This window comes from Daucus carota, chromosome 7 (assembly GCF_001625215.2).
Source record: "Daucus carota subsp. sativus chromosome 7, DH1 v3.0, whole genome shotgun sequence".
Lineage (NCBI taxonomy): Eukaryota > Viridiplantae > Streptophyta > Magnoliopsida > Apiales > Apiaceae > Daucus > Daucus carota.
In genome coordinates this window covers 33,835,187-33,906,493 of record NC_030387.2, presented here as the reverse complement: position 1 = coordinate 33,906,493, position 71,307 = coordinate 33,835,187, and the positions used below count along the sequence as shown (strand labels likewise).

The window sequence follows — 71,307 nt, the reverse complement described above, 5'->3', positions numbered from 1 at the left end:
TTTGGAAAACTGAAGACGTTTGAGATGGAACTTGAACAAAGAAAGATCATATATGGTGGTGGATCAACAGAATCCAAGAGTATGGCCTTACAGAAGACCACTGCACTTATTGCTGATCAACCATACTTTGGTTATCAACAATTAGTTGAATATGGTATCAATGATCACACTGTTGCTCAGAGTGATTGTTCATCCATCAAAGCTGACTATCCTTCTACCAATACTGAGATTGTAGAAGCTTAAATTGATGAAGTTTCTGGAGAACCGGAGGATGAGTTCTACACTCAGGAAGAGCTGGAGCAGCTGGAAGATAAGTCAATGGCTTATATGGCTGCAAGGTTCAAGCATATCAAGTTCAGAAAGAACCCCCGGTACAAGAAAGCTTTAGGGAACAAGTTTCAGGGTAAAGGAGGATACTCAGGGTCAGGGTCAAAGAGTACTGGCAGTTTCAAACCAAACATGTATGACAAGAGCAAGGTCAGATGCTACAACTGCAATGACTTAGGGCACTTTGCAACAGAGTGCAGGAAACCCAAAGCGGCTCCTGTCAAAGAAAGAAGCAACTCATATGATAAGAAGAATTCTTATGAGGATCTGAAGAAAGAGAATGAGAAGCTAAAAGCTAAGTTGGAAGCAATGGTGGCCAAGCACAAAGGAAGGGCTTACATTGCTGAGGGAAAAAGCTGGGATGACACAGATTCTGATGATGAACCTGTACAGAGCAACTATGCATTTGCATTAATGGCTGACACTGTCGAGGAATCTCCATCTCAGGTATCTCCTGAAATTTCTGTTGATGATATGACTACTGCTGATTATAAAAAGACTATAAATGAACTAGGTCAAGAGATGTATAACTTGCACACTAGTTTATTAGCTTCAGAATCAGATAACTGTAGTCTTTCTCTAAAGATAGCTAAACTTGAAGAACGAGTAGATGAATTAGCTTTAGAGAAACTCATGAACACTAACCTTAAAGATAGAATTGAATATCTAGAGAATAAGGAGAAGTGTAGTGCAGAAATTGAGGAGTCCCTTAGGTCTCAGATTGCTGACCTAGAAACTAAGCTTAGGGCCTATCAGAATTCTGCTTTTTTACAGAAAGAGATCTTGGATAGTCAAAGGGTTGATAAGAAGGTTGCTATTGGTCTTGACTATAGTTCTTTGGAAAGTGCTAAAAGAAAGAAGAGAAAAGAGAATGAAGGCATATTTGTTTCAGCAGGAACTGAGAATGCTCCTGAAGGAACAAATATACCTAAAATTCTGAAGAACACCAAGACCCCTATCTTTAGAAAGGCACAAACAGAACCTCTGATAGAAGAAGACCTTGTCATCAAGGAAGAGTTGAAAAATGAGGAAGTTGTTAAGCCTCAAGTAAAACAGGAATCACAAGATGTACCTTCTAATTCCCAAGTCAGAGATGACTCAGATAAAACTGGATTAGGAAGTACTAGTTCCAACAAGAAGAAGAACAACAGAAATGGCAAGTTAGATCCTAAGAACACCAACTCTAGGAATTCTAATGCTAGAAAGGTTTGTAATAATTGCAACTCTACTAATCATCTTACTCATGCATGTAAAATGACTAGAGTAGATACTCATGTTACTAGCATGCCCAATACTGTTAACATGAATGCTGTTCACTTGCCATGTGGTAGAGTAGGTTGCATGCAATGTGCTATGAATATGATGTCTGCATGTTTTACCATGTTAAATGCATCTTTTTCTGCATCACCTGCCATGAATATGAATATGTATTGCCCCTGTGGCAAAGACTGCTAGTCCTTCTAAGAAGAAGGAAACTCCCAACTCCAAGTCTAAAAGCACTTCTGCTAAGACTAAAAAGGAGAAGAGTCCAGTCACTTCTGAACAAGCACATGTTAAACCAGTTTCTGTTGATAATCCTGTTTCTACTAAACCACCTGGACCCAAGAACGTCTGGGTACCAAAGAAAGTTTAATCCATTTGTGAATGCAGGGCACAGGAAGGAAAAGTAAAGTTGTGTGGGTTCTTGATAGTGGTTGTTCAAGACACATGACTGGAGAAAAGTCCCTGTCACAGATGTGGTGATGAGAACCGGCCCAATTGTAATCTTTGGAGATGACAGCAAAGGATTTACAACGGGATATGGTAAGCTGAAAGTTGGAAATGTCATCAGTGAAGATATCTCTCTGGTGGAAGGACTCAAGCACAACTTACTGAGTATCAGTCAGTTCTGTGACAAAGGATACGACGTAATCTTTCAGAAGGAAGTTTGCTTAATCCAGAACCGGAAGAACAAGGATCTTACACTCCGTGGTGTAAGAAAATCAAGTTTGTTTATAGCCGACATAGACTCAGCAAGTAAGGGGGAGGTCAAGTGTTTCTACACCAAGGCCTCTGCTGATGATAGTTGGTTATGGCATCGGAAGCTCTCACACTTAAACTTTAAGACTATGATCTCTTTAGTCAAAAGAGAACTTGTGAGAGGATTGCCACAGAAAGAATTCTGTCAAGAAGGACTCTGTGATGCATGTGAAAAAGGAAAGTCAAAGAAAGCATCACACAGGAGCAAAGGCATGACTGACATTGGTTCACCCCTTCAACTGATTCATATGGATCTGTTTGGACCAGTCAACATTCCTTCTATGTCAAGAAAGAGATATGCTCTTGTGATCGTCGATGACTACTCAAAATACACATGGGTATTATTCTTACATACAAAGGATGAAGCAGCACAAGTCATCATTGATCATATCAAGAAGATTGAAAAGGAAGCAGATTTGCCAGTAAGGGCAATCAGATCAGATAATGGAACAGAATTTCGAAATGTTGTTCTTAATGAATTCTGTACTGATAAGGGTATTTCTCGTCAGTATTCAGCTCCAAGGACTCCACAACAAAATGGTGTCGTAGAAAGGAAGAACAGGACCTTGATTGAAGCAGCAAGGACAATGATTAGTCAATCAAGACTTCCAATCTATTTCTGGGCTGAAGTTGTGAATACTGCTTGCTACACTCAAAATCGTACCCTGATTAACAAAGATTTGGATAAGACTCCGTACGAAGTAATGGCCAACAGAAAACCATCACTGAGTTACTTTCATGTGTTTGGTGCAAAATGCTATGTTCTTAAAGAAGAGCATCTGGGTAAGTTTGATGCTAAAGCTGAAGAAGGCATCTTTCTGGGTTATTCCTTAGAGTCAAAGGCCTACAGGGTTTATCTGATCAATGACGACAAGCTGATTGAAAGCATCAATGTAAGGTTTGATGATACCAAGCTCCCAAGTCTTCAAAAGGAAAATGAATCTGATTCTCTAGAATTTGAGAACTTAGATGACATCTATATTGGAGAAGATGAACCTGAAGCTGATACTAGAGAACCTAATGCAATTGAAAGAACTGCTGATCCTGAACCATCTGGAGGAAGTGTTGGTAACAATACAAATGATCATCATGATCACAGTGGTCAAAGTGGAGGATCATCAAATAGGATTAGCATCAGTTCAGGGGGAGCAAGTCACATTAGTGGATCTACTAGTCGTCACACTCAACACAACAATGATTACGGTGAATCATCAAGATTGAATCTGCCAAGACCAAGGGTATGGAGCAGAGACCATCCCATTGAACAAATCATTGGTGATCCTGACACAGGAGTACAGACTAGAAGAGCAACTCAAAATGAATGCAACTTTGCTGGATTTTTGTCTCAGACAGAACCAAAGAAAGTTGAAGAGGCTCTAAATGATCCAGATTGGGTATCTGCAATGCAGGAAGAACTCAATCAATTTGAAAGGCAGAAAGTTTGGAAGCTGGTGCCAAGACCTAAAGGAAAATCTATAGTTGGCACTAGATGGGTTTTTAGAAACAAGCTGGATGAAGATGGTACTGTTACAAGGAATAAGGCAAGACTGGTAGCCAAGGGTTACTCGCAAGAGGAAGGAATCGATTATGATGAAACCTATGCTCCAGTTGCTAGGCTTGAAGCAATCAGGATGTTCTTAGCATTTGCTGCACATTCCAACTTCAAAGTATATCAGATGGATGTGAAAAGTGCATTCCTGAATGGTGATCTCGAAGAGGAAGTTTATGTTGAACAACCCCCTGGGTTCGAAGACAAAGAATTTGAAGACTTCGTGTATTTTCTCTTCAAAGCTCTTTATGGTCTGAAGCAAGCCCCTCGAACCTGGTATGACACTCTTTCCAAGTTTCTACTTGAAAATGGTTTCACCAGAGGTATCATCGATAAAACTCTTTTCCATAAAAAGCATAAGAATGATGTAATTCTGGTACAAGTATATGTCGATGACATTATATTTGGTTCTACTAATGATCTTTTGTGCGAGAGATTTGCTAAGCTTATGCAGAGCAAGTACGAGATGAGCATGATGGGAGAATTGTCCTTCTTCCTAGGACTTCAAGTACTTCAGAAGCCTGACGGTATTTTTATCTGTCAATCAAAGTACATCAAGGATCTTCTGAAGAAGTATGGAATGGAAGAGGCATCTCCTGCCAAAACTCCTATGCCAACTGCTGTCAAACTTGATCAGGACAAATCTGGTAAGTCAGTTGACATCACGAGGTATCGAGGTATGATTGGCTCTCTCTTGTACTTAACTGCTAGTAGGCCAGATATCATGTTCGCAACTTGTTTATGTGCTAGATTCCAGGCTGATCCTAAAGAGTCTCATCTTATAGCTGTTAAGCGTATTTTTAGGTATCTTAAGGGAACCCCCAATCTTGGGATATGGTATCCTAAAGATACAGGTTTTGATCTGATTGGCTATACAGATTCTGACTTTGCAGGATGTAAGATTGATAGGAAAAGTACTTCAGGAAGCTGTCAGTTTCTTGGACGAAGGTTGGTGTCATGGTACAGCAAGAAGCAACACTCCGTGTCTACGTCTACAGCGGAAGCTGAATACATAGCTGCTGGGAGTTGCTGTGCTCAAATTTTGTGGATGAGGAATCAACTACAAGATTATGGATTCATGTTGGATAAAATTCCGATTCTGTGTGATAACACGAGTGCCATTGCCATTGCCAACAATCCTGTTCAACACACAAGGACAAAGCATATTGATATCAGGTATCATTTTCTTCGTGAGCATGTCATGAATGGAACAGTAGAGTTACACTTTGTACCTACTGATCAACAAATTGCAGACATCTTCACTAAACCACTAGACGAATCCACTTTCTCTAGATTGGTTGGTGAACTTTGGATGTTAAATCTGTCTAATTAAATTAGACAATCATTAACTGCAATTTGTTCGTAAGTTCACAAGTATTTAAATGTCCATATTTCTAGGACTTGTGAATTTACAAGTGCATCCAGTATTTTATGTATTTAATTGCTAATTAGCTCTAATTGATTTGCCATGATATGTGTGATTATGTGATTTAATTGCTTAAATGGTAGATTGTTAAAATTAATTGCATAAATTGTTTAAGTGTTTCTATTCAATTAATGAATATAAATATTTAAATGATTCAATTATTTTGGTTTAAGAGTAGTTAATGGACTTGAAGCAATTCAATGAGTATTAGTTTCCATTAATTAAATTTAAACTGAAATAAGCAGCATAGTATATTTAAATTAAGTTTACTAAAGTCAATTTAGTTTAATTTAATTTAAATAATAACTGTGATCTGTCTTCTTGTAGCATAGTTAAATTTAACTTGAATTAACTATCTTTAATATAGTTTAATTCGATTTAAATTACAAACTGTGATTTTGTTTTTGTTTTAATCGAATGTTGTTGGTGCAACTTGACTTATCATATATATATTCTTTCATTTTATTGTTTTTTAATTAAAACAAGTTAATGAGTTCCTTGCGCCATACAACTCATTTCTCCGATTAAAATAAATCAAATTCTACCTTGCGCCAGTTTTTCCTTGCGCCAGGTAGGTATTTATTTATTTGTTTTTGTTTTTGTTTTGTTTTTCTCTCCTTGCGCTATTTCCCTTCCTTGCGCCAGGGTATATTTTCTTTTAATTCTTTTCTTCCTTGCGCCAACGTTCCTTGCGCCGTGTACAATCTTTTTATTATTATTTCTTTCTCCTCCTTGCGCCTTCTTCCTTGCGCTTGGATCTCTTTGCTTGCGCCGTTCTCTTCCTTGCGCCAAGAGAACGGTTCAGTTAATTTTTCTTTATTTTTTTTCTTTTCTTTCTTCCTCCTTGCGCCACTATCGCCGCATGCTTATACACGCAGTGCACTTCACAAAACACTCCAGCGCCATTTTCAAATTCTCTCAAGAACAGCCGTTAGCTCTTTTAATCAAAATCAACCCGAAACTCTGCCCATTTTTTAAACCGTTTGTAGTTTTGGAATCCCCTCGCAAAGCCCGTTCTTTTCATATAAAAATCTTTACGATCCGTTATCGTTTTTCGTTGGGGTTTTCCAAGACTTTTCAACTTCCGGGCTTAGTTTCTACGTGATTTTGGTGTTCAAAATTTGCGATTCCGATACCATTAGTCTTAGAATTTCGAAAGGAACAACATACTTTAGTTTCATCAGATTTCGAAATTATAAGATTTAGGGTTTTTCGGCTCGTGTTTAAATTATTATTTTCGTACCATTGTGATATATTTGTCTCGTTTCTAAACAAACAAAATTTTCCTTCATTTTTAATTTATTTAAATTAAAAATGGCTGCAAATTTTGTAATTCCAAAGACAAATTACACTATTGTTGCAAGTAATGATTTAATCAAACCGCAAAATTTTAAAAGATGGGTTTGTTTCTTGAGTGAAGCCTCACTTGCACGTACAGCCATGACTCAACATACACTGCTGATTAATGATTTACTTCGAGATTTTATGAACACAGCACGTGTTAGCGATGTTGATCAAGTTTTAGGTGTAAGTTGCGTGATTCAAGGTCGGGACATCACTATAACCGAGACATTGCTGAATGAAGTATTGGGACTTCCAACTGCCAATTTTGTCCCAGTACCTACTGAAGAAGAGCGAACAGCATTTTTCCGTCATATCCACTGTTCACTTGATGATCAAGGGAGGTTGCCTAAAAAGATATATGTCACTCATCTCCCAAAGGAATGGAACTTTTTCTTCTCATGTGTATCCTATGTCTTTGCTCCGAAGGTTGGCGGATTTCATGGTCTCACAACTTTCAATCAGAATTTTGGCATTGCCATTGCTGAAAACCGGCCAATCAACTTTGGACATCTGATCATGGAAGAGTTCCAAAGGACACTGACAGGACCTCGTACTTCAATGTTGTATCCACGATTCTTCCAGCTGGTCCTCAATCAGGCACTGTCCACAACGGAGAAAGCTGCATATGCTCGTTGTGTAACTTCTAATCATTCTTATCTTTCTCTCAAACAGCTGATGATTCTCCATAACAAAGCCAATTATCCAAATAATCATCCTGTGGTACTAACCCAAGTACTAAGAAATTTCTTTGAGAATATGAATGTACAGGTACAGGTACCACAAGGACCGGCTGCTCCTGAAATCCAGGATGATGTGAATACTGAAGAAGCTGCTGAAGCTGATCCTGCTGCAGAGCCAGTGACTGAAGCCACTGAGGGACATGCTCCTATGGATGTTGATGCTGATCCAGTAGTCCCTCCACGTGAGTCTGATGTCGTCTCTGAAAGGGCTGTAAACTACGATGATCTATTCACAGACAATTACACTCCGGAGCAACCAACAGGTTCTTCTGAATTTAATCCTGATAATTTATCTTTTCATCCTGATGAATTGTGGATGAATATGCTAGACACAGATGATCCTCTTCTTCTACATGCCAATGCGTTTGCAATCCCACAAACTCATAACCAAGGCATTCCTTCACACACCTCTGAAGCAGAAACCTCACACCCCTCTAGCCATACAGCTACAAATTCTGAGAGAGAGGGAGAAGATCTTCTAAGTGCACCACTAAAAAGTGTTGTTTCTGACACTTCCACTTTATCTCTTAGCACTTCAGGAGATCTACAACATGAGGCAACTGTAACACCGCAAATTTCATCACCACTACCAACTCATATCACTACTTTGCACAGTAAGGTGCACACACTTGATGAATTGACGGTTGCAAACACCTTGTCGACCATGTCACGGTCAGACACTGCTGTTTTTGATTCTTTCAAGGATCCAGTGCCTTCGCAGGCAAATGAGGGAAACTTGGATGTTCTGCCAACTTCAACATCCTTGTCTACCCTCCTGGGAGGAACATTCCCAGATCCCCCACGGGACCCTTCACCCCTGGAAGGTGAACGGCAATCTGCAATTGTGCCCTTCATATCAAGAAGTGAGCCAATTGTAGAGGACTTGACTACAAGTCATTCGCTGTCAACAGCAGTTGTGGGAAACCAGGGTGCTTCGCCAACTCAAGGATCACATCCTTCGAGCCCTGTGTCTACCCACCTTGGAATTCCAATCCAAGATCCATCTAAGGACTCACTGCCTTCGGGTAGTCGGCAACTTGCTTCTAATGACTCAGATTCGTCTGACGAGGAAACCGAGGACGAGGCCTTACGAATCCTCATTGCACCTCCACTGACCTCTTTAAAAGGGGCTAGGGAGATTTCTTCTGCAGGTACACCTTTATTACTTGGAGCTGGAGCTAGTGTGAGTGTGAGTGATACACCAACAGAACATGTTAAACAGCACACCACAGCCCAACCGAGTGATCAAAACTTGAGTGAATCGAGAGAAACACCTACAGAACGAATAAGTGAGGACCCTTCAAAAGCCATATCTTCACCTCCACCAACTGTATCACTTGCTCGATTTGAAGCCCTGGAATTTGAAGTTCGTCACTTAAAGGCTGAGAATCTTGTGCTAAGGGAAGAGTTACTGGAAGTCAAGACATTTTATAGCCAGCTTGAACAGAGATTAGCAACTTTGGAAGCTCGATCTATCGCTTCTCAAATATCTCAGGAGGATAAATCAACTGAGGGGGAGAGAGTGGTAGAAAAAGCAGTGAAAGGCAAAGCCAAAGCTGTGTTGGAAGGCTTAACTGAAGAAGTGTTTGAATCTGCACTCAACGGAGTTCCACTTAATGATGAACCATATATTCCTGAACACGTTGAGACAGAGTTCATTCCTGGAAATGTGATGAATGAAGAAGATCTGGAAGAAGGAGAAATCCCGTGAGTAGATGAAGTCTTTGTGGACGAGCTTGCATATCATGATGACATGTTTCCAGAAGAAGAGATTCCAATTACTAATCCTCAGGATATTCCTGTTGTCCGACAGCAAAGGCTTGAGAGAAACAGACTAAGGGAAAGGCTTGAAAATCAAAGACGGATACGTAGGGAGAAACTGGAAGCAACAAGGTTGAAACAAGGAGTTGAATGGGATATTGCAAGATCAGTGTTTGAATTTCCTGAAGTGGTAAAGGGTAATCATGATAAAGAAGTTCAAGAAATCTTCGACGTCTTCAAAAGCAACTATGAGAATCTTCATGAGTTTCACGAAGCGTTGGACAAGGCAATCACATCTGTATCTATCATGGTTATTCCTGCACATGGATGGTTCGTGCATATAACATTCATTCTGAATGGTGAAAGTAGAAGATTCAAACATGTGACTTGTGAGCTGCTGAGGAACTTATCTCTGACAGAACTGTTCGTAGTGAAAAACAAGATTATTGCCACTGGTGAGAAGTACAATGAAGTCTTCAGAGATAAGGTAGTGGAATGGCTTACTAACATCAGTGTAGAGATTCATGATAACCCTCCAGTGATCAAGTACTTCAAGGATAAGATGATCCAAAGCATTGGTCTGAAAGATGAAGCATTATCAGGATATCATGAATACTCAGTTATCTGGAAGGAGAAATCAGAAGAAAGTGTTCGAATACCAAAAAGGGAAGACTTACTACAGAACTTCTATATGCTTATCGTCTGAACTATGCAGCTCTGAAGAACAAAAGTCTTGAATCTGTTGAACGTGAACAACCATACCCACTGCCTCCTCTTGATCCTGAAACCCCTGATGTTGTGAAACCAGCTTCTGTGTCATACAATCCAACTTCCATTACTTTCAGAAAGTTCAAGAAATCTGAGCCTGAAAAGCTAACTCTTGAAGAAATTGGTGAGTGCACCTCTAAGTGTATCTCTCGGGCAATTCGACAAGTCAAGTACTCAGTGATCAAAGAGGATAAAGCTGTACTCATCCCTCTACTTGAAATACTGAGAGTAAAGAAATGTACTGAGACTGCTCAAGACACCGAAAGAGTTCGTGCTCATCCTTCAAGACTAATGATGAAAGTGGAAGGAATGAATTTGAATATTCCATTCAAAAGGGGGAGATTGTAAAGCATAATGTCATATGTAATGTAATGTCGATAACTCAACAGTAGATTAAGAACAGGAAACAATAACTAAGTATCGTACAGGAATCTACAGAGTTGAAGATACGATTCAAGAAGTTGAAGGCAATCAAGATATCTGAGACGTACAGCAAATCACTGATAGAAGTTCATTAAAATGTTCAAGCCTCGGTGAAGAATAAAGTCTAAGTGGTTTCTGATGTCAAGGTTGTCCAAAGATCAAGATTCTCAGTTCTGGAAGATTCAAGTACATCCTCTCTGATTATTCGTAATCAGAATCACTGAAGCAATACTCAAGTCTAGTGAGAGTGATTAAGTATGTACTCAAGAAAAGAAGACGGTGAATTAATTCTGTATTAGTCGTTCGTGAACCAGACCAGTGCACAGGACGTCAGTACGTGTGAATTGGATTCGAAGGATTCAGTCAAGATAACTTAATCAAGTCAAGGCGAAGCATCCTCCAAATTGACTAGTAAATACTTATATGTATATATGTGACACACATATATATATGTATATAAGTGTGCTAGCCCGTTCTATGTTTGAACAAGGAAGAAAATGGAGCAAGGAAGAATTTATAAATAATTCTTTCCTTGCGCCAAGTAATGGAGCAAGGAAGAAAATTACACATAATCTCTCCTTGCGCCAAGAATGGAACAAGGAAGAAATTATTGTTTTATTTCTTCCTTGCGCCAATTCCTATCCATCACCTTTTCTTCCTTGCGCCGATTGGAACAAGGAAGGAGTTGTCTTCCTTGCGCCAATTGGAACAAGGAAGACATTCTGTTCCTTGCGCTAATTTTAATAACAATTCGTTTGAATTGTTTTGAATGGAGCCAGGAAGGAAATTGTTTCCAATTTCTTCCTTGCGCCAATTAAATCTTTTAAACAATTCTTCTGAATTGTTTTGGCGCAAAAACGAGGAAGGATGGAACGAGGTAGCTATATTCTGATTGGTGGAGAGCTTCCTTGCGCCTAGCGCAAGCACAAGCTGAGTTTGTCCCCCAAAGTCTATAAATAGAGCTTTGTGTTCTCATTTGAGAATAACTACACACTTTGTAAAGTGCACACAATATACACATTCTCGAGAGCAAGTTAGAATATCGTTTTAGTCGAGAGTTTGTATTAGAGTGCTTGTAGTCTCTGCAGCCGACATTCGTGTTGGAGTTTGTAGCATCCGAGGATTATTTTTAATATAAGAATATCCCCGACTTGCTGGAGTTGTTTATTTACGATTGATTTAACTGGACTTAAACAGTAATATTCCGCAATCGAATTAATTGAAGAATTTGGTTTAGACGTATTCAACCCCCCCTTCTACGTCTGATTGGACCTAACAGTGTGCATCTTGTTTATCGAGCTTAATGGTTCACCTTATTGCTTTTGGCAGTATTTCCCACGTGAATGGGAGGCTGTTTACAGGACATGGCATAAGAACACAAAGGTGAGGCTGCTGTTTGGAAACAATGTCTACTATGTTCACGTCTTGAAAAGAGAAAGCATGTGCCGGTTTGGAAAAGGTTGGACGGAGTTCACAACTGGAAGTGAAGTGGAGGAAGGAAATACTATAGAGCTGGTTTATGTGGAACACAAAACTTTCAGTGTTTCTATAGTGGCATAGTGAAGTTTATATTCTGCAATTTATGGGAAGACTTTAATCATGTGGTTATAATATTTATGTGCTATTGATTAGGAATATTGGCTATTGTTTTGAAGATTTTGTTATTTTGTGAAACCTGGGAACTCTGTCAGCCAAAATGTTGGTTATTAATATGATGGTCTTTCATTATGCGTCTGCAAATTTGTAACATACCTTAAATTTGAATTGTTTACATTTAAAAAGCGCATTGCATTTGTATAGATCATGAGACTTTTACACCACATAGAAAGTCTATCTGCTGCACTAAAGCTATTTCTGTCTTCGGTGCTAAGTTGATAGAGTTAACTTAATTACAATAAGTGTGTAGTAAGAATGGATTGTATCATGCACTTAGAAACAATTCAAAAAAAGAGTTCAGTACAGACATAGAAATCATAGGAAGATAACTTACAATGAAGTGTTTACATTTGTTGAGATTTAGAAGCTTACAGCACATAGAAACTACTAATGAACATAAATGAAGTTATCTATGTCTTTGGCAAAGAGTAGAAAACTTCTTTGTACACTACATTAGCTGTTACATTAGTAGAATCATATATGCTTTGACAGCAGCATATCCTGCAGGATCCTTCACAGGGTCTGGAATTTCAGCCGAAACAAACTTGTCAACATTCTCTTTTAAATACTTCTTCGATGGACCATCTAGCCATATTAGCATATGCACGTGTGGCAGTCCTCTTTTTTGAAATTCCACAACATACATCACTGCAATATAAAAAAACGTTGTTGATTAGTATAATACTAATTTTAAAACTGTAGTCTGTCAAATGTAGAATGCCTTACCCCCAATACATTTCCCAAAGTGTCCTTTCTTCTTAATATCATTAGTTAGTTGTTCCAGTTTAAGTCGGAACACTCTTGGGATTATATCAGGACAGTTTGGTGGGATGCATCCGGGCACAAATTTCATCATTTGCTGAATTTCATCCCACATTGAATTACATGTCATTGTAAGGAAAACATCTGGGTGTCCAACATGACGGCACACAGCTAAGGCATCCTGGAAGTTCTGTTGCATGTACCTTTTGGAGCCAACATATCCAGCCGGGAGTATGACACCTTTACCAACATTACCACCAACTGAATCACCTTTCTTAATAGAATCCGCGATATGCGTGTATAATTCATTTCTCAAAATTGTTTGGTGAGTCCGAAACCACCACAACCGCGTCTGCTCAATTGTGGAGAAGGCGTCGACCATGTACAGTTGAAAAAGTCTTCCACCTAATCTAGGAGTAAGGCCTGCATTGTATATAAACCAAACAAATCAGGAAAAAGCATTTCAAGAAGCTTAGTGTAAAGTCAGGCAATAAAATAGTAGGCTATGTTAAATGATATCAAGTTGAATCACCTTCGTTCTCTCTAACTTGAAATTTGTATGAATAATAGTCTTTCATGGAGATCATATCTTTTTCTTTGTCAGAACCTCGATCAGCACTCTGAAAAAGAATTCTGTTGTGGTAACCATCCTCGCCATTTGGAAAAAGTAGCGGGTATTGCAGAGCCATGAGTTTTGGATGAATATATGAAATACGTTGCAATCCAAACTTCTTTTCAACTATGATATCGCGATCAGGAGTGGTATTATCAGTAGTTCCAACCATTATTCCAGCCACCTCGTCAGAAGATGATATGTGGTTCTCTCTACCACTCTGAGATCTGCATACTTTCAATTCAACCTTCAAATCAACAAAGTCCGAATTCTCAAAACGGTCTCGTGCGGTACAGAACTTGGCAACCAATTCATTGGTCCGATCCAACATCAATATCAGACCTTGAATAACTTCCTTATCAACAGTTTGCTGATCTTCAACATTAACCCACCTAAGGCGGTTATTAACTTCATTTGTTGTATCATAGATGTAGAGTTGACAATATTTTGGTGGTTGGCCTTCATCGGGTATTAACTGGCCAAATACATGGTGGTTCTGACCATTGAGCCTATACACGTAAGGACCTCTGCCATTGTTTATAGAATGGTCAATTTTACCTCCAGTGGACGTAAAGGCAAACATGGCATTGTACAACCTGATGCAACGCTGAAAATGAAGTCCAGTATATTTGTTGTTGTACAAATTCAGCAAATAGGCTGGAGTTTGAGGAGTAGGAGGTAGTTTAACATCACCCTTCCGGCAACATATTGAGAAGATTGGTTTTCCTTTTGTGACATTCTTGTTGGTGCGCTCTTCTTTCCAGAGACGGGCATTACATTTATCGCATATAGCATCTGGACTACCAAGGCTGACATATTCCTTTGGTACCGTCTTTGCAGCAACTGAAGAATTATCTTGTTCGGACTCTACAAATGGCAAGATGAATTGTACATTGTACATGTTAATTTTGACAGTTGTAAAGTGAAAAAGACGGTGCTCCAGTGCTTGTTTACTACAAAACTCACCACTTTCACTGTCTAATTCCATGCTTGGGTTGTAGTCTCCATCTGTGCTAGAATCACCTACATTTTATAATAATAAAAAAAAGGTGAACAATTTCATAGTAAACCTAAACATACATATACATAGATTTCAAAAAGTCTCATGAAAAAAGTAATTATGACTAACCACTACTAAATTCATCCTCAGAATCATCTGAAAGAACAGGATCTTGAACAACAGAACACTCTGAAATGTGGAAACAGAATGCATATATGATATAGAGTAGAGTAAATTTAAAATGCGATATGATATATATGCAGAGTAAAATTAAACTTCAAATGCTCAGTCGTAATTGAAGAGACAAAGCGTACCAATGTCATCATCTTGCAGATACTTGTTTTTCTCAGCATTGTGAGAAGATGTTTCAGGAAAAAGGTTTCGGGCTGTCTCTTCAAATTTGTTGTCATACAGTCCTCTTAATGACCTTCTTTTTGATTTTACATTGTCTTGAACAATGTTAGTTATATTAGAAAGCGGAGTTCTTATTGCGGCAGCATTATCCTCTGGAGTAACAATTGTGTTGGTCCTCTTACGATGGCCTTGCAATACAAATATGTATTCTAAGAACATCATTAAAAATACATAAGAATGGAAACTAACTACTGTTAATTTAAACAAAACTAATACCTCCACCTCCACCTCCTAAACTGGAAAATCTGTTTGATCTAACATTGTTCTGAACAATGTTAGTTATATTACAAAGTGGAGTTCTCACTGTGGCAACAGTATCCTCGGGTGTGACAGTGAGGTTGGTCATCTGACGAAGGCCTTGCAAGACAAACAAATTTTCTAAGGATATGAAAACAAAACTATATAATGCAAATTAAGTACGGTTAATTTGTACAAAACAAATACCTCCATCTCCTAAACTGGACCTTCGGTTTGATGTAACATTGTTCTCAACAATGTTAGTTATGTTAGAAAACGGAGTTCTCAGTGTGGCAACATTATCCTGTGGTGTGACAGTCGGGCTGCTAATATTACGAAGGCCTTGCAAAACAAATATATGTTCTAAGGACATGAAAACAAAAATATAAACTGCAACGTAACAACTGTTAATTTGTACAAAACAATTACCTCCATCTCCTAAAGCGGGCCTGCTAGAGTTGCAAGATAGAGGAGTTCCATGTGATGGTGGTGATCTTAATTAGGGCTGAGCATTCGGCCGGTTCGGTTCAAAACCGAACCGAACCGAAAAAACCGAAAACCGAATTACAATTTTTTTTGAAACCGAACCGAACCGAATTATTATTTTAAACCGAACCGAACTAACCGAATTATTTTGGTTCGGTTTCGGTTTCGGTTTGAAAAAACCGAAATTTTAAAAAACCTCAAATTAGTCTATAAATTTCAGATTTTACACATTAATCTCGTACATGAAAATGAGTATCAGTAGTCAGCATATATGCCACTTGATTCATGCACCACAAATTACAAACCTGGACAAAACAGCGGAGATGCAGAGTTGCTGATGAACAGCGGAGAGTAAAGTAAATGAATTCGTGTAATCTAGAGAGTAATTCGTGGTTGCCTGGTCGTGGATTCATGGTACTGGTTAGCTCTCAGGAGAGCTCAGCGCGCCGCTTCACTATTTAGGGTTAGTGACTAACACTTGCTGGACAGCAGACATAACGTAAATGTATATAAAATATATATTTTTTTATATTTAATAAAAGTTCGGTTATTTCGGTTTAAACCGAAATATTGTATCAAAAATCGAACCGAACCGATATTATCTTCGGTTCAAACCGAAAAACCGAATTAACCGAAATTTTGAAAAAAATAAAACCGAACCGAACCGAAATTATACGGTTCGGTTCGGTTTTTCGGTTTCGGTTCGGTTTTGCTCACCCCTAATCTTAATACTACATAGAAGGCAAGGCAGTATGCTTTTTAGGACAAATAGAACAAAACAACACAATATGCAAAGATTTGAGGAGGTATCCATAACAACTTTACCATTTTTATCAGCTATCAAAGGAGAAAGAGGATACGTAAAACGCTTAGCAGAATTCCCAGAAACATTCTGCTTCTCAGCAGAGTTCTTACGTTTTCTAACACTCTTTGGTTTGTAACCTAACATTTAAACAATAATCTATGTTTCAACAAAAGTACAAACAACATAATTCTGATACAACATATATGGCTTAAACTAACCTTGAATCATGTCTTCAGAAGTAAACAATCGTCATGATCTGTCGGAATCTTCATCAGCCTGCAAAAGCACAAAATTCAGTCCGTCAAATATGAATCATTGTGATAAATGGGGCATCAAAATCTAACAAAAGAAAAAATTCCAAAATACATTAGACATGGCTTGAAGCGGGAAAGAATGGCGGATAATCTATTTTTCTGCTTGTAATAAGCTAAAAGTTAGACAGTAATTCAAAATTTGAATTTGTATTTGTAATTGTTAATGTTATCGATAAAGCTAGTACAGTGGACTGTACTTGGATGCGGCGGAAAGAAAGCTTCGCGCGGAAGTCTTGCAGTCTTCTCTTGTAAGTTTGGTTTGTGCGCGCGTGTTTCTCTATGTATTTTATGTATGTATATGTAGGTAGCAGCAAGCACATGAGTTAAATTAGCAAGCTGTCAGTGTAATATGCAGCCACGTGGTGGAATCCCGTCCAGTTAAGGAGCCAGTAGAAATAGTGGCAAGTCCGTAATAATTCGCAAGTTTAGTGGCAGTTTCTAAGAGGACTACTGTAGCAAGTAGGCAAGAGGAATTATTATGTACATAGATTTAATAAAAATTATATTATTCACGGAATTTATCATGTTATAACATGCATGAATAAAGAATATATTATTCTTAATATTTGAACTATCTGAAAAAAATTATATCATAGAGCAAACATTCTGGATATTTTTTTAATTTCTGCCTTTTTAGAGCTATTATTATAAATTTTGATTTAAGTTAATAAATATTATACGAGTTTGAATATTAAATCTTAATTTACTAAATCTTCAATAATGAAAGGCTTCTTATGTCCCAACTGCAAGGAAGCATAAACGGAATGGTTGGCTTCGTTCGTATGCTTCTGTTTTATTTTTTTATTCATCATTTGTTTATGTTTGTAATGAAGTAAAGGATGCATAAATGGAATGGTTGGCTTAGTTCGAATGCTTCAATTTTATTTTTTTATTCATCATTTGTTTATGTTTGTAATGAAGTAGTGAGATAATTCTCATCAGGCTCAATTCAACTGACGAGGATTTGAACAAGAGCAAAAGCACAAATTGGAAATAGCTCTATCATGACAAACAATAAGAGTTAACATCCTAGGAAAGAGACATGACATCCAAACAAGACCCAATACAAGAAAAATCATGGCTTTTATTAAGGTGCTCATTTAAATAGCAAAAAGTCTGAAACTAGACTTCACTTCGGACATTGTTTTAGGAACATAAAGATTCCAAGCTCAGTGGTTTCAGTGATTTGCTTCACAAACACAATCATTTTATAAGCAATCTGCAAGTTCAACCAAACACTTTTAGTTGTATGGTGTATCCACCGAACAAACTTAGTTGACGAACATGGTTTATGCGTCGCTAATGTAGCGTTTGTTCGATTAACTAGCTTTGATTATATATATAATGTATCTTGAAGTAGTACATGATATAATTCTTTAGATCACATTACAATTTTCTTTATAAGAGATATTTGATAGGTTTTATATTAAATATTAGATTTTAGCTCAAAGTATAATAGTTATAATTAGTACCACTTTGAAAAATTTATTATATTATATGATAAACAGTCTATGAATTTAATCTTAAACGTGTTAGAATTAAAAACACGTAACAATATATCACGCGTATTTATTGATTATGTGTGTGGACTTGTGTGTATAGGCGTGTGTTTGCAATTGTGTTCTGTTAAGGGACAATGCTTTGCAAATTGTCTGTGCAACTTTGTGTACAATTGTTTGATATTTATGGAGTAGTTATGTGTTTGTCCATGTTCTTGGCAAACATTGAATACTCTGGCAGTTGATAGAACTAGAAGGAACTTAATCTTCCACGAAGCTATGAACCCAAAACACCCCCTGTACCTCCTCTAATGGACCAGAACAAGTGATCTTCTGTAGGTTTTCGATCAAGAATGTTTCTTTTTGCATCAATAAACTGAGCATTGCCTTTGAAAAAAGGGCAACAAAATGAGCATTGATGGTATTGTCCTATATACAAAGATTGTGAGATAATGAAGACTTTGTCTATTTGTGAAATGTTTATAAAGATTTTATATGTTAGTGCAGGGATGTAACAAGGCCTCTGTTTTTATCATTATTTTATTTGGGACGGTAATGGTTGCCTTATAAAATTAAAAGTTACTGCATACCTTTTAAGTGCGTTGCTACTTACTATGCATAGGTTGTGCTCAGCTTTGGTTAACATTGCATGGGTTCTTTAGGCCATTGTATATTTGTATGTTCCCTGTGTTGTGAATTGGCACAACTGCAGCTTCACACTTGGCGCGAGCCATGCCATATGAATGAAATTATTTGTGGCCTAAATACATGCATCAATCAGTTTGGTAAGCAGGTTGCAGGATACGTAAGAATTGGGTAGAATAGCTTGTCTTTGAGAGATTATATAAAAAATATTAGTTTAGTAATGGCGTCGTTTCATTGGTATTTTAAAATTGTAATCTATTTGCTTAATTGCATACGATAGATAATTACACCGCGGAAAATGGGTACACCCGTGAGCAGGCAGGTATGTGGTGCAATGGGTTTATCTATTAATCCTGTTAATAGCTTTGTATATTTGTAGCTGATTTGCTCGGGGTGAGCAATACTTGGTTGCCTGGCTGACCTCATGTAAATCATAGAATCATTCAGGCAGCATACTGTCTCTTCTTGGACGCAGCAACCTGACAATGAATCAACTGTAAATACCACATCTCGCATACACATTGACAAACCTGACTTCTGCTTAGTGCATATTGATCTCAATTTATGAATCATGGCATTATCTAGCTAATAATCTGGGGCCTGTGTTTTATAAAGTGCTTTGATAGCAGAAGCTTGTGAAATTTAAACAGACACAGGTAATGGAGAGGTCGCCTGATTTGTTATGTAGAGAAAAAGTGTGATTTAGCTGTGTTACATGATAAATTTTGATTTTCTTATGCTAATAACTATGTATTACAAATATCATCTTAATTATTTATGTGAATTTTACCTTTTGTATTGTAAGGATATTATATGTTACCATCGCGACTGAGACATATTGCATACCATGATAAAATTATGGAATTTCTTAGGATGCCAAGAAATGTACATAATATGCACTGAGGCCGTTGTGTTCTTCATTAAGTGCTTGAATATTACAACGCCAAATTTTTTTAATTACAGTGTGTGCGCATTACAGTTAATCAAGGGAATGTTCCAGAAAGGAAGAGGGGGTGTCCTTCGGTTCCCGTTACCAAGGAGGTGCTGGAGCGCAGAAGGTTATCAAGGCAGAGGGCTAATGCTTCTCGTCCAGAAAGTATGTTTTTAAATGTAACAAAATTCCAAGTATTCTATTATTACATTATATAAAAAATGGAGGGCTAATGCTTCCCAGCAAGAACGTATGTCATATGGAATTGGAGAACAAATAGAAATATAACATTTAAACGGGTTTTGCTTCTCACTGTCAATAGTGTCATGATTGTCCTAAATTTTTTACAAACCTCAGTGACTATCTTAGTACCACATATAGATGGGTAAGTTGAAAATTCTGATGAAAATTTGTTCGAGCTAAGCATCTACGTCTTGAGCCATTTAAATTCTTTTATACTAAATGGCTGCTCGCCTGCTCTGTAAACTTTATATACATATATCGTTGTTGCAACCCTAGCGCTGCTCCAAACCCTCCCATTTGTCTAACTACGGTATCATGCGTCGCTTCCATTTTTCAGTTTGGGTAATTATATCTTCTTTTCGCAGTGTTTGTATATACACACATACATACATCATTTTTCATCTTAACTGTTACTATATGTAGAGTTATACCTGATTATTATTTCACTATTTATTTAGTTGTATGATTAATAGTTGGTTTTTGTGTATTTCAGCCGACTAATGGCACATGAAAGCAATTTAGAATAACATCTCAATTCTTTTTTTTTTTTTGCATATATTTATCAATTTAAGGGTATTTTAATGTCTATATAAAGGACGAACTGTTGGTTACTAAAACTAACAAAAAGCCTCTTTATGTTTGTACTCTCATAGACATGGAGATTCAGCTTATGCATCAGAAATTCTTGTGACACTGCTTATTGTCGGGGATTTCGGACTGCTCTGGCATGTATGCTGGTGCCAAATCCGAGTAAGATTCGACGATCACTGAAGGAAAAAGGAATAGACGGACCTAAACCGAAATTTCTACTAGGAAATCTATTGGAGATCAAGAAAATGAAAAATTGAAGTTGTTAAGGACTCAAGCGCTGTGGAACCATCAGTGTTGCACAATTGTGGAGCTCTTCTTCTTCCTTTTCTTGATACATGGAAACAATAATTTGGTATGTTTATGCTATTTCATTAACATTCATGTCATTTTTTCACAATTACTCATCGTACAAGAATTTACATTATGCTTCTGTTCACATTCCGTGTTGTTTCAAGTAGCATTCTTTTCCCTCCGACTCTTTTCTGTCGCAATTTTTGTTCCATTTATGTTAACCATACTCAATGTAGAGATTTTTTTAATATGACTACAAGTGTTCTACTGACTGGAAGTTGTTTCTGTGACATTTTATTTTCCCGACGTCCATTTACTTGTGCTACAAGACACATGTCAAAGTTGTGTATTAGGTGGATAAAACTTGAAACATCTGCATGCTGCCTCCTTAATCTGAAGGAGGTCACAATATTAGTTTCATAAAAATATAAGGACTATTTTCTATCAAATATATTTTCTGCATTTCTGTAAACTTTTGATATAAAGTTTATCTTTTCTCACAACCTTTAATACAGCTTTATCTTTCTTTGTTTTTTTTGGTAAATGATGCATTGCCTACTTTTTACAGGGTTTTTGTTCCTGCGGTATTATTGGGAGAATCAAAGTTCAAGGTCAATGATCAATTATTCAAAGAAAAACAAACAACCAGGTATAAGCATTTTTCTTCGTTTGTTATTGACACGGCTATTTATAGTGTTATACTAGATTAGCCCTGTGCACATGCACGGTATAACAAAAATATTATTATATAATATTAAAATTAATTATAAATAAATTATTAATTAAATACTAATTTATATTATTATATGTCAATATTTTTATTATTTATGTCTTATTATTTATAAAATTAATATTTTTATTTGTAATCTAGAATATAAATTGATATCAATGCATAAAATATCTATATTATAAGTGGAGACAACACAAGTGTATACTACGTAAGTCAAGATTAATTTAGATTAATTATATATATATATATATATATATATATATATATATAATTTACATAGGAATTCAACTTGATATGATGAACTTTTGTTCAACAATTATCTTTCAGTATTCAAAATTTAAATTTAAAACTTTAAAATTCATAAAAAATTATTTAATAAATATTAAATATTTTTAAAATTAGTAAAAACTATGCTCATTTTAATATGTAAAATTCATTAAATTTTAGTGATAATAAATTAATATTTTTTAGATGAATCGCAACACTGTCTTTAATGCAAAGTATCGACGATATTCACCACCTTTGAGCAAGTGGCGACCTGGCCACAGTGGCATATCTTTGATCACCTCCAAAAGGCTCCAACATCATATATACAAAATTCAAAAGAGTGATTAAAGATGACAACTTTAGATCTTTTTATAGAACTAATGCATACTGCTTTCACAAATCTCGGAATGCCACCACGTCCAATTATGTAAGTAAAAGTTAGCCCAGTCATAATTAAAGGAACCCTCTGTTTTGTCAGATAAGTTTAGTTAACTTGTAATAATAGCATATTGGATATGTTATGATGCAACTCTAAAAGTGTCCCCCTAAAGACAGTATATGGTTTTTTTTACTAAATAGAAGACGGTACATGTTTTTGTATATTTTTTGGATATTGTTTACTTGTTGTGAAAGTTGCTTCCGTCTTGGACCAGTTATGTACCATCACCATTTACATAGTATAGGCCTAATATGGGTTCAAAACATGTTTTCACCTGGTCTCCAAACTCAAATACTTCCTCCGTCCCTATCAGTGTGAATTGACACGAAGGACGACATGCTAATGATAAATGTTTTAGAATAATCATTTAATAAGAGGACAAAAATAATTATTGATTGGAATGATAAATGTTTTAGAATAAATATTTAACAAGAGGGCAAAAGAAAATAAAAAAATATTGATCAAACCCATGTTTTTTTTGTGTGTGTAGTTAAACTCATGCTTTGTTTAACACAAAATATCAATTCTTGTTTGATCTATTATTGCAGTTTGTATTTTGAGTGCACATAATAATAGATTAATTTTCCGTACTTAAAAATTCCTTATTTTAGTATATTGAGTTGCATGAATTTTGATGTAGGGATTAAATTATGTAGCAGCATTGTTGTTGCTCGTGATGAAAACTGAAGAAGAAGCTTTTTGGATGCATGGCGCTGCAGCTCTTCTTCAGTTTGGATTGATTTCTTGGGTTGTTTATTTCTATTCTCTTTACATATAATTTTCTTTGAAGACTAATGATTTATGGTTTATCTATACTGCTATCAATGATATTGAATGCACAAGCAACGTCGCGATAAATAGTTTTCTTATTGAATTTTTTTAATATAGGTGATTCTTTAGTGTCATACTCTGATGTGGCTGTGACAAATAAATCTATTATGTCATTGATCTATCAGCATTGTTGTTGAAGCCCCTACAACGAAATTGTTTAAGGATATCATGGAGCGTATGCCCAGTACAGATGAAGATAGCTTGGCATATTGTATCACTTGGTAAATATAAATAATGATTTTGATACGCAATTTTCTATCTGCATTTTTAGGTGTATACCATTTCCGAGGACAAGTTTTTTATGCAAGTCTGTAAGATATTTTTTATACTGTGCTTGGGGACAACTATAAACTCGGATTTAAGTTCAAAATACAAGGTTGGTGAGACCTAGAAATGGTTTAGGCTGGCAGAGCAAGAGAAAGCTCTGATCCATAATAATATTGTACATGTGCAAAAATTTCCCCAGTAAAGAGCATGTATACACTTGGATTAACACTATACTATTTAGTTTGAATATATATTTCCATTTCAGTTAAGCACCGGAAAAGTGAAATTGTTGAAATTATAAAATTTGCGTGATCATGATTTAGGTGATTTGTGAAGGTAGTGACAGAACATTTTGGGTTCGGATCTCAGCTGGCTGCTATGGAAGAAGAAGCTCCTGCGGATGCTGAAAAGGTCAAATAAAAAATTTAGTTCTATATATAAATTAGTATTCGCTTGTGAAAAGTAATTCTTACATGTTCCCACTTTTGCACTGCCTGAGTTTGTTTTTGGTTTCGTAGAATCAAAAAAAGGAGATCGAGAGTGTGATTGGTACTTTGCCTGGTTTCAAATCTGGAGTTTGAGGATCAAAAATAGTTGCAGGTGGTGAAGAGATATCCGGTTAGTGTGGATGAACATATGAATTCTATGGGTAATTGCATGACTATGGGTACGGGTAATTGCATGATTTATTCCCGTGTTTTCTCTTTTTTGGCTCCTTCATTACATCAGTTAATGGTATTTGTGGATTGCATTATTTGTGACATTTAGGGTTTTAATTTAATTGCTTAAATTGGTTGAAATGGGAATGTGTACTCTAAAATTAGTGCTGTGCCTACTTCCATTCTCTGGAATTTTAAAGTTCAGGTTGAACAGATTGTTTTGGTAATTTCCCGATAAGTTATCAAAAGTAAATAACTCATATTGATAATTATAAACATGTGTTCCCCTATCTCTAAAACCATTTTGTTAGGAAGTGGGCACATGATCTTAAGATTGTTTATGATATTATGAAGCCCTCTTAGCTGTCGTTTTTAAAATAAAATCGCTGTTAAACTGGACTTTGGCCTTGCCAAGAGAGCAAATTCAAATTAAACTAATTTACATTTGAGATGACTAAGTAATTAGTTGGACCAGAAGATCCTTTTTTGATTGCTACTTCTATTTATTATTTTTTTTTAGGAGTTTATTGTGTTTTGCACCCCACTGGTTTTGGTCAATATCACTTTATTACCTATACTTTCTATAATTGCACTATGCATCCCTTTACTAATTTCGGCGCATCACTTTGCACCCTTTTATTAAGATCCCCGTTTTATTATGAATTTTTACAAGATCTCTAATTTATGTAATCTATTAAAAAATTACAAAAAAGGTTTCAATAAATTTGAATTTTATTGTTTTAAAAGGATCTTTTCGTTATCTACAATCTTCGTTCTTTAAAAAATTTCAAAAAATATCATTTAGGGGGTCAAAAAAATTAAATAAAGGTCTATCTATAATTAATTTTTTGATATTGCCCAAACTACCCTTGAACTTCTAACGGAAAGGGTGCAAAGTGATGCACCAAAAATAGTAAAGGGATGCATAGTGCAATTATAAAAAGTATAGGTAATAAAGTGATTTTGGCCAAAACCAGCGGGGTGCAAAACGCAATAAAACTCTTTTTTTAGGCATGCACACTCACTAAGCGGTGCACAGGAGGTGATTGCAACGTGAAAGTATAGCGCTTTAGTTCCTTAATATGTCACCAAACTTTAGGTTCTTAATTACATTGGTAAGCATTCTTCATCTCTGTCTCAATTTTTTGGCAGTGTGCAGATTATGTCCTCGTGAGGTTTTTGTGCTTGTCCATCTTAAGTTATGGAATTATGTGCATGCCCACTTTTTCCAATCTTATATAGAATTATCATAGGCCATGTAATTATGAACTATTTGATTTTTTAAAGAGCCTATAATGATTTTGCCAATTATCAAAACGTTGCAGCCACAAGGTGTTATGTGCAAATGTACAATCTCATCTTATTCTCATATGTATTGTCCCTGTTGTATTACACAGTATCCAAATAATTATCAATCAGGGCCGGTTTTGAGCAAGTTCACCAAGTGCAACAGCACAGGGCCCATGCAAATTCAGGGACCCCAATTTACTTCTTTCTATCTCTTAGTATACTCATGATAAATATAATATAATATTAATATCTCTTTAATTGTTAACATTATTTTATTTAAACACTAATCAATTCCCAAGACCCAGCCATGTATGGCTCTTCTTATTCCTTCTCTCTCATCCACAAACTAGTACTCACTGTACAAGCAGTAAATCCCACACAGTCACACTCATATTTAAGTCGAACTACCCAAAAAGTAAAATTTTTAATTAGCAAAGCTATTTTAGTGACTCATCTGTCTACTCCACTGTCATCTCAATTCTTCTCCTTGTGGTTGCCATAGTTTAAACTTAACATTATGTTGCCATAATTTTGTTTTGTCATTTGGGAATGTCTCATTCTTAAAGTTAACACAGGGCCTCAAAAAAGTCCCATACGGCCCTGTTATCAATCTTACCTATAAATGTGCATACCTACAACCTAACCATTCTCAACGCAACTTCAGGTACTTCGTCGTACATGTGAGGCCACAATACTGGCAATAATGGAAGGCGAGGGGTGGTACTCCAGTTGTGCCCCCCCCCCCCCCCCCCCCCCCCCCCCCCCCCCCGCGCTCCTGAAAAGTAAAATGTTGATAGAAATTATTACTGCACTGCACACGCTACTTAAAGGAAGCGCCAGACTTCAAGCCACGGTAGTATCACCTTTATCATTCATTAACATGAATATCAAGCATAAGAGCATTTACGAACACTCTTAACATTGTTCTTCTATCTTATGCACTATATACATGTACATGTTGACCGTGGGGGTGGAGGACGTCACGGCGAAAACAACTTTCACCCTCTTCAATAAAGAGGCGTAACGGATCATCGGCGTACCAGCAGACAAAATTCTCAATGAAATTCCCGAAGTAATAGACTTTTCATTTGACATCAATAAAATACATATCAGTTGTACTCCCTCCGTCCCTAAATACTTTTCCTGTTTCTCCTTTTCACGTTTGCCAACACACACTTTTGATCATTAATATCTTTAATTTTATATTAGTATTAAATATAAAAATTTCACTGTATTAAAGTACTCGTCAATACGAACCCAACAAGATCACTCATGACTATATTTAGTATTATAGATTAGACGTAAATTAGTCATTTGTCTCATGTTATGAACAGTCCCGACATATGAAACGAGAAAAGCTTTTTGGGACGGAGGGAGTACCATTTATTTACCTCTCCCTACTTTTGTTCTTATGCAGGGTACAAACGTTGTTGAAATACCCTCTGTTATGGAAAACATAATTGGGAAGAGATGTGCATTTGATGCCGAAATTAATGAATACAACGCTGTATGTGGTTACGAAGATTACACCGTGTATCACATTAAGTCATGCAGCTAGACAGAACAAGCATCTTCCAGCAACACGAACGAGACAAAGATGTCAAAAAAAACAAAACCTGAATTGACTTTCTCCGACAGCCTACTAAATACTATACTACAAGTCTACAAGTCAAGTATTAGAATATACGTTAGATCATTTATTATTCACATGTCATATCTTGTTTTAGCCATACACCTATTTACTTCGATCGCATATTTTAGGTCATTTATATTACTCCCTCTGTCCTAAAATAATTGTCACATTTCTATTTTTGTTGGTCAAATTGACCAAGTTTTGACCAAAGATTACAAGTGATTCGCTCATTATTTTAAAAAATTGAAAATTTAAACTAGATTAAAAATTGTTTCCGATAACATATTTTTCTTATTTTGTCAATTGATAAAATATTAATAAATTTCAGTCAAACTTTAGTCAATTTGATCGGCACAAAACCAAATGTGACAATTATTTTGGGACGGAGGGAGTATTACAAATTCTACACGGTCATGTTCACTTAGAAATAAGTGGCTTCGGCCTTTATTTTCATTACTTATAAAATATTTACCATCATCAAGTACTTACACTTGATATTAATACATCCTTAGATGTCCCAACTTGAAAATGGATCTTGCGTATTCAAAGGCTGCAAAATAAACATAAAAATTGTTTTTATTAGTAATCTAATCTAATTAGCTAAGAAAGGGACAAGAAGTTTTACTCGAAATATGGACACATGTCATTAAAGGGCAAATAATCAACACTACATCCATTACTAAGTTCATAAAGCGGAAAAGGATACATGACTAGATGTTATTCTCAAAGTTACAAAAATTTATAAATTAAAAGACACACGAATTTATATAGCCGTGTCCGTGCCTCGCATGGGCTTCCACGCTAGTCTATACTATCTTATAAAAAGCCAACATGGGTATAATTTGTAGTCGTACAAAATTTTGGTTTGGTACTCTCCTCTCAAACTAAAAGTCTACAACATGTAGATATCTATTAAACAGTTTCATATACTAAAAACACTCTTTATATATATTAATATCTTTTTAAATATAATTTATAATTAGTTGAAAAAAGGTGAAACTGCTGTTAATAACATATATTAATATTAAAAAATACTTATAGATAAATATATAACTAATTATAAATATACAATTTTGAATATCTTTTGTCTAAAATACATATAAATAATTAGAGACGCCACTTTTTAATTATAACCTATTCTACTCGAAATTTAACTCCAACGTGTTCTATTTCATTACAAACACAAACCATTACGTAACATATGAAGATATATGAAATATGAAAAATTTATTTAAAATTAATTGAATAATAAATTGTCACATATTAATATCAGAACAATATTTATAGATAGATAATAAATTGTGAAAGCTAAATTTTTGTTGAAAGATATAATCAGTTGGTTAATATAATTTAATTAAAATCCAATTCATTAACACTAAAATACTATAAAATGGTGTTAAGAATTTAAATTATAATTAATAAATCACAAATTATATACCTGCCACGGGTTAAAGGCTAGTCTACTTCTATATATAATAAGGCGACTAGGGGCAAATTGAGACAAGAAATTCTATGTGAAGTTACCGACATACCCCTAATTAGCTTGAAATAACAAAATTGCCACTCTGCAATATGAATACTCCTTTAGACCCGGCGTATCTGCGTATGCGACTCTTCGCGTGCCAAAAACCTCTCCCTTATTGCACTTCTTCCTCTCTATCTGATAGTTTGCATCAGTTTTGCTTTCAAGTTTCATTAATTGTGTAAATTCGGGCATAATTCATAATTCATAATTAATGATAGATATTCTGTCATGGCTTACAGCTAGCTAATCGTTGTGTGAACTCTAAAATTAAGAATTTTCCTCCGTATGAAGCCACAAGATCTTGATTTGTGCAAATAATCTAATGTTTATACGTTTGCTTGCAGGCTTTTACAGAGGATGCTGCAAGAATGTTTCAAAAAAAATCGAGGAGCGAGTTTATGATAATTCTAATGAGGCGAATATGTACAAGTTATGTATGTATCTTCATTATTGATTATACAGTAAAGTGTATATGATTATAACAGATGCTAATTTTTCCATTACGGTGTTTATAAACCAAATGCATTCCTTACAACAAAATTAATTGTGTATATATACAGCTCCCTGCAATTAGATTGTTTTGATATTTGATTGTTTCTTCATCACATTGGACACTTTATACAGTGATCAAGGTAGTGATATATGTTTGTTCTTTTAATAATATTTTAGTTTCCTGAAGGTTACAATAATTTGATCATTACATATTTTTCTTTTCCCAGGTGTTACTTTTTTTTGCCTTATTGTAGAGTTTCTGCTTTCCGAAGAAATGTAAGACTCTGAACTTGTAAATATATGCTTTTCACTAGCCATTTGGGCTAGGTTGCTATATGAGGTTTTAGCTGAATTAAAATATTTAATTAAGGCGATTAAACATCTTTTTCTATCTTGTAATTAGCCTGAGATGTGGCTATCTAGGGGCATAATCTAAGCAAGAAAAAGTTGGTTGCAGCGTTTTACACCGAAACTCTAAAATGCCTCTAATCCTGGAGACATTTCTATGCAGGTTGTGTGAAAATATGAGTGTGACCGGAATGTCAAGGTAGGCAGGGGCAGCCAAGGTACCTTATCGTTTCAAACATCGATACAACCATTACCTGAAATTGTAAAATCTACAAGTCCTTTAAACCATTTGGTGAAATAAGTGGCGAACAAAAAAAAAGAATTAAAAGAGAAGCGAGCAAAAAGTTAAGGTCTTTCGATTCGATTTAAAGTAGTCAATCAGTCATAGATGCAATACAAGGGAATTAAGCATGTTGCTGATAGACGAAGGAACTAATTATAGAGGAATTGAGGCCTTGTCTCAAACAACAAAATTCCCATCAGAGGTAATCTTGCACCCCAAAGTCTCTTAAAATTCTGTTATCTGGTTGTCGAATCCAAAGACTATGAAATTATTGGGGTTAATTGGTGAAAAGAGAGTGGCGGTAATGATTGACCTTGGGTTCACTCATAATTTAATTTTCATTAGCAACCAACCTTAACAGAGTTAACCATGAACACACTAGCGATACAGATACTAATACGTACCTGATTGTCATCATTGAATCTGATGAGATAATCCATGTGTTAAATTTGGAGGAGCGCTACTCGTCTGATTAAGCATATAAATGAATTTAAGATTTCTTACAGGGAGATCTCTTTATATATTAAAAAAATAATTTTCAATCACTTGGTTAGCTACTCCCTCCGTCCCCCGAGTATATATATCTCCCGACACGCATTTTTAGTGCTCCTGTAAAGTATAATTCTATAATTTTTATTTGAATAAAAATTTAGATATTAAAATTTTATTCAAAAAAAGAAAATCTTAAAAATAATTTACAGAACTATATTTTATAAGAGCATTAAAGTGCGTGTCAAGCCCATGTGAGGGAGTAAGTTTTAAGTTTCAACATGATGCCTGTTCTCTATTTGTGCAGAGCCAATTGTCAAAAACCTTTTGCATGGCTGATTGTCAAAAACTATGCAGATTTGGGGGAAAGTTTGAACCCTCCATTTTTCGTGATAAAAAATAATGAGGTATCATGCTTTCCTTAATGTTTTTTTTGTTGACATATATTCTGATGTCTTGTGTTTGTGATCTTGGCCTAAAGAGTAAATTTATTATTAGAGCTTGGGTTTTTGCATTTACTATAGTAGTAAAATTAAACATGGGATTATGCCAAAATGAGTGCCTTACATATAATGTTGGTTTTAAAATTGTGAGCTCGCTCATGCACTGCTAGGAGAGTGAATATATAAGTATTTTTGTATACATAGAACTCCAAAGAAGTTGAAGAGTAGTATATATTAAAGTCTAATGACATTAAAATGTACCATCTTTGTAGAGTTGGAGGTTGTGGATTAATGCACAGTCAATAAATTCATTTAAACATCATTTGTAGAGTCTGAGTTTGCTGAAAAAGAAGATTATTTTAGTTTATGTTAAGGCTTACGTGTGCAATCTGCTCCCACAAGTCACCTGTTGGACTCTCCGTTTAATTTAAATTGAATTTACTTCCGTTGTCTTTGTCTACCATCTATAACTAGACACGGATGTTGGATTGTACATTTTAACATCTTTGTACTTTTGTATGTACTGATTTACTCCAACCTTGTCATATTTCAGGAATTAATATCATGCTCATTAAATCAAGAAATAAAGAAGTCAATGTTTGCCAATTACACACCAGGGTTTGTGTTTGCTTCTAAGGCTTGGTCTATTTGGATCCATCATGCGCCAATTACTTGCTAATTATATCTGACTGGTACCAGGTTTTCACTTTTGTTGCTCGTAACTTTTATTGCTTTGCTGCATTCAAGGTTTCTGCATGAATTGTTCCGTATAGAGTTATATAGTAATCTCTAGATTATGTCTTCACTTTAAACTTTAGAAAGAGCTCTTTGATCTTATTACGGAAAAGCCACTTATATATGGTACATTATCTCACCGCTTTACTATAGAAAAAAATGATTTTCTCTACACGTAGAAAGGACAAGTAATCGGACTTTTGGGTTCTGCATAGCTAAGCTTGGATACATAAAAATTTGGGTTCTGCAGAGCTAAACTTGAATACATAAAATTCCTGGTTACCAATCATATCTTCCATCTATCAATTAAAATTTTCACCATCATATGGATTAATAAGTCATTAGTGGCATAATATAGCAACAGCTTTTAGGTGTTTTGGGCAATGATCTAATATTTTAAAAGAAATTTAAGTTTCATTGGAAAAGACTTGAGACGTCTCGGACGTAGCCTATAAAGGTCGTTACGGGGTGTCTGACCCCCTCATGCTTCTAATCTAAAAATGGTATATGTGCATTCATAAGTACTGCTTGTCATGCATACTTCCATACCCATGAAATCGATATGATTCTTGTATAAATTAGATGAAGGACTAATAGTGTAAATCCTTGAGTTTGTTTATAATACAGTTCTCACTTGTCTTGTGTTTTATACAGATTCTCTCATTTATAATGTCGTCCAGCATGCTATGCCGAAGCTTTGTGCCGATCAGGCCCGACTCAATTAAAGAAGAGGCCCTGTGCTAAACTTAAATTTTGAGCCCTTTTATTGAAAAAACAATATATACACCGTATAAGTAATTTCATAATATTAATTTTGGGCCCTTTTAGTCGGAATATTATGGCTGTGTGTGTCTATTTTTGTGAGTGGTTTTGATTTCTCCAAAACTAATTTCTAATTTATCTAATATATATAAGCATTCCTGGACTAATTGGGGGCCCCTAAAAATTTTGGGCCCGGTGCAGTTGGGCTGACTGCACCGGTTGATCACCGGCTCTGGTGCCGATTGTTCATGAACTTGCCAGTGCAAGGCATAAAAACCTTTTGTGGTATTCCAGTTAAAGTCCAGGTTATATTTCAGTTCTACTATTGAATTATAGATTTTTATTACATTTTTAAGTTTCATTGGAAAAGACTTGAGACGTCTCGGACGTAGCCTATAAAGGTCGTTACGGGGTGTCTGACCCCCTCATGCTTCTAATCTAAAAATGGTATATGTGCCTTCATAAGTACTGCTTGTCATCATACTTCCATACCCATGAAATCGATATGATTCTTGTATAAATTAGACGAAGGACTAATAGTGTAAATCCTTGAGTTTGTTTATAATACAGTTCTCACTTGTCTTGTGTTTTATACAGATTCTCTTATTTATAATGTCCTCCAGCATGCTATGCCAAAGCTTTGTGCCAATTGTTCATGAACTTGCCAGTGCAAGGCATAAAAACCTTTTGTGGTATTCCAGTTAAAGTCCAGGTTATATTTCAGTTCTACTATTGAATTATAGATTTTTATTAGATTTAATAATTTTTATAAGATTTGTGTACTATTAATGTACATTCTCAAAATATTTGTCACCAACTAGCACTGTTTCTTTTATATACATATCAGAAATATTATTTTATATATCGCCTACAAGTCAACCAAACTATACCGCTACTTAAATTCAAACATCAACACTGCAGCTAATGCGTTGTCCTTGCAAAGGGACAATCGTTAACATCTTGAATGAAAATGGGTGTCGCAATATATGCTGCTTAAAAGGTGTACACTCTGTACATTTAGTAGAGGGAATTTTTGCCAAGGTAGCTGTGTTCAGGTGCCTAACCCATTGACACTGTTAAATGATTATTATATTTTAGAACACTGCTAGGTGTTTTGGCATAAATAGGTGCTCAGAAATCTCCATTTAACTATGTTGCAATCACACCTAGGATTTGTGAAGTATTTCTTTGTTACAGTTACAGAGTGGTTGTTCACATTCAGGATGAGTCTGCTGCAACAACCTTTGATAATTACAAAAAGTATTAACAGAAATGGAGGAAGTTTATTGCTCTTTACTAAAAAACCAACATCAATAAAGCATATTTAAATATGATTACTACTAATATCATTTGTTACTAATCAAATTGATACCATGTCACCAACTGCTGTGGTGAAAAACATTATTGGTAGGTGTGCATTTCAATTTAAGATTACTTTGTACAATATAGTGAAAGGATGCCCGCATTTAAGTGTTGGTGCCGTTTGTTGAAAGCTTGGTCACAATAAATATGAGTGTTTTATATTGCAGGCCGGTGTCATTTGTTGAAAGCTTGGTGACAGAAGATTTTAATTGAGATTTGGTGAATTTGATCAGGGGAGAAAAGGTTGGGAGGAGATTGAGATTAGTAGATTACCATTTTCAAGTCTGTTGATTCGGCTCTTGTGGATCTTCTATGCGCTTAATCAGTGTATGAGAGTAACAAGAATGCTCCAGCTTCATCAACATAAATAGTTTTTAGTTTTGTAGGGGTATCTGCTATCTGGAGTGTATATGCTTCATATTTCTGTTTAACATTTAATAAATCATGAATAATCATGTTGAGTTTTGCATGTTTTAGACTACTGTAGCCTGTAAGGAGAGATGTAATAGTTTGTGTTGAGGTATTCATCATCAAACTTCTTTTGTCTAACCAATTCGAAATTTTTGTAAATAGTTTATATAGGACGTTATTTATTTTCTTCAATTGCAAAAATATAAAAAAAATATTAATGAATTAATAAATAATTTCTTTAAAATCCTAATTAAACTAAAATATAAAATCATAAAATAATCTAAATAATAAATTTAAAATATAATTTAAATCAGAGACCCGTGCCTTGCACGGGTTTTTACGCTAGTATATATATAATAGGTGAACAGGCTCGTGTCAACCCCAGCTCTTGAGCAAATAAATTACTTGATTCCAAAGCAAAATTTTAAAATAACAAACCTCGTTCCGAGCCAGAGGCCAATTCCTGCGTTGCCTTACCTCACTCCGAGGCTGCTTCCCAGGCAAGGCTCCCTTACCACCTGCATTTTAATTTTATTGGCACCGTTATATAACCACGACCTCGCCATTGCTTCCTCTGGAGGGTCTCAGCTCGATCCGGCGTCCAAGCTTCCTGGTTCCCTCAATTCAGATCGTCACATTTCCGCGCGCAGTTGAAGATCTTATTTGCGTTCATCCGATTGATTTGCGGCGCGAACTATGCTCGTCGTCTAACTTTGTCCAGGTCCTCACTGCGGTCCAATCACTCCCCGAGCACGCCCCCTCTGTCTCAGATCCTACAGCGGGTGTGTCCTTGTTTGATTCCATCAATATGCCCGATTCTGAAGGTATGTGGGTTTATGCCCTCTCCTAATTTTTGGGGTCAAGTCATGTTTGGCAAAAAACTTGTGTTGGTGCCTTAATAGATACCTTTGTTTTTTGGTGTATTGCTATATTGTTTCTTTTACTAATAATATGAATGGAAGGTGATGGTTAGGAATCAGACGTTATGTCCTATCGGATTTTCTGGATTTGATGTAAGGCACCTACACAGTGTTTTCAATTTTGCTGCTTCCAACTGGTTGTGTGCTTACATTTTTTGTTTGTGGGATTGCTTTTTCAAACAACTAAAACCATTTACAAGGATTCCACAAACCCAGGGGCTGATTCCAATGAAGTGGTACCTTGTATATTGTAGTCGAGAGTATTTGACAAGCACTTGAAAATTTAAAAGTGTGCTTTTCTCTTGCATTGGTCCCTCATGTTAAAGATGTAATTGAAGTGTCCATTAGCTTATGATGTGTATTAAAGTTAGCTTACTTTGTTAGAATTTCAGTCACTTGGACCCTTAACAAAACATTAAAATGTTTTAATAAATCTTTTCTGGTTCACTTAAATTTTGTGGGGTTAGATAGTTTGATGGAAACTCTTCGCGAAGAATGTTTGTATCTTTCGAATTTTTTATGTATTGTTTACGTTGTTATTTATACTCATCGATACAAGATACAGGTTGGTTAACATCGTCCCATAGTTTAATAGAGGCTTTGTATTAAAATCCAGAGAGACCTATTCCATTCCACGCTGCCTGTGAAAGCAGGCCGTCCAGCTGCAGGGGCGGAGCTACTACCAGACTTGGGCGGCCCAAGCTCACCATCACCGAGGATGTTTTGGAGAGGAGAAGGCTATCCAAGCGTAGGCAAAATGTTCGGCGGACCATCCAACAAGGTTTGAATGCTAAACTTGCATCTTATCCAGGTGTATGTAAACATCATAAACTGTACAGCTCTGCAGGCAAGTTGAACTTATGAGTCCCATTGATACAGAGTGCACGTAAATTTGTTTGCGAGGGTTATAGATGAGGGAGCGAGAAGAAGGATTTAGTCCTTTATAAAAATATTCGTTGGCAGTAACAGGAATAATGGTTAGTTTGTAAAATGGGCCAAGCTCAATTATTAGCCAGATCTGTAAAAATGTTAGGTTTAGCTCACCCTAATATAGTTTCCCTGCAACAAAGTACAGTTTAAATACCAGTAAGTATTCAACAGATATTTATATTGACAGGATTTGCAGGGGCCCTAATTTCATAAATGGGGTTATTGACTGGGAAGGGAGAAGAACCAATTTAGCCTTTTATACAAATATTGCTCGACAACACAAAGGAAAAAAATATATTCTTTGTAAAATGTGCCGCAAGATATGTAAAAATGTTAGGTTTACCTCACCCTAATATAGTTTCCCTCCAATAAAGTACAGTTTAAATACCAGTGAGTATTCAGCATATATTTAGATTGACAGGATTTGCAGGGGCCCTAATTTCATAAATGGGGTTATTGACTGGGAAGGGAGAAGAACCACTTTAGACTTTTATAGAAAAATTGCTTGACAACACAAAGGAAAAATTATATTGTTTGTAAAATGTGCTGCACTGGATTATCATTGAGAAAGGTTAGAACATTAGATTTAGCTTGCCCCGGTATATTTTTCTTCCAATAAATTACAACCTACATACTAAAATTAATCAGATGTTTATTTACCAGGGTTAGGAGGGGACTTAAGAATAGGATAATAGCTTCATATACAGCTCGGGACTCTAAAGTAGTGTGTCCACCATAAAAATTAGCCACTTTAGCCGAGAATGTACACCCTTCCAAAGAATTAAAGCTACTGTGGTTTAAAAAAAAAATTGCGTTATACTGATAAGTAGCTTCTAATCAATGGATCATGTGATTTGTAATCTTAATATCTCTAGAATTAGCCCTGCAAAAAACAAAAGCAATTATGTGCTTTATAATGCAGATTAATTCTATTGTGACTGGTTTTTTAGTTTGTGTGGTGTTTTAAATAATATCTATGTGTCATCAAATTATTTCGAGCATAATTATTACATTTTATTCTTTGACCAAATATGTGAATATGAAATGTAATATTGCCAGCCTAATAGCATTAATAATAATAATAATAAGTGCTATATTTTTAAAAGCTTATTCCATTAATATAGGTGCAACACCAAATGGTGTTTTGAATGTATCTTCTCGGGAAATGCATCCTCCTGGACACTCTACCAGTCAGTTGAATGCAGCTGATGGAGGTGCTGATGGAGGTGAAGCTAGCAGCGCAGGTAGTTTCTGACATCCTTAACATTCATCTATAATTACAAAACAAAGGACTGTATTGCCGTTATTTTGCATGCCTCGGCTATTGGCGTAAGTTATAGACTGGGAAGGAAGAAGAACAAATTTGGTCTTTTATAGAGTTCTTACTTGACAACAGCAAGAAAAATATATAGTTTGTAGACTGTGCCCTACTCAATTATTGTTGTCATAGGTTAATATCTTAGATTTAACTTGCCCCGGTATATTCTCCTTGAAATAAATTACAACTTACATACCAAATTTGGATAGATCTTTAATGTTAAGTTTACATCACCCTGATATAGTTTCCCTGCAACAAAGTACAGTTTGAATACCAGTAAGTATTCAACAGATATTTATATTCACGGGATTTGCAGGGGCCCTAATTTCATAAATGGGGTTATTGACTGGGAAGGGAGAAGAACCAATTTAGACTTTTATACAAATATTCCATGACAACACAAAGGAAAAAATATATTGTTAGTAAAATGTGCCGCAAGATATGTAAAAATGTTAGGTTTAGCTCACCCTAATATAGTTTCCCTGCAATAAAGTACAGTTTAAATACCAGTAAGCATTCAGCAGATATTAATATTGACAGGATTTGCAGGGGCCCTAATTTCATAAATGGGGTTATTGACTGGGAAGGGAGAAGAACCACTTTAGAATTTTATAGAAACATTGCTTGACAACACAAAGGAAAAAATATATTGTTTGTAAAATGTACTGCACTGAATTATCATTGAGATAGGTTAGAACATTAGATTTAACTTGCCCCGGTATATTTTTCTTCCAATAAATTACAACCTACATACTAAAATTAATCAGATGTTTATTTATCAGGGTTAGGAGGGGATTTAAGAATAGGATAATGGCTCCATATACAGCTCGGGACTCTAAAGTAGTGTGTCCACCATAAAAATTAGCCACTTTAGCCGAGATTGTACACCCTTCCAAACAATTAAAGCTACTGTGATAAAAAAAAAAACTTGACATTATACTGATAAATAGTGCAGCATTTTTTATTGTTTATAAGATCATGTATATTGAAATACCAACCTCTGGGTAAGCAGGCCTCATACTCTTACAAGCTTTTAATTAATGGATCATGTGATTTGTAATCTTACTATCTCTAGAATTAGCCCTGCAAAAAACTAAAACAATTATGTGCTTTATAATGCAGATTAATTCTATTGTGATTGGTTTTTTAATTTGTGTTGTGTTTTAAATAATATCTATGTGTCATCAAATTATTTCTAGCATAAACTTATTAAACAAACGTGCTCTGGCAACAGACCTTCAAACTACAACGAACTATCAGAGAAAATTACACATTTACCCACTATTTATTCTTTCTTCGGAGTTATCTAGGTGATTTTTGCATTCTTTATAATACACGTTGATTTACTGCAACCTAGCTTACTAAACAAACATATTCTCACAACAGACTTTCAAACTCCAGCGGTAATCACCTCATTCAATTGTATAGTATCATTAACACTGAGCATTCTTAATACACTGGTTACACAGAATTGACACTAAATGCCATGTAACCACCCCAAGAAAAAGGCTTTGTAACTGATATAACGCTTTGTGTATTGCATGATGGTGATTTTCACCAGAGGAGGGTTTGCATATGGAGACCTCAGCTGAAGGTTCAGCTTTGGAACAAGGTTCTGGCACTGATCATGCGGCGGGAGGACAAGCTGATCCAGGTATGCTTTTGAGTTTGGTATTCTGGTGTAGCATTTCAGACTATTAAGCACTTCAGGTCCGGAAGCTTTTGAGTTTGGTATATTGGTGTAGCACTTCAGACTATTAGGGACTTCAGCTCCGGAAATCCCAAATGCAATACATCCTCTAATTATCAGTGTCGCGGAATATTTTCGGTGATGGTGCTTTTATAAGCCAATGTGGTAACCGCACTCGATAATGTTTGTGCAGGACCAGGGGAAACACGCCGGCAGCGCGCATCCATTAACAAGAAGAAGAAAGAATTCAGTGAGTCTTCGCTTTTGCTTAACTTTTTAGCAAACACTTATGCATGTCATGCTATGGCGCCAAAATTACAACCCTTACAAGTGTGACTTCAGCGACCTGTACACCTTTGTCACACATATTTGTTATCACTTTACAAATTATGCCTGTTACGTGGCTTTGGAGGTCACTGCCTATTAATTTTCAGCATACGAATTAGGAAATTCATATTTTTCGTTAGGGTAGCTGTGCCAATATTAGAATTCAAAAATTTCCTTATTTGTTTTCTTCCGAGGACTAAAATTCATGCAATTACAAGGTGACAACATAAATTGCACATTTAAAAGGTACCATCCAAAGTAGTGGAAACACATGTCAAGTATGTAATGCTATATTGTGCTTTCCATGTTTGCTACAGATGACATCAATGTTGTGTTGAACATGGGCATGCCAACTCAAACATGTGGATCCTACCAGGCCCAAGTGTGGGCTGAAGAATTCACCGGTAGACATGCAGGTGCAGGAGCCAAGTCGTATTCGATTTGTTGTGGTAAAGGCAAGGTGCAACTCCCATTCTTACGTGTACCACCTTTGGAACTGACCCAGCTACTCACAGGAAATGATATGGTGGCAAAAATATATTTTCAGAAGAGCCGCATCTATAACACCATGTTTGCATTCTGTTCATTTGGTGGAAAGGTGGATGAATCAGTCAATAATGGGAGAGGGCCATATGTTTTTCGGGTGACTGGACAAGTGTGTCACAACATTGGCTCTTTGGTGCCGCCGGATAGACAAACTCCGAAATTCGCACAGTTATATATGTATGATGGATATGAGGCAAATGAGCATCGGATTAATTACGCGGGAAGAAAAGAGGGGGTTGATAGATTGATTGTTACAGCCCTTGATAGCATGCTCGCTCGCAACAATGCCTTGGTTGGAATATTCCGCCAAATAAGACAGCGGTTTGCTGATATGGAAGTTCTTCCTGTACGCTTGAAATTGTTTGAGAGGCGCACAACTGATGGCCGTTTTAATAATACTCAGTCTGAGGATGATTATGAAATCGAGAATATTCATGCTGTAAATGAATTTGAGTTCGCTGGTCTTGCTGTCGATAACGACTTTGCAAATAAGAGGGACATGGTTATTCACAGTAAAGCTTTAGGACTGCAGCATATAAGTGAGTTACATCCCTGTTATATGTCCTTGCAGTATCCTCTGCTGTTCCCGTTCGGCGAAGATGGTTATCGAACTGGTATAAAACACCGTGATGTACGCAGCTCAGATAACCGGAGGAACAACACTGTAAGTATGCGCGAATATTATGCTTTTAGAACACATTTCCGAGTAGCTGAGGGGCATGCATTGATACTTGGTGGAAGATTATATCTACAATTCCTGGTTGACGCTTGGTGCTCAGTGGAACGCAGTAGATTGCTGTGGGTACAGCGAAATCAATCTTTGATTAGATCAGATCTTTATAACAATGTAGTTGACAGCTTCATGCGGGGCGATACAATTGCTGCTGATGTAGGAAAAAGAGTGGTACTGCCTTCAAGTTTCACCGGAGGATATCGATACATGCAGCAGAATTTTTCAGGATTCACTGGCCATTTGCAAAGAATATGGTCATCCTGATCTATTCATCACTTTCACGTGTAATCCTAAATGGGATGAGATTGAAACTGCAGTTCAGCTTTCTTCATCGCATGACGCCTCTGTGCGCCCTGATATTAGTGCCCGTGTTTTCAAAATGAAGCTCGATTCTATGATGGCTGATTTCACCAAACATCATGTCATGGGACGTGTCATTGCAGGTAACTCTAATCCTGACCTAGAATGGCCTTTGATAACCAAGAAACATAAGTGTTGCCCGCATATATTGACCTGTTATCACCCGAGTTGAAGGAAAGTTATCAAATTACTCAAAACGATGTACGATATTCTGCCCTAATTCGGGTTCTCTAACACCCACATTAGCGTGTCCGCTGCTGAGCTGCAGCAGCACATACTTGTGCTCCCTACATATACAGTGCATCCATTATTTATGAGATAAATGACTTACACCTAAACATAATAATTACAAATATATATTAAACCTGCACATGTTTTTGGCCTGGTATAATAGTTTAACCTTTCTCCATAACATGTGATGTGTGTTACAAAATGTGATGTGTATTGCATAGCTTTCCAATTACAAAAACAGGAAACCTGTTGTGTGGCAGGCTATATATATATTACACACCTTAATTCAAATGGAATAAGTGGTTCTTTATATTACTTTAAATGAGTCACCTGTGCCCGAGAAAATTAGAGGCCCTTGTATATTTTAATGCTGTATTATTCCATAATTGAATATCTCGTACAATTTTTTATTATTAACTTAACTCTTCAGTTAGTTCTTTGCAGCCACATAACCTATTAATCTTTAGACGGTAATTGTAATATAGTTTATCGTTCATTCTCAGAGTGTGGTATTAAAATATTCACTTGAACCATATTATTACAATTACAATGTAATATAGAGTGCAGGGATGACATGATGTTGCCTTTCATTGAAATACAAAATATATGTACATATCAAATTCATATAAAATTAGAAAATTAGAAAATTTATAACTTATTTAGGTATATAACAATGATATTAATATATTAACGCACAAATAACATGTAAACAAAAAAATTCAAGGGCAATATTAACATGCTTGATATTAAATATGGAGGCTCGGTCAAGGTGATTCAAATTAACTCTTCAATAAGTTATTTGCAACCACATAACCTATAATTTTTTGGATGGTAATTGTAATATAGTTTATCGTTCATTCTCATAGTATGGTATTAAAATATTCACTGGAACTTTATTATTACAATTACAATGTAATATAGAGTGCAGGGACGACATGATTTTTGCTTTCATTCAGATGCAAAATATATGTACATATCAATTTCATATAAAATTAAAAATAACAAGATTTATAACTTATTTTCTTATATAACAATGATATTAATATATTAGTGCATAAATAACAACATATAAACAGGCATTTACTAGCGCAATGTTGTCATGCTTAATATTAAATATGGAGGCCTCAGTCAAAGTGATTTTATCTAACATCATAATACAGATAATGAATCTTTAGGTAATAAAGCTAACAAACTGAAAAAATGGGGGTTTACCTAGATATTTAAAAGCACTGTTAATATATTATCATGGAAAATGCATAATACATTTATTTATTTAAGCTCTAGGTTTTACATGGTTTACATGAATTAAAAAACTTACATGTTTAGATTCTTCAATTAAGTATAACAGCCTCACTCAACTTCCTGCGCCATATCTTCTTCTACATTAGCCTGTACAATTTTAAAACGCTTTACTTGTGCCAATCTTCAAATGTAAGTTGTGCTTCTATTTATCCTTGCTAAATTCAATACATGGCTTTTCTGCCCTTCAATCTACAATACACAATCAACCATGGTGTCTCATTCATGCTATGTCGATATGTTATATTATGTTCTAACCGCATCTGATTAAACCAGCGGTCTATACAATTGAGTTTCAGAAGCGTGGTCTCCCGCATGCCCACATAGTTTTATGGTTGGCAGACGCTGACAAAATAACAGATCCAGCTCAAATTGATTCAGTCATATCCGCTGAAATACCAGATAAGCTGACTGACCCTGTGGGGTATAAAGCGGTATCACAGTTCATGATGCATGGACCATGTGGATCTGCAAACCCGAAATGCCCTTGTATGATCAGAGGGCGATGTTCAAAATACTTCCCAAAATCTTTTACTGACAACACTGTCATAGATGCGGATGGTTATGCACAATACAGAAGGAGGGATGACAAACAAAATGTCAAATGTGGCAAAGTATTTCTTGATAATAGGTGACAACTGATTTCTTGATTTCAATATATACCCATGCATAAATACTTATCAAATTCTAATATGACGGCTGTTTATTGTGGCAGGCATGTGGTCCCTTACCACCGTGGTCTCCTTGTCAAATATCAGGGCCATATAAATGTGGAGTGGTGCAATCGTTCTTTGGCTATAAAATATTTGTTCAAGTACATTGGCAAAGGTCCCGATATGGCTACTATAGTGCTACAGAGAGAGGACAATCAGCCCACAACAGGAGAACTGCCTTCCACGTCTCGGGCAACCGCAAATGAGCGCGATGAAGTGAAAACCTATGTGTCATGTCGGTATGTCTCAGCGGCAGAGGCATGTTGGCGCCTATATGATTTCCCAATTCATCATCGAGAACCATTTGTCCAGCGACTATACTTCCACCTTGAAAATGAACAGGAAGTTAGATTTCGTGATGATGAAACTTTGCCCCAAGTGGTTCGGAGAATTGATCCAGATGGGACAATGTTCATTCAATGGATGTTGACAAATCGGTGCGATGAACTGGGTCATGACCTTACATTTGTAAAATTCCCAACAAAATTCCATTGGGATTCATCCGCACGTCGCTGGTTTCGAAGGAAGCAAAATATTGAGGTCGTCGGCCGAATGGTATATGCTCACCCTGCTTCTGGAGAGCGTTTTTATATGCGGTTATTATTAAACATTGTACGGGGAGCCATGACTTTTGAGGACATCAGGAAAGTGGAGGGAACTGTTCATCCAACCTATAAAGAAGCATGCTTTCACAGAGGTCTCCTGGAATCGGATAATGAGTGGCATATTGCTCTTGAGGATGCAAAGGCATATGCAACTGTGCCACAACTACGTGATTTGTTTGTCACTTTATTAGTTTTTTGTGAAGTCAGCAACCCGGCCGAGTTGTGGGAAAACCACTGGACAGCTTTGTCAGATGATATAGAGTACACACAAAGAAAACTTTTAAGGCTACCAAGCCTGAGAATTGATGTTGGTGACAGACAAATGATTGCTCTACAGCCTGTTAATGATTTGCTAAAACAATACGGAAAGAAAGTAGGAGATTATCTTGGACTTCCAGCCTTGAACCCGAATGTAGCTAGCAGATACAGAAACGAGCTGTTGGTGGAGGAGATGTTGTATGATAGAGAGGCACTTAGGCTGAGGGCAGAAAATATAATTGAATCCTTGAACTACATGCAATCTACTGTTTTCCGAAGAATTATTCAGGCCATAGAATTCAATTTGGGTGGCCTTTATTTTGTATATGGTCCAGGGGGCACTGGTAAAACGTTTCTATGGACAGCTATAATATCAAAGTTGAGTGAAGGTAAAATAGTACTTGCTGTTGCGTCATCTGGTATAGCTTCTCTTCTAATGGATGGTGGAAGAACAGCACATTCACGCTTTAAGATACCAATCGATATTGATGAGTTTAGCTGTTGTGAGATAAAACAGAACACATACCTGGCGGAGCTGATATGTGAGACTAGCCTCGTCATTTGGGACGAGGCACCAATGACTCATCGGCACGTATTTGAAGCAGTTGACCGCACCTTTCGGGATATCCGGACCAAGGTGGATCCAGATGCGTCCTCAAAATCCTTTGGAGGGGTCACAATACTTCTTGGAGGTGATTTTAGACAGGTTCTTCCAGTGGTTCCCAAAAAAGGAAGAGCAGATATTGTAGGCGCAAGTATAAGCAAGTCTAGCTTATGGAATGATTGTACAGTTTTTAACCTGGTAGAAAACATGCAAATTGAGAAAAATGTACCTGCAGTTACAATTGATGGAAGAAAAGTGCCATTTCGTGATTGGGTATTGGCACTAGGTGATGGTACGGAACAAACAACTAATTTCGATGATGACACTGAACCTTCATGGATAAAGATCCCGGCAGAGGTGACTAATCTATCCATAAACTTCTTACCTATTTTTATACAACGCTTACTCTTCACCTAATATGCAGGTCTACCTAAAGCCCGGTGACAATCCACTACAGACAATGGTAAACGAAATTTATGCCCACCTCGGTGAACAACATGTGCAAATGGAATATATTCGAGACCGAGCAATATTAACACCCCTCAACGAATATGTCGAGGCTGTGAATAATGAGGTCCTGCATAGACTGCCTGGGGAGTTGAAAATTTATAGAAGCTATGATAGTGTTTGTAAGTCCGCTTCCACGGCAGTTGACGAGGTTTTATACCCTCCAGAATACCTCAACTCTTTAAAATTCAGCGGGCTTCCCAATCACGAGCTACAAGTGAAGGTGGGTTCTCCTATAATGTTGCTGCGCAACCTTAATCCAAAAAAGAGCCTATGTAATGGTACTCGACTCATTGTAACAAGATGTTACCCCTTCCTCGTGGAAACAAGAATTTTGACGGGTACTTGGATCGGCGATATTACATTTATACCAAGGATAAATATGTCCCCGGCTGACAAGACGTTCCCGGCAATGGTGAAAAGAAAACAGTTTCCCTATAACTGTTTGCTACGCAATGACAGTGAATAAAAGCCAGGGTCAGACGGTTAAAAACGTGGGCCTTTATTTGCCTAAACCGGTTTTTAGCCATGGCCAGATTTACGTCGCAGTATCAAGGGTTACCTCACCGCAGGGACTAAAGATTCTGTGCGTGGATGAAGATGTCAGACATACTGGCTATACCAAAAATATTTTGTACCAGGAGATATTTGACAATTTGAGGTCACCAGAAAACAGTCTACATACCTGAAGACCATTCATGAGCCTGGCAGGCTTCCATTGTAGGCAACAACATCTAACAGCCTGACTCGGCCTAAAAATCTTGTTTGTCAGGCACATTATCTCCAAAATACTCGCCAAACTCGTGTAAATCAAATTTAGCAGTTTACACATTCCATATGTTATAAGAGCATCTCCAAGAGTCTCCTTGTTGGCTCCTAAATATAATATAAAAAATGTGGCTCTTAGTAATTTAGGACAAAGTTAAGAGTGTAAACTCCAACAATACTCTCTACATCTCTTCTCTATTTCATATTTTATTCATATATTGGGCTCCACTATAACAAAAGAGAGGGAAAGATGGAGGTTGATTGGAGAGAAAGATTTTTTTATTGTGAAAAAATAAGTTAGGAGCCATGTGGTGGCTCTTAACTTTGAGGAGAGAGGAGAGAGAAACAAGAGACTCTTAAGATTTAAGAGCCACTTAAGAGTCTCTTGGAGCAACATTTTGCTTCTCCCTCCTCAAAATTCAAGTTAGGAGCCTAAATGAAGAGCCTCTTGGAGATGCTCTAATGTACAGTTGCGCATTTAAGTTTGTATTGAGATAAGGTCGTCATTTGATTGATTCCAGCTTTTATTTATGAATATGGGAATTACGTTTAGTTGTTATGATATATTTAGCTGTTTATTTATGTTTCACATTTTTGGCGTTCGCGACAACTTGGATTTATTTCAGATTAAAACCTTGTTGGTATAGAAATGATGCACTTTGCAAAGGATTTAATGTGCCCTGTGGATATGTTCAAATTATGGGTGGGGTCATCATCTTGCTCGATAGACTATTATGCTTTGCTACTGATGCCAGAAGGAATCAATATCTATACATTCTTGTAATAATTACGTTGTTATTGTTGCATACATGTATATTTTCAACTGGCCAAGTACCAGGAACAGTCCTATTATGAATAATGTCTGATTACACTTCCTATATCATGTTGCTGGTCATCCTCATCCTGTTATGATAGATGCCCAATTCAGGGAAATAATTGTGGGAAATGGCGCGCATACGGCTCTGAGATCTAATGGCCTTAAAGAGTGCAGGGGTAGAAGGTGTAATGGTTCATGCTTGGTGGGGGTTGGTAGAAAAAGAGGGACCTCTTAAGTGCAACTAGGAAGGGTTTGCTGAGCCTGTTAATCTGGTTCAACAACATGGCTCCAAGCTCCCAGTTGTCATGTCTTTGCACCAATGTGGAGGGAACGTGGGCGACACTTGCAGGTACATACTCCTATTATTTATGATGTTTTCATACATACACGTTTCGTTCTATCAAAATACTTATGCTTAATATGCACCTATCGATCTCAACTGACACTCTAATTCAGGTACCCATATCTTACCAGCAACAAATGTAGCGCAGCTCTGATTTCACAGAAACCTTATGTCGCAACTCAGGTACCTTGGCGGCAGAAGTTGCTTGCTATATCCTTTTAAAATCTCAAACTTTTGTCACTATCTTTTACAGTCAAACAAAATTTCTGATTCTACAGGACTTGTATTTGATCTAAGAAAATCTTTTGGGTAATAGGTCCAGTGTTGCATTAAGAAAACAACTGACCTATTGGATGGAACAACCGAGTATACATACAAACACAGTTTGCCTAAACTTTCTTCAAGTTCATGACCTTCTATGCTTCTTTCAAAAAAGGACCCGCTACTAAAATTGTCATGATCACTATGTGTTGAAAAACCTCTTTTAACCCTCCAGGGTTTCATTTTACACACACTAAACACACACATTTTCACACACAAAATCAACAGCAATGGCGTTATTGTTAATTACCAGATTTTCATGAATTATATTTGATTGATGAATATGTATATGTTGATGTTGATTTGTGTATTTATGCGATAATCGAAGATAGAGAGATTTGGGAAAGGCTTTAGGATGTCTGAGTTATGTATTTGTATTGTATGTTTGGGCAGTAAATCGAAGCTGTATAGGTTTGATAAAGACGGAAGCCAGTGGAAAGAGAGGGGTGCTGGTACTGTGAAGTTTTTGAAGCACGAGGAGACGGAAAAGGTTCGATTTGTTATGCGCCAATCGAAGACTCTCAAGATCTGTGCTAATCATTTAGGTTTGTTTTTCGAGATGTGAAGTTTTGAGTTTTGTGGGTGAGGTGTTGATGGTTTGGGATTGGATTGTATTGTTGGAATCTAAATTTGTGTATTTGTTTTGTCGAGTTTTGTAGTTGTGCCTGGTATGACTGTTCAGGAACATGACGGGAATGAGAAGTCATGTGTTTGGCACGCAACTGATTTTGCTGATGGTGAACTTAGGGATGAGCTATTCTGCATCAGATTTGGATCCATTGAGAGTATGTTTTAACTAAAGAATTTGCTTTTATGAGTTTATGTTGCGTGGGCTCTTGTTTGCTTAGTTTGTTTGTTTACCTGTATGTGTTTCTAATTGATGCAAATGAATGGATGACCTGTTTAAGCTCATTGCTGAGAGGAAATACTCTCTACATTGATTGATTATCAGGGAAGATTTGATGTGGTTGGAAATTGTGTGTGTATGTTTATACCCGTGTGTTAGTGGGAAAGGGGATAATTCTATTTATTAATCTGAAGCCTGAAGAAAAGAAATTATTGGCATCATCACGGGAAATGTAAAGCAAGAGCGAAAGAAATCACATTTTAGAATATGATTTATGCAAATTTTAGCTTGTGTTCTTACATAGTTTTGGCCTTAATTCAAAAAGAACTATATTGGAGTAGATTTGCCTAATTCTTAATTTGATTATATAATTACATCAGGGACCTTAATACCATGTTATTGCCGCTGATAAAGCCCGCTGGACATGTAGCCAGGAAGCCTGCCAATGGACGGACACAACGGTTGGAATAGCTATAGTCCATTGCCCATCAGAGGCGGAAGGCCACAAGCCGCGCACTCCAGGATGGTAACAATAAGGTCTGGTAATCTTATACCCATGCTACTAGCCTTTTGTCAAATCTGGAAAAATAACATCACATTTTAGAACGTGATTTATAGATAGTTTAACTTGTGTTCTTGCATGATTATGGCCTTACTGTTTAACATTTGTACAAAATGATTTCTTTAAACAACAAGAATTATATAAAATAAATTTTACATGCGCTTCAAACCGCGTGTCAATTATGGGAAAAACCATTACACAATGGGAGGGACAGATAATTATATTAATGCTGAATATAAATGGGTCAGATACAATTATTGTTACGAATAAGATAACCAAAAACTAGAGGTTTTAGGGCTGATATGCCATGAGATACTGCGGGGGAAATCTTATACAAGTTAGGAAAGGTTATACTTTGATAGCATATAAGAATTGGAAAACAGTTACCGGCTGAATCGTGCATAACACCTAAGCCATTGACCTAATATATCTTCCATTTCAAACTTGAGCATTCCAACAAAAAATTAACAAACTAGCAACATCACTACCAGCTTTATAATCTTTGGTGCATTAATATTAATACTATTAAAATTCAGGCCTAATTAAATGAAAAGCAACAGTATCAGGTGCAGGTCGTCTGCTAATTCGCCTGGTTCAGTCGGACCGCACACAAACCTCCACCTCGACAACAATCCATTACTAGATGCGACAAATTATAAGAGGCAAGCTGTCTGTAACCCAGGCAGAAAGGGGCCAGCGGGGAATATTTTTGCCTCACAAATAAACAGTTCTGCTTCATTTTCTGACCATTGTTCTTTTACTGTGGTGCGGAATAGTGGCATTACATGTATATGCAGTAAGCAGGGATGCTAATATACCTATGCGTGCCCTCTCAGTTCGAGTGGCATTCATTGGGTAACTATCAAAATAATGATAGATGATCCCCGTCACAATTTGGTGGATAAACTATTATGCATGGATTACTTCTGACGCCACAAGGGTTCGCCAGATATGCTGATCACTGCACACATATAATTACGCAAAGTTTGATCCTCAGGCCTCTAGAGTGCTAACTAAATAAGATCATTTTTAGACCATTGAACAGAGGGCTAATTCATTGCAAAAACCTTCCCTGCTGTCATGCCTCCTGATTAGGTCCCGGTATAGCAAGGGCCGGCTTAATTAAGTTAACCGATTTAAATCCTGTTCAATCATAAGACGTGCGAATTGATACCACCGCAAATAGGAAAACAACCACCCTCAACTTTATCTAAAACATTATACTAAACCATGCACAAACACATGCTGGTTACCAAAGTAAGCAACACCTGCAAGAAGGCAGCCAAAGAAACACAGAACTAACATTTACAAAAGCAGCAAAATATGATGTGTTCCACTTATTACATGCCACTCAAACTTCAGGACTACGGTGCATGAGAAACATAATAATAAACCACTAACAAACACGTGCAAACTAAAGAAAAAACGGGAAATATGGCTCCCTTCAGAGGCAGCGCTCATCCACTTCCAATAACGCTTTCATAATATCATGGCATTCCCCCATCGCTTCAAAACATATTCAGCATACATGCCAGCTCACAGAAAATGCACAACCCTGCCTGTAGACGTTCAATCGCAACAAACTCTTCACCACCGCTCGAATGAATGGGGCAGCAAATTTTCTTTTCTACAGTAGGCAAGGTATGTGATCCTCTAATGGAAGAGTATATAACTTTGATACTAGCAAGAGCAGGTCCTATCCGGTGAGCATAATAGGGGCTCCTATGAATGTCAACCAGTGCATGCAAAGCAGACAGACTTGTATGCCGACGATATAAGATTTTAAGAAGCCAACTTGCAATTTTAGCCAGGAAATGTCCCCTACTACTCAGCTCATCAAGTGCGGCATAGCTCGCTTCGATGTTACGAAACCCAAGAAAAATGTTGACGCATCTTTGATACACGATAGCGTCGCCTATATCCATTTCCTCAGCCACAATCATAAACTGCTGAAACGCAGCTTTATCAGACATAGAGCCAACATTTCCAAACCTGTACAGACCACTGATAGGAAAATCTTCAAGCAATCTCAGGATGAGATGCTTCTTCTGAGCCTGCGCCCATGCTTTCAACATACTGTAGAAATCAGCAAAGCCGGAAGCGGCAAGAACTGTCCTAAGCAACAAGGAAACAATATCAAGAGGCAATGTCTGGATGCTATTGTCCATCTTACCAAAGTGCTCGCACGAACAAAAAAACAAGCGAAGGAAGTTGAAAAGATTCAGGGATTGCAATCAACGAAAAGATGGATTACAAAACATAACAGCCACCCTTTTATAACGAATAAGAATATAGTATCTTATTAACTCCACCTATAAGTGCCATAACCGTGACACTTTTCCATCTTCTATCACTCACAAATCCATGCATGTATACTAACATGCACATACACAGGTGAGGTACACAACAAAAATTACACATAAAATCAAAGCGATATATTTTTTTAAAGGATGCACCGTCATCAATACCCTTTATTAATAAGCGAAACCACGTTTCGGTGGAACATCGGTACCAAAGTACCAAAGTTTGTTCATCATATATTATATTTAATTATTATTATTATTATTAAACTCCTATTAATAGTATTATACTCCTATTAAAAGATATAAGACATATATATTGGTAAGGACTTTCTTACACCACGATTATTCATGATATAAAATTTTATCCCAATATAACTAAATATTTTAATTTTTAAAACCGAAATAGTTTAACTTAGAAATTAATTCTATAAAATCCTTATCACATAAATATGAATTCTCTATAAAATTTCTATCAAATAAAAATAGGGAATCAGCAGAGTCTTTGTGCGGATCTGAGAACATAAAATAAATTAAATATTTAAATAACAAATTTTATTTATAAAACATATTTAAGTTATTTAACTTAAAAATTCCTTCAGACTTTTATATTAGTTTGTCATACAAACAACTGTTACTCCCACATCTAAAAGAACTCTAACCCACATTAGAATCACCTATTTTAACTCTAAAACAATTACGGATTAAATATACCTGACACACATACCTATCATAAATCTAAAATAATTACAAATTATTAATACAAATTTTAATTTATTATGTGCTCTTCAGAAAATTGCGATAAAAATGAATAAAGCGGTGGTAACACTGACTTTACAAGCAGAAACTCGAAGAGAATAAAGTCATTGTCCATATTACAACATATAATAAAAGAATCGAAACACAAGATATTTGTTCGTAATAAACTTCATATCAAATAAATATAAGGAGTCAGCAGGGTTTTTGTGTGGATATGAGAACATAAAATAAAAAAGGCTAAAAAACTCTATTATTATTTTGTTCTGTTGTTATTTTATTATTTATTGCGAATTTTATCTATAAAACATATTTAAGTTATTTAACTTAAAAACAAATTTTCGACTTCTATATTAACTAGCTTTATAGCCCGTGCGAGGCACGGGCATGCTCTAAACATTTCTATATTTGAGTTTATACAGTTTTTTTGTATGTTTTGAAAATGTAATGCAGAAACAGCCAAAAAAACATCTATCAAAGTGGATTAAAAAAATCACCACAAACCAGTTGCTTGGATGATGCCTCCGAAAGAAAATTAGCGAAGAACTGATGATATTATATACTATACTGTGAAATAATCTTATCGACAACTAAACTCCAACTACACTAAATCAAATCAACATGATCAGAACCCTTAACATTCAAGCATGCAACCCTTAACATTCATGCATATGAAAATTCATGGAACAGTTATCCATTATTGTAATTATGTGTGCATAGTCCTTTTAACAAGATAACTTGTTTAGTCTATTAAGAAATATGATAACTACTTTATATCAAGTTTTTACTAATCATTAAAAATAACTACAGTTGCCTAACTACATCATATCAATTCTTTAGTAATCATAAGATATAACTCGAAATGCCTTTAACGATCGTATATTGGTTCATTCTTTGATTTGAGTGCCTTAGCTTGATGAATTAGATAAATTCTTTAGTAATCATAACATATCACTTGAGTTGCCTAACTACGTTAGATCAATTCTTTACTAATCATAACATATAATTCGAGTTGTCTTAATCGTAACTAAATCAAATTAACATGATCAGATGCCTTAACATTCATGCATGAAACCCTTAACATTCAAGCATATGGAAATTCATAAAACAATTACCCATTATTGTAATATTATGTGTGCATAGTCTTTTTGACAAGACACAGTAACTTAATCTATCAAGAAATACGATAACTACATTAGATAAATTCTTTACTAATCATAACATATAACTCGAGTTGTTTAACTCATTAGATCAATTCTTTATTAATCAAAACATGTAACTTGAGTTGTCTTCAACTACCGTATATTGGTTCACTCTTTGATATGAGTGCATTAGTTTGATGAATTAGATAAATTCTTACTAATCATAACATATAACACGAGTTGCCTAAAATTAATTCTTTGATAACCACAACCTGTAACTCGAATTGCCTAACCGTATATTGGTTCACTCTTTGTTGTGTTGTGAGTGTATTAACTTGGTCAATTCCTCGCAAAGAATATTTTTATTTTGAATATGTAGTTATTCGTAATTAATAATGTATAATGATTGACGAAATGAATGATATTGATGAGTATTTTACAAATATTTTAAGGACACATTCATTCAAAAATATTATTTTATAATAATGTATTAGATATTATTATTAATAAATATTATTCATGTATTTATTAGTAATTATCAATGTATGATGAAATGATCTAATGATAAATGAATTACTATTGTTAGTATTTGTTAGATACTCCATCTATCCCAAAATAAGTGTCGCTTTGACTTTTTTCACGTAATTTTAAATGTAAAAAAAAAACTTCTACACATTACTTTTCAAATTTTCTTTTTCTGAATATAAATATAGATGTTAAACTTTTATTCAGAAAAAGAAAATTTCAAAAATAATATGTCGAAGTATGTTTTTTGCGCACCTTAAATTACGTGAAAAAAGTCAAAGTGACACTTATTTTAGGACAGAGAGATTAATGAGGATATAATAATTAGATATAATTAATAACATATATTAAATATGTAGTTATTAGTAGTTAATAATGTATAATGGTTGATGAGATGATATAATGATAAATAAATTACTCTCTCTGTTTTTTTATTCGACTTTTTGACTTTGGGCACACACTTTTAAGTTCTTTGACCAGGTAGTTAGAAATATTCTGTTTTTTTATTTGACACTTTAATTTTGGGCACACTTTTAAGTGCTTTGACCAAGTAGTTAGAAATATTATTATTTTAAATTTTTTTCTCTTAAAATATATCTAACTAAAACTTTTATTCACAAAAAAAAACTTAAAAATAATAACTTTTCCTACTCGGTCAATCATCTAAAGAGGTGTGCCAAAAGTCAAAATGTCAAATAAAAAAACAGAGGGATTATTAGTATTTTTTAAATTTTCTTTCTCAGAATAAGAATATATAACTAAAACTTCTATTCACAAAAAAATAATCCAAAAATAATAAATTTTATTACCCGGTCACCTCATCTAAAGAAGTGTGCCAAAAGTCAAAACGTCAAATAAAAAAAACAGATGGATTATTAGTATTTGCTACATACTCCCTCCGTCCCCTGATAGTTATACATTGAGGGACGTGGACCCGAACGCGGCAAAGACTATAATGCTCCTGCAAAGTGTAGTTGTGTAAATTTTTTTTACAAATTTTCTTTTTCTAAATTAAAGTTTGGGATATAATCAATGACATATATTAAATTAGTAGTTAATAATGTATAATGATTGATGATATGATCTAATGATAAATAAATTACTCCCTCTGTTTTTTTATTTGATACTTTGACTTTGGGCGCACACTTTTAAGTGCTTTGACCAGGTAGTTAGAAATATTCTTTTTTTAAAATTTTTTTCTCTTAATAAAAATATATAACTAAAACTTTTATTCACAAAAACTAATTCAAAAATAATAATTTTTACTACCCGGTCAACTCATCTAAAGAAGTGTGCCAAAAGTCAAAACGTTAAATAAAAAAACAGATGGATTATTAGTATTTGCTACATACTCCGTCCCCACTGATAGTTATACATTGAGGGACGCGGACCCGAACACGGCAATGACTATAACGCTCCTGCAAAGTGTAGTTGTGTAAAAAAATTTTACAAATTTTCTTTTTCTAAATTAAAGTTTGGGATATAATCAATAACATATATTAAATTAGTAGTTAATAATGTATAATGATTGATAAGATGATCTAATGATAAATAAATTACTCCCTCTGTTTTTTTATTTGACGCTTTGACTTTGGGCGCACACTTTTAAGTGCTTTGACCAAGTAGTTAGAAATATAATTTTTTAAAATTTTTTTCCTCTTAATAAAAATATATAACTAAAACTTTTATTCACAAAAAAATAACTTAAAAATAATAACTTTTACTACTCGGTCAATCATCTAAAGAAGTGTGCCAAAAGTCAAAATGTCAAATAAAAAACAGAAGGATTATTAGTATTTTTTAAATTTTCTTTCTCAGAATAAAAATATATAACTAAAATTTTTATTCACAAAAAAATAATTCAAAAATAATAATTTCTACTACCCAGTCAACTCATCTAAAGAAGTGTGTCAAAAGTCAAAACGTCAAATAAAAAAAACAGATGGATTATTAGTATTTGCTACATACTCCCTCCATCCCCTGATAGTTATACATTGAGGGACGCGGACCCGAACACGGCAAGGACTATAATGCTCCTGCAAAATGTAGTTGTGTAAATTTTTTTTACAAATTTTCTTTTTCTAATTAAAGTTTGGGATATAATCAATAACATATATTAAATTAGTAGTTAATAATGTATAATGATTGATAAGATGATCTAATAATAAATAAATTACTCCCTCTGTTTTTTTATTTGACGCTTTGACTTTGGGCACACTTTTAAGTGCTTTGACCAGGTAGTTAGAAATATTATTTTTTTAAAATTTTTTTTTCTCTTAATAAAAATATATAACTAAAACTTTTATTCACAAAAAAATAACTTAAAAATAATAACTTTTACTACTCGGTCAATCATCTAAAGAAATGTGCCAAAAGTCAAAATGTCAAATAAGAAAACAGAGGGATTATTGATATTTGCTAAATACTCCCTCCGTCCCCTTAGATAGTATACATTGAGGGACGCAGACGCGAACGTGACACGGCCTTTAATGCTCCTGCAAAGTGTAGTTATTTTTTTAAAAAAATTTCTTTTTTTGAATTAAAGTTTGGATGTTAAATTTTTATTTAGGAAAAAGAATTCCTCAAAACAAAGTTACGGAACTATATTTTATAAGAGTGTTGAAATGCGTATCAAGCAGTTGAAGATAAACGTATAGAATTAAATCGGACAAAGGGAGTATTAATTAAGACATAATAATTAGATACAATCAATGACAGATATTAGATATGTAGTTATTAGTAATTAATAATGTGTAATAAATCAAATGAAATAATTATTAGTGTAGATATTAATGAAGATATTAATGATTAAATTGGCTCACCAAAATCCATGTTGTAGTGTTATATATACTAGCCTTTAACCCGTTCAAAGCACGGGCGAGTATATAATTCGTAATTTATTAATTATAATTTAAATTTTAACGTCATTTTATTAGTATTTTAGTATTAATGAATTGGATTTTAATTAAATTATATTAACCGATTGATTATATCTTGGGAAATCTACAAAACTACCTACCTTTTCTTTTATTGTTTTCAAAAATACTACCTTCCAGAATTATTTTTAAAAATATCTTTTCATAAATTTTTTTTTTCAAAAATACTGTTTGCAACTTTTGCAACCTCATTTGCAACTACAGCCAGCCGTGTTGCAACCTGATTTCAAGTTCCAGTTTTCAAATGTCATTTTCGACCTCATTTTCGGAATCGATATATATATATATATATATATATATATATATATATATATATATATATATATATATATATATATATATTTTGAAAACTGGAACTTGAAATCAGGATTTGTAATTGCATATATGGTTGCATATGGTTGTATTCAGTTGCATATGGTTGCATTCAGTTGATTCTACTGTAATCTAATGGCCCCGCCAGGGGCACACCATACATCTGTTGTTACTTACAGTTTTCAGTTGCATTTAGTTGCAACTGAGGTTGTAAAAGTTGCAACTGCAGTTGCAACCTCATTTGCAACTTTTGCAACCTCATTTACAACTATATATAGTTTTCAGTTGCATTTAGTTGCAACTGAGGTTGCAAATGAAGTTGCAACTGCAGTTGCAAAAGTTGCAACTGCAGTTGCAACTTCATTTGCAACCTCAGTTGCAACTTACAGTTTTCAGTTAAACTAGTTGCAATTGCAGTTGCAACAGTTGCAACTTTCTATTTTTATTTGCAACTTTTGCAACCTCATTTGCAACTTTTGCAAACTCATTTGCAACTTTTGCAACCTCATTTGCAACTTTTACGGCTGCGCCGCCCAAAGTTGCAAATGAGGTTGCAAAAGTTGCAAATCGTATTTTTGAAAAAAAAAATTTTATGAAAAGGTATTTTTAAAAACAATGAAAAAGATGGTAGTATTTTTAAAAAAATAATTTTACAGATGGGTATTTTTGAAAAGATCCCTTATATCTTCCTACGGAAATTTAGCTTTTACAATTTATTATCTATCTATAAATATTTTTCTAATATTAATATGTGACATTTTATTATTCAATTAATTTTAAATCAAAATTTTCATAATTCATATATCTTCATATGATACGTAATGGTTCGTGTTTGAAATAGAAGCGTCTCTAATTATTTGTATGTATTTTAGACAAAAGATATTCAAAATTGTATATTTTTAATTTTATTTGTAACGTCATTATAATATTTTATATGAAATACAGTGATAACGTGTCGAAATTTGATAAAATATTATTATCGAAAAATTTTATTTGACTTCCAGTTTAATAAAAAAAGATATTAATATACATATTAATATACATATAATGAGTGTTTTTAATATATGAAACTGTTTAATGATGGAAGAGAGTCCTAGATATCTGCATGTTGTAGACTTTTAGTTTGAGAGGAGAGTACCAAACCAAAATTTTGTACGACTACAAATTATTGGCTTTTTATAGTATAGTATAGATTATATATATAACTAGCTTTATAGCCCGTGCGAGGCACGGGCATGCTCTAATTTGATTTATTACAGATTTTCATGTCAAACCGAGAAATAATTTGTGTTTTGCGTTAGCTTCCTTCACACCATATATGTTCTAGTTTATGTTACTATATGAGAGTTGTATATTTTCCGATAAATGAGACAGCACCACACATGAACTTTATAAATTAAACAAAAAAAAAAGATTAAAAAAACTCTTAAGTATCAGGTCCAATTTCCAAACAAAATATTTCTCGGAACACACTCCAACAAATAAACACAATAACTATAAAATAATAAATGTCCAAACAAAATTACAAGCATAGAAAATTATAAAACCAATCCTATTAGAAATTGCCACAAACCAGGAGCAAGATAATAAAACAATAAACCATACAAATTGCACCTAGAGAAGACCAACTTCGAAAATACCCTTTCACTCACCAACATTTTCAACTGACCAACACAAATATTACACCAAGGGAATTTGCAAATCCGAGTCATAATAGACTCCCAAGCGAACTAATAACCACCTAAAATGAAACCCCTCCACTGAAAATATGCAAACAACCAGTCTCCAAACCACCTGGAGTATTCACAAGATCGCATGGAACCCTAACATTAACAAAACCAGAATCATTAAAAAACATACGAAGCACCAAGGTCTTTGATACCAAATCAAGATAACATAAGCAATAATTTGATCTGTGTAACCAGAAAATAATGCCTTTGAAATTTATAAACATCAAAACAACCTCAGCATCTAGACAAACAACAATCTCCGAGATCAGACCTTACAAGCAAATTTCTTAGGAAACAACACAGAAATTTCCACATTTAAAAACCCCGCACCAGCAGACCCAAAGCCCTTCTGTAAAACCCTCACCAAATGAACAAATCAAGCTTTGATCTTACTGTACCATACCTTACCTGCAGACTGCTTTAAAAAATACCAATTCCACATATATTGGAATAAAAACACCACATATGAATGCCGCCTGATCCCAGGCCTCTGGGAATTTATCCTCAACTGAGAATACAAAAGAATTTTTCTCTTGTAGATTTTCGCGCGAGGTTGGAATATTACATATATGTTGTGTTGCAGGAAGTTTAAACACACAGCTACTTTTGTATTCTCTGATGCTAAACATTCCCTTGCCATGACAAGGACAGCCTACAACCTGCACGCATCATAGGCTCCTGCAGAAACACATACGAATGAATCACGGGATGCTTTTAGTATTTGCATAGAAATTCTTAAAAGAGCCAACACTATCGTACATATGCACTTTGAGCAAGAAGTACTCAGCTAAGCTAATGTATGATAATGACAGTAGAGGGGCAAAACTTGTCAAATGCAATGATGATGATGCAGCTCGGTCTGCTTCTATCATGGACTTAATGTAATATTCACGAGCCTTGTATGATGACCTGGCCATTGGTCCAGATGCCACATAGTGGAATCCCTGAAAGAATTCGAGCAAGATCAAACGCAACAGTAGACATTAAGAGCACATTTTCGTGGAATTTTAAAACTTGGTCAATAACTAAATATATCAAAGTATTATAATGCTTTGTAAACAATGCGGTTTTGCATTGATTTGAGGATATTGTCCCCATACTTTGGCGATGTCCAGCGTTTTCCAAAAATAGATATAAGTTTGCTAAAGAGTCAAGCTTTGCTGCGAATCTATTAATATACAGAAATACAGGCCAGTTCTTGCAAGAAATTATGGTAAAGGACACTTGACTTCTGGACTTGCTTCCATCTGCTGTGCTGAATTTGGTAAATAATTGACACTCACATTTTCCAACTAATGGCACTAAACTCTGTCTAATGATGTTGACACAAAATAAGAAAATTTATAATCCTTAAGTTATGGATTTTGATTTAATTTAATATTCCTCTGCTAAAATAAACTGGAGATCGAGGTTATGTCAAAGAGATCACCAATGGCTGTAAATTTTAAAATATTGCAACACATAAATTTGAGCATTGTGTAAAAAATATAGAGGTTAATTTAAGAATCACTGAACGATAAGCAGGACGAAGGCTCGGAACTTGACCAAAGTTGCAAAGCTTTTAGAAAATATATGAAGTAGATTGGGACTTTGTAACACGGATATATCCAATTTTTTTGGTAACATTATTAAAATAGAAGTTTGTAGGAATCTTCTTGGATTCTTGCTAGATGTTTCTCCTATAAGAGACAAACTTTACAAAAAAATTATTCGAACTTCAGCAAGATAAGAACCACAATATGGCTGCTTAATTACACTCCTAACATGCTTCTTATATCATCAATATATATATGATCATCGACACACTCTTAATCTTTCAAACGGATATGATCATTAACGCACTCTTAATCTCTCAAACTATTTATTCTGCGGCCTCTCTATCTTTCGCTTCCTACAAATTTAGTATTAATATTGGTAAGATCTTATTAGACCGAAATGCAACTCTAGCTAGCAACACAATCTAACTCACTGCAGAATAAAAAATGGCAGAGACAAATCAACAACATATCATAGCATTTCTGGCAAAAATGATCCGAATTCCAGGTTTAATGCAGAAGTTAGCTAAATCAGTCAATTTGGACAAACTTGTGAAAACAGTCAGTAAGAAGAGAAGTAAGGCAAGTGGTCATGTTTATGGAAGTGTTGAGGTCCGAAGGCAGTTTTATGCTGAATGAGGAAGAAAGGATTTTGGTGGCGTCGAAGTCCCGGTGGCAAAAACACTTTCTTTAAAAAAGCAGGAACTAAAAGAAACCTATGAAGAGAGTCAGCAGTGATATAACAGAGAAAGCAAAAAATTTAATAAGTAGTTTTGGGAAGACCTGCTGAATAATTGAATAAAAGAAGATCCAAGTCTATTTAGTGTTGACTGATTAAATTGGTTTTGAGCATTAGTTAGATAGTAAACTGTTGCTTTGTTAGCCAAAACCAAGCTTGATATAGTGTCGACTATCTCATTTTGCTTTCTTCTTCATATAATGGAAGACATAAGTGAAGCCTCAAGCCTGCTTGATTACTTGGTTTCCTATTTCAGTGCTTTGGCTGTTGTCTTGTTGATTCGAATAATAATTTTTATAGAGTACAACTGGTCCCAAGATTCCAAGAAATATCATTTATATAGAAGGGGATTGGCCTAAACTCCATTGTTAATACTAACCTAGCAATCAACACATAGAAAACATAGTTCTATATGCGCATTGGATATCATCTTTTAAATAAAATATACACGACTGTAGTAGCAAAAGTAAATAGACAGACAAACCTGATCAGTAGGCCACCATGTAAATAAACATTAGTTGTATCTGAGGCTTCACTACACACAAAGAACAAACAGAGGAAAAGGGAGGTCGCGGTGTACAAGGCTAATACCGTGTCTGCAGGAATTCCCCAGCCAAATAACTGCAAAGGTTGCATTATATTAAGAAGTAATTTAATCCGGCTAAAGAAGTAATTTAATAGAGAGGGCAGAGTAATACAGGGGTGTACAAGGCTAATGCTATGTACGAACTTGAGCTTATTCTATTATTAGTCAGCCACGGCCTTGGTCTCTCCCAAGCAAAGCCATAAACCCCTGTTAGCCAGCAACAAACAACCTTTGACACCAAATTTTACAACAACCTAATGGGAAACAGTACAATAAGATACCGTCGAGCTCATCCATACCATGAAGTTTTTTTGTTTTTGTTTTTGAATTATGGTTCAAATACAGCATCGTGAAAGAGATGGAACCGACTGCTAATCGGATCCTATTAGATAAAATCTCATTTATATTGTCATACATTGTTTAACATAATAAACTTAACAGGTAAAAACTGACTGCATATCCATAATCAAGGCAAAATATTAGTAATGACAATACTATCAAACTCTAGAGGAGTCGTACAGAAGCCAAACTAAAGACCACTTCAAGAGGGCATCAGATTCTCATCCATTCTAATCATCACGCCCGGTCCTCCTACGAGGTGCTGCTGTTGCGTCCTCGTTCTGTTCTTTCTCCTCACAAATGGAACCAGTACAATAAGATACCGTCGAGCTCATCCATACCATGAATTTTTCTATTTTTTATATTTTGAATTATGGTTCAAATACAGCATAGTCAAAGAGATGGAACCGACTGCTAATCGGATCCTATCAGATAAAATCTCATTTATATTGTCATACATTGTTTGACATAATAACTTAACAGGTAAAAACTCACTGAATATCCATAATCAAGGCAAAATATTAGTAATGGCAATACTATCAAAATCTAGAGGAGTCTTACAGAAGCCAAACTAAAGACCACTTCAAAAGGGCATCAGATTCTCATCCATTCTAATCATCACGCCCGGTCCTCCTACGAGGTGCTGCTGTTGCGTCCTCGTTCCGTTCTTTCTCCTCACAACTACCCCCCGCCCCCACCCACCCCATTGTTTGAGGCCTCGGTCATTTCTTCCTTCTTAGGTTCCACACTGACCCCTGGTGTTGCCTGTAATCATGTACAAGTTGCCTGACAGTGAGAAATCACCGAATTAAATAGAAGCACTAAACTATTATAGAAAGTTTATAAGCTCGCAGGTTTATTAATTTATATAACAGGTAAGAAAATATTATTTGTATCTTTCTGAGCTGATTTGAATTCGGAGAGAAAGGAGGAAGGGACGGAGTTGGGGAGAGCAGAGATGGCTCAATACTAATTAGGTTCTTGCTGGTCTGTATCCAGATTCTGAGGGCCATGATCTGTTTATGAAATCAACTTTTTCGCAATTTTACAACCCTTAACCATCTATTCATTTGGTTCAAAGCACAAAGTGATTATCCATGTGTACAACATACGACCCCCAGGATTGCAGAATTATTGGTGTAAACACTTGAATAAGATAATATGGACATCACGTGATACCCATATTTTAAAATATTTGAATGAATATCTTGTTTGTTTGTTCCCTGATACCTAAATACGAAGCAATTACTGATAAACAAAAATGGTGTAAAATATGTTACCTTATTCTCTGGGTAAACTCTCTCCTTGTACCAGATAGGCCTCTCTTGAAGATTAATAGGCACTAATTTGATGTTGTCTAGTAGTCCCTGCATTTCCAGGTAATTGAACAACACTTTGTCAATTCCTTTTCATTTTAAGAGTAAGATATGCAGTGTTCAAGCCGAGTTGACACATGGTTAATTCAAGCCTAAAATGTAGCAGAAATTAATTTATATCAAGCCTAATTACATTCCTAAATGTTACTACAGATTATATCCTAGCTAAACTGATAAGAATTTTTTTTGTAATATAATTTGTCTACTGTCAAATTAGGATGATCTAGATATGAATATGGATGTAATTTAGTTGCATTCTTTTTTAAAAATTTGTGACTGAACCTGAACTTCCTTATATTGTATTTACTAAAGCTGTTAAAACAGTAACATTCATACATGGAATCTAAAATTTTTTAGCCATTTAAAATCGAGAGTGCACACTATTAGACACAACAACGTCATATATACCTCTAGTATATTTAGTAAAAAACTGGTATTCTAGTGATCGCATAATTACAATTATGAGGTATAACAACACACACATAAGTTACTTATTGCACGTACGAATTTTCATTTTACAAAAATTAAGAGGAATTTTTTCGTCAAGGGATAGTGACTTGGTGAGCCATAATATTTCTTGTTCAGTGCCATTTCCCACATGTTATCACCACATATTCTTAGACAAGAATGGTCTCACTAAAAAGGAATATTTAGGATCATTGAACCAAAATAACTAAATTTACTCATATATATGAACTAATAAGGCTTAGGTGAAGCCATAATATTTCACCAGTACCGACAATTTCTATAATTATTTTGGTAAATTAAACAACATATAGTAGTAAGCACACCTGGGAAATTATACACATTGAAGCATAAAGAGGAAACATTAATTCATCATAAAAAAACTGAAAGGAGGATATTTATAATTAGACAAATTTTGGAAGGAGAACTTGTTGTTCACACAAAGTAGAGCTTGATTTTTCAATTAGATCAAGGTTAAGCTGCCTAACACATAAATAACAAACATAAACACACAAAAGGCGAAAAAGGGCACAACACGCGCAGAGCGAAACACACATTGCAAATTTAGTGGCAACGTACACAAAGTTATACTAAGTTGTCATAACTTTTACAAGTTACACCAAACCCAACCCTGTACTGACAATAGCAAACACGTATTCCTTGTTCAATTTGATAGCGTTATGCATAAACAATCAAGACAGAAGTGACTATATCTAGCTAAGAGTCTGTACCTTCAAGTGGGAAATGCATATTAGCCCTTTTTAATTGGAAAAGCCTGACAAGGCCACGAGTCAAAAGGCACGATGGATGATGAGACTTGACTGGAATTAGGAAGTGAAGGCTACGCATGATGTCAGGTTCGGAACCAAAGACAAATCGCGGTGATAAAAAAATCAGGTCATTTAAACATTTCATCAAACAGTGTGGCACTCCATACCTGATAAAAAGGAGTTGTGCCAAAATAAAGAAAACACCAATAACAAATAAATATAAAAAACACAAATCACTAATAGAACAGTTATATGCATGCATTGAGGAATAGGAACGATCCTGCAACGGAAAGTTTCTGTAAAAAGTTCTGACATACTGTCCTTGCGGCAAAGAATAATTCCAAGTACACAGAGAACAAAAACGTGCCAAGACGCGTGTAATCCAGCAATGCAAAACCAGAGCATTAAAGTTCAGGAACATACCAAACACTTACAAACGAGAGGACGAAGCTCGTGTAAACCAAAACCAGGTAGAGCTTCATAACCGGCAGCAGAGTGAGCATCACACCTTGAAAGATAAACCTCAGCGCTGCCCGCAAAACAGTAAACACTGTGAGGATACGCTGGTGATGCACAGCAGATCTGTCTCTGTCTCGAGCATGTCCGCAGGAATTCCCCCAGCAAGCAACTGAAAATGCAGCGTTAATATGTTACACGAGGGAGAAGGATGTAATTTTGACCATCAAATAAGGGGTAACAATGTAATTTCGCACTGAATATTTTGGCTCACCAAAATCCTTGTTGCAGCATTATATATACTAGCCTTGAACCCGTGCAAAGCACGGGAGGCTATATTATTTTGAATTTATTATATATAATTTTAATTTTAATATCATTTTATTAGTGATTAGTATTAACTAATTATAAATTATATTTAAAAGAATAAAATTGGAGTTTTTATCTTGTAGTATATCAAACTGTTTAGAGATGTAAGACTATGAGAACTCTACGTGCAACAGACTTTTAGGTAGAAAGTGAATCACCAAATCAATGTGACCAAACCAAAAATTTGTACGACTACAAATTATACCCATGTTGGCTTATTATAGTATAGTATAGATAATAGATTTGTCATACAAACAACTGTCAATCCTAGATGTGCAAAAACTCCAACCTACAAACATTACACATGCTTATCATAAGTCTAAAACAATTAAAAATTAAATAACATTATACATACATGTTATAAATCTAAAATAATTACAAATTATTAATATAAATTTTAATTCATTCCGTGCTCTTCAGAATATTGCGATAAAGATGAATAAGGCGGTGGTAGCACTGACTTGACAAACAGAAACTTGAAGAGAATGAAACCATTGTCCGTATTGAAACATATAATAAAAGAATCGAAACTCAAGACAACCGTCAAAAAATTTGATATCAAATTAGTTTTGGAAAGTTAATTAACTTTGTCAAACTACATATTAGTTTGTCAAACAACTACAACACCATTGTTATATTAAAAAACTCCAAATATAATTATACATAACGTTTGCCTATTAGATTGAATATAACAATTACGACTTAAAAAATTGAATTTTATTTGAGATTAAAGACACTGTAAATGAACTTATATGTGTTGATCTTAAATATTATTTTCACAATTTAAAAATCATCACACAATATAATGATTTTCCTAAAATAAAACTATTGTTAGAGTTAAGTTCCATAAAATCCACATTTAAGTTGTAGTAAGTACTGTCATAATCTTTTAGTTTAGTCGTAAATAATATTTTTAATTATTCAAATTTGTTTTAATTTATCATTTGTAAGTAGTTTTAAATATAATTATCAATTAATCATCAACATTTTTTAACTCTAACAATCATTAAGATCATTATTCTCTTTATGAGTTATATTTTAGAACATATATAGTGTTTAGTGATTTATAAAATGATTGTATTATTTTTTTGATTGCAATGATTTTATCGTAGAATATAATCTGCAGATTGTAGAATATGATAATGTAATTGAAAGAACATTATCCTTCCAATAATTAATAAATTTTAAAAATTTATTTCAACCCGTGCTTGGCACGGGTCATCAACTAGTATTTATATAACAGCTTACATGCGTGACCACGCAAGTACTACAAATTTTAATTTATACAAATTTTTTACCAACACAAAAAACAGAGAATGGAAGTAACAAGGCACTAAAATATGGTTAGAGATAATGCGGACTTATAAAACCTCCACCCTGAGGCCCTTGATCATGAGTGGTTGCAAAATAATAGGTTGCTACATAATATTCTAAATTATTTTTATGCATGTCTAATATTTATAATTATACGCTCATAACAGCCTTATAAACTACACTTTAAATATTAAAAATTTCAACTGTAACACAATAACACTTTATAGTAAAACTAAAAATTATATGCTCGCGCAATAACACTGATTAATGTTTACCAAGTCATATCGTATCCGAAGCTGCATTTTACAAATGAGATGTAGCTTCTGCCTTATACTCCCTCTGTTTTTTAATAGATGACGTTTGACTTTTTGGCACACACTTTTAAGTGCTTTGATCGGGTAGTTAAAAGTATTATTTTTGAAATTTTCTTTTTCTGAATAAAAATATGTAATCAAAATTTTAATTTACAAAAAAAATCAGTTAAAAATAATAAGTTTTACTACCCGGTCAACCCACTTAAAGATACGTGCACAAGTCAAAAGTGTCATATAAAAAAAAACAGAGGGAGTAATTATTTAGACACATAATAATACTACTGAAACTTTATTTATTGATAATGGGAGCTTACTACACAAATGTCATACCATTAATTGGCAAAAGTACAATCCGAAAACCAAAAATTCAAATTTATACAACACTTTCATTGCTAAAACAATAATATGTTTGCAAATAATCAAAAGTCATACTATGTGCAATTTAGCGAAACCTCTTGCATTCTGAATCAATATGAAATGCTTTCAGAGGCAACTGTAACCTGTTGCTAAATTGGGCTCACATTATTTCAAATATATAAAACGCAAATCAGAAGTCAGCGTAAAAATAGACGCCCGCAACATTGCAGATCTTATTGTCATTACAACTGAATTATCACATAAATAAATATTTCCCCAAAGATCAAATTATATTTAGTCGTTTCAACAAGGTTTGCAACAACATAAAATGGTGTCTTTCAAACTGTTATGAAACAAGAATTTATTAAACAGTTTGAGACCAAACTTCTTCGTACAACCTCCCTTCCACACCGAACAATGAATTTAGTAATCTATGAAAATTTAAACGCGGCATAACAGGTAAGAGCTTATACAATAAAACCTCTGGAAAGCTTCAGCTGGATATCGCAAGGATGCGGAATCTGGATTTTAAAAAAAAACTGATATCCTAAAAAAAATAACCATTTCTAGCATCCATGACAAAGCTACCAAAAATTGGATAAGCTAAGCTGATTCAGATAAAACTTCTTCCATACTTTAAGAGTCTTAACTACATCTGTATTATTACACATTGCATGTAACTGATTGCCTAGCTACAACCCATTAGACCCTATTAAAACTCAAGGCTCTTGGGATTCAAAGGGATCAACAGTATATATTATATATACAAAATTAACAAACACTTGGACAACAAGGAGAGGCAGCCAAAACATAAGTACACACATCAGAAAGCAAAAAATGGCCCAAACAAATATCCGAGCAGCATTACAAACAGGAGCAGATGGTCAGAGGATCCAAGTGCGTGTTGGTCGTGTCTGGGAGGCAACAAACAGAAAGAACGGGACTGTGCTTCACACAAACGTAATCTTGATGGATGATCAGGTACCCGTTCTAATAAATTACACAAAACATGTTCATTGCAAAACTGTATAGAACCAATTTACAGTACTACAGTTAAATGATAGCAGAATTACATGTCGACGGGATATTTTAGGATCCTCAATTTTTTTTATAGGGCGATCACATCTTAGTAATAGTACGCAACAACCAGAAAAACTTATTCCTGCCTAAGCTGAAGGAAAACGGTGTCTGCAACATCACAAATTTCAAGATCGTACCGGGCCCATTGACTTACAAAAGTGTTGATAAAGACATGGCAATCAACTTTTTCTATAAGACCAGCATTGAACAGGTTGAAAACAACGATGCCATTCCGAACTATATATTTGAGCTACAGCCCTTTGACAGAGTGCGAGCCCGGGTGGGACGCGTCAACAACTTAATAGGTAAGTTAGAAGATGCGGTCAACAATATATCTTAATTTATCTACATATCTGACGTTGCCATTTTCAATTCAAACAGATGTCATTGGCATGGTGACCAGCATCGGGCGACTGGAAAAAAGAACCAATGGGTCGGAAAAGATAGATGTTGCTCTCCTTGACAACAAGTATGCTCTATTCTAATCTCATTTGTTTTCACGCAAGCCCTGTTCTCACGCTGTGATAAAAAACACTTAATATGCTCGGACACCACTCACTGCTAAATCTTGCTTACAAAAAACCTCAAAAAAAAATAAGTATGTAATTAACGTCACAGAGTGTGATAAACGGTCAATATTACAAGGTCCTAAATTAGACCCCTGTCCCCTCCATTAAGAGTACCCGGTGCATGGCATAAGAAGTCTTCACTCAAAACAAGTGTAACACCAGATTATGCCAGGACTGTGCTACCAAATTTCCTATGCTTGTACAATTGCAAACAATAGAAATATAACCTCGCAGATAAATGAAATAAGTCATGCCCTTCCATTTTTTTCCTATTGCTTTATAAGGGCGAGTAACAAATGCAACACATGTAGCCTAGGGTTCCTCACCCAATTTTATTAGGCCCTTGTTTCGAGGCTCTGTGATCTAGACCGATAAATACTACTAAGTGCTCACTCATAATTTGCAAATGCGTTGTACAATGAAACCATCACAGATGTTTAAAAGGCTAACTAACAGATAATTGCCTTCACCAGCAAAAAAATTAGACTCCTTAGCACCTTTCACTTCCAGGGCACTGCACTGCACCTCCATCATATGTACCATTAAAATAGGCCATGTAAATTAGGCAAGTTCAATCTCATTTTATAAAGTACTATAAAGGTTTCTTTATTCTACTTCAGCAACTACACATAGCAAAGTATTTGATTGGGCAAACGTACTTTACATTTATATGAAATATTCACCAAAAATAGAGGATTACGACTATACAAAAAAAACTATGTGCTGTATTCAATGCTTTACAGAAATCAGAAGATGATAGTGACGTTATGGGACGAAAAGGCATATCAGTTTCATGCAGGCATAGAGGTTGGGAGCCAATCAGCAATGTTTGTTGCAATCACTGGACTGTTAGCAAAACAATTCTCAGGTACCTCGCAAAGGACAACTCTACACATCTTTAAATTTTTATAACAAATAAGAACGTATAAGAAGTTAGAGAATAACTGCTAATCGAGGACATGTAGGTACTCCGAAAAACTGATAATTAATAACCTGGCATTTGTCTATGCACTAACACATGCACCTTCACAATAACGCAGATAAACCCTCTCTATCAAGCACCGATGCAACAAAAACCTTTTTCAACATTGATTACACACCACTGAATGATTTAAAGAAGGTGATATCTGATTCAAGCGGAAAGGCCGGAGTAAAACTGCAGGCACCAACAAGCGTCCAGTTCGTGCTGACGACAAAGATACTCAGCAGCTGGCCATCAAAGATGTCCTGGAACTGCAAATTCCACCAGGCAAAGATGTAAGTACAAAAGCTTCTATATTATTAGCCGCTGAAAAAATTACACAACAGAGACTCAATGCTGCACAACTTAAATGGCTCTCGCTTGCATCTATACAGCAGGTACGCTGCCTTTGCACTGCAACAATAACAGAGGTGCTTAATGGAAATGGATGGATGTATAATTGCTGCTCAACATGTGCAAGAGCTGTGCACCCAACGGACGGAATTTTTAGCTGCAATGCTTGCAACGAGTCAACTGTAACAGTGACACAGCGGTAATATCTTTAAATATTCAGCGATTGTAACAGAAGTCCTTAACGGAAAAAAATATGCCCCGCTGTAAATTTTTTTCCCCCTTACAAAACTTCCAAGCGAAACATACCATGTTTTCTAACTAGGCACAAGTCCTTTCAGCTATAGGATAGTGGCTAGCATCCAAGATGACACAGGAACAACTACGGTAACCCTTTTCAACAAGGAAGCGGAACAGCTGACTGGAATACCCATTCAAAAGCTCCTTAATGAACTTGGCGAGGTGGTTATTCTGCCTATCCTACACAACACAATTAAAGTACAATTATCAAGACTATACATGACTCAACTGACCTATATTCTAATTTCAGGGCTCCGACATTGAGCGAATCCCCGCAGCTGTTAACAACATCGTCGGAAAGGTGTGTGCTTTCCAGATCAAAATCACAAAATACAACATAACACACGGCTGCGAGGAGTATACTGTCGCCCGCGTATCCGAGAGCTCATCCGCAACACCATCAACCTCTGGCACTGTGGAATCTGGCAACAAGGCCAAGCGCCTTAGAATGGAATGACCAGCAATGGAGCTGAGTGTTATAGTTCTATTAACTTATGTGCCCCGACCACTTCATCAAACCTTCGTACTCCGTACCCCGTTTTATTATTCTGCACAAAACCTTTATTTGGCTTGTTATGTTAAACTTATCGCGTTCAAAACTCTTTAAACCTTTGTTTGGCTTGTGATGTTAAACTTATCGCGTTAAAAAGTCTTTAAATCATGCTATAGTATTTTAAAAATTATGTGGCACGGAGATGATTTGCGGCTATTATGGACGGGGGGCAGTATGTAAAGAGATGTGTTGTTCTTTGCTCCCATTGGAATTGAGTTGCAGTAAAATTCGATTTCTTTTTTGCTTTACAAAAATGACAAAGAATTATGAAATGCATAATCATGCTGGGAGAAATGATCGAAGAAAATTGACTGGCTTCAACAGCAATGGCCTGCAGGCGTAATGGTCTTTTGTAGGAGTGCAAAGAGATAAATGAAAAGTAGGGTAGGTTAACATAATAAAAGCGAGGGGTTGGGTGGGGGCCCTAAAAATAAAGACATAAGTGGGAATGATGAGGTGCTTATCATCATCTAAAACATTGCATATACTTCGTCCAGTGAATTTTTCTCCTTAATAAAATTTCCAGGTCTTTTAGAATTTGTGTTTAGGTACAGTTTATTAATTTGAAAATGAAAGTAACTCTTACCGAATTTTTTTTTTTAAACTATTTATAATATAAGTTAAAATACCATCCATTCCTCCTACATTTTAGAACAGGTCCAT

General features: G+C 35.3%; 6 protein-coding genes and 1 long non-coding RNA gene across 29 annotated transcripts; 5 read left to right on the top strand and 2 right to left on the bottom strand.

Moving 5' to 3' along the window:
* Positions 1–12,473: 12,473 nt before the first annotated feature.
* LOC108194953 (uncharacterized) lies at positions 12,474–16,558 on the bottom strand. Its single transcript, XM_017361889.1, has 9 exons — positions 16,549–16,558; positions 16,351–16,467; positions 15,247–15,402; positions 15,019–15,180; positions 14,703–14,930; positions 14,518–14,577; positions 13,308–14,411; positions 12,740–13,198; positions 12,474–12,661 (listed from the first exon to the last, which is right to left on the bottom strand). Exons 1-9 carry the CDS (start codon positions 16,556–16,558, stop codon positions 12,474–12,476), a joined length of 2,484 nt encoding a protein of 827 aa, XP_017217378.1.
* Positions 16,559–28,517: 11,959 nt separating this feature from the next.
* LOC108193527 (uncharacterized) lies at positions 28,518–33,868 on the top strand. Of its 17 annotated transcripts, none has more exons than XR_010285889.1 (9): positions 28,548–28,563; positions 28,830–28,919; positions 29,046–29,117; positions 29,205–29,253; positions 29,489–29,543; positions 30,405–30,504; positions 31,094–31,232; positions 32,635–32,749; positions 33,567–33,868. XR_010285889.1 is itself a non-coding variant. In XM_064082234.1 (8 exons), exons 1-7 carry the CDS (start codon positions 28,533–28,535, stop codon positions 32,648–32,650), a joined length of 387 nt encoding a protein of 128 aa, XP_063938304.1. In that variant the 5' UTR covers positions 28,518–28,532; the 3' UTR covers positions 32,651–32,749; positions 33,567–33,868. The 17 variants fall into 17 exon arrangements, 5 of the variants coding, with proteins under 5 accessions (XP_063938304.1, XP_063938302.1, XP_063938303.1 ...); XR_010285887.1 differs by lacking the exon at positions 28,548–28,563 and adding an exon at positions 28,574–28,737; XR_010285890.1 differs by lacking the exon at positions 28,548–28,563 and adding an exon at positions 28,648–28,663.
* Positions 33,869–34,270: 402 nt separating this feature from the next.
* LOC108196003 (uncharacterized) lies at positions 34,271–40,605 on the top strand. 2 transcript variants are annotated; one of them, XM_064081419.1, is made up of 6 exons: positions 34,271–34,634; positions 35,296–35,511; positions 36,785–36,904; positions 38,540–38,632; positions 38,862–38,918; positions 39,313–40,605. In XM_064081419.1, exons 3-6 carry the CDS (start codon positions 36,826–36,828, stop codon positions 40,536–40,538), a joined length of 1,455 nt encoding a protein of 484 aa, XP_063937489.1. In that variant the 5' UTR covers positions 34,271–34,634; positions 35,296–35,511; positions 36,785–36,825; the 3' UTR covers positions 40,539–40,605. The 2 variants fall into 2 exon arrangements, with proteins under 2 accessions (XP_063937489.1, XP_017218540.1); XM_017363051.2 differs by having other exon boundaries at positions 34,273–34,634; positions 35,347–35,511.
* Positions 40,502–45,470, top strand: LOC108196002 (uncharacterized). Its single transcript, XM_017363050.2, has 4 exons — positions 40,502–40,717; positions 42,441–42,795; positions 42,880–44,701; positions 44,769–45,470. Exons 1-4 carry the CDS (start codon positions 40,654–40,656, stop codon positions 45,318–45,320), a joined length of 2,793 nt encoding a protein of 930 aa, XP_017218539.1. The 5' UTR covers positions 40,502–40,653; the 3' UTR covers positions 45,321–45,470.
* Positions 45,471–45,535: 65 nt separating this feature from the next.
* Positions 45,536–49,418, top strand: LOC108196004 (ran-binding protein 1 homolog c-like). Of its 2 annotated transcripts, XR_010285631.1 has the most exons (6): positions 45,536–46,785; positions 46,893–46,962; positions 47,494–47,645; positions 47,760–47,885; positions 48,328–48,484; positions 49,070–49,418. XR_010285631.1 is itself a non-coding variant. In XM_017363052.2 (5 exons), the coding sequence occupies exons 2-5, from the start codon at positions 46,949–46,951 to the stop codon at positions 48,354–48,356; spliced, it is 321 nt and encodes a 106-aa protein (XP_017218541.1). In that variant the 5' UTR covers positions 45,536–46,785; positions 46,893–46,948; the 3' UTR covers positions 48,357–48,703. The 2 variants fall into 2 exon arrangements, 1 of the variants encoding a protein (XP_017218541.1); XM_017363052.2 differs by lacking the exon at positions 49,070–49,418 and having other exon boundaries at positions 48,328–48,703.
* An 8,368-nt stretch (positions 49,419–57,786) lies between these two features.
* LOC108195176 (uncharacterized) lies at positions 57,787–64,705 on the bottom strand. Of its 5 annotated transcripts, XR_001801457.2 has the most exons (8): positions 64,444–64,701; positions 63,982–64,187; positions 62,690–62,776; positions 61,590–62,174; positions 61,183–61,277; positions 60,969–61,105; positions 58,970–59,154; positions 57,788–58,888 (listed from the first exon to the last, which is right to left on the bottom strand). It is a non-coding gene; the product is annotated as an uncharacterized LOC108195176 (long non-coding RNA). The 5 variants fall into 5 exon arrangements; XR_010285368.1 differs by having other exon boundaries at positions 57,787–59,154; positions 61,590–62,195; positions 64,444–64,705; XR_010285369.1 differs by having other exon boundaries at positions 57,787–59,154; positions 61,215–61,277; positions 64,444–64,704.
* Positions 64,706–67,667: 2,962 nt separating this feature from the next.
* On the top strand, positions 67,668–70,548 carry LOC135148001 (uncharacterized). Its single transcript, XM_064082096.1, has 6 exons — positions 67,668–67,811; positions 67,945–68,215; positions 68,292–68,379; positions 69,223–69,347; positions 69,642–69,838; positions 70,342–70,548. Exons 1-6 carry the CDS (start codon positions 67,668–67,670, stop codon positions 70,546–70,548), a joined length of 1,032 nt encoding a protein of 343 aa, XP_063938166.1.
* Positions 70,549–71,307: the final 759 nt, after the last annotated feature.

Excerpts from the sequence above, each read along its gene's own strand:
- LOC108194953 (XM_017361889.1), bottom strand. Across the intron at positions 14,931-15,018 it reads TTTAGGAGGTGGAGGTGGAG|GCCATCGTAAGAGGACCAAC; the intron begins GTATTAGTTTTG and ends TTGTATTGCAAG. Across the intron at positions 14,412-14,517 it reads TGAGGATGAATTTAGTAGTG|GTGATTCTAGCACAGATGGA; the intron begins GTTAGTCATAAT and ends TATAAAATGTAG.
- LOC108193527 (XM_064082232.1), top strand. The coding sequence starts at position 28,533 with ATGAATACTCCTTTAGACCCGGCGTATCTGC. Across the intron at positions 28,564-28,829 it reads TTTAGACCCGGCGTATCTGC|GCTTTTACAGAGGATGCTGC; the intron begins GTATGCGACTCT and ends GTTTGCTTGCAG. Across the intron at positions 29,525-30,404 it reads AGTGTGACCGGAATGTCAAG|AGCCAATTGTCAAAAACCTT; the intron begins GTAGGCAGGGGC and ends CTATTTGTGCAG.
- LOC108196003 (XM_017363051.2), top strand. Across the intron at positions 36,905-38,539 it reads AGGTGAAGCTAGCAGCGCAG|AGGAGGGTTTGCATATGGAG; the intron begins GTAGTTTCTGAC and ends GATTTTCACCAG. Across the intron at positions 38,919-39,312 it reads CAAGAAGAAGAAAGAATTCA|ATGACATCAATGTTGTGTTG; the intron begins GTGAGTCTTCGC and ends TGTTTGCTACAG.
- LOC108196002 (XM_017363050.2), top strand. The coding sequence starts at position 40,654 with ATGAAGCTCGATTCTATGATGGCTGATTTCACCAAACATCATGTCATG. Across the intron at positions 42,796-42,879 it reads AAAGTATTTCTTGATAATAG|GCATGTGGTCCCTTACCACC; the intron begins GTGACAACTGAT and ends TTATTGTGGCAG. Across the intron at positions 44,702-44,768 it reads GGATAAAGATCCCGGCAGAG|GTCTACCTAAAGCCCGGTGA; the intron begins GTGACTAATCTA and ends CCTAATATGCAG.
- LOC108196004 (XM_017363052.2), top strand. Across the intron at positions 47,646-47,759 it reads GATCTGTGCTAATCATTTAG|TTGTGCCTGGTATGACTGTT; the intron begins GTTTGTTTTTCG and ends CGAGTTTTGTAG. Across the intron at positions 47,886-48,327 it reads CAGATTTGGATCCATTGAGA|GGACCTTAATACCATGTTAT; the intron begins GTATGTTTTAAC and ends TAATTACATCAG.
- LOC135148001 (XM_064082096.1), top strand. The coding sequence starts at position 67,668 with ATGGCCCAAACAAATATCCGAGCAGCATTACAAACAGGAGCAGATGGT. Across the intron at positions 67,812-67,944 it reads TAATCTTGATGGATGATCAG|GGCGATCACATCTTAGTAAT; the intron begins GTACCCGTTCTA and ends TTTTTTTTATAG. Across the intron at positions 68,380-69,222 it reads GTTGCTCTCCTTGACAACAA|AAATCAGAAGATGATAGTGA; the intron begins GTATGCTCTATT and ends AATGCTTTACAG.